General features: G+C 42.3%; 1 protein-coding gene across 2 annotated transcripts; it reads right to left on the reverse strand.

The window, feature by feature from the left end:
* Positions 1-4,674: 4,674 nt before the first annotated feature.
* Positions 4,675-40,105, reverse strand: Cnot6 (CCR4-NOT transcription complex subunit 6). Of its 2 annotated transcripts, none has more exons than XM_051167223.1 (12): positions 39,923-40,105; positions 28,668-28,781; positions 16,274-16,460; positions 14,287-14,372; positions 12,534-12,623; positions 12,350-12,418; positions 11,040-11,197; positions 10,134-10,288; positions 9,293-9,447; positions 8,228-8,458; positions 7,832-8,034; positions 4,675-5,751 (listed from the first exon to the last, which is right to left on the reverse strand). In XM_051167223.1, the coding sequence occupies exons 2-12, from the start codon at positions 28,777-28,779 to the stop codon at positions 5,539-5,541; spliced, it is 1,659 nt and encodes a 552-aa protein (XP_051023180.1). In that variant the 5' UTR covers positions 28,780-28,781; positions 39,923-40,105; the 3' UTR covers positions 4,675-5,538. The 2 variants fall into 2 exon arrangements, with proteins under 2 accessions (XP_051023180.1, XP_051023179.1); XM_051167222.1 differs by having other exon boundaries at positions 12,519-12,623.
* Between the last annotated feature and the right edge of the window lie 23,964 nt (positions 40,106-64,069).

Below are 64,069 nucleotides of genomic sequence, written 5' to 3' on the forward strand. Positions count from 1 at the left end.
AAAAAAAAAGATTATGTATACACTGTTCTGCCTGCATGTACACCTGCACGCCAGAAGAGGACACCAGTACTCATCATAAATAGTTGTGAGCCACCATGTGGTTGCTGGGACTTGAACTCAGGACCTTTGGAAGAACAGCCGGTGCTCTTAACCTCTGAGGCATCTCTCCAGCCCTAATATTACTTCTTTTGTTCATCTGGGAAACAAGTTCGCAGCCCTTTAAAATATAGCCACAAGGCCACCTCTCAACATGCAAGCAGTTGCTCCTGGGTGTATGTGTGGCAATTACTGCATTAGGTAGAGGTTGTACCTGTAAATCTAATCCCAAACTAAGCCTAATACCTGCAACTCAAAATAAGTATTCACCAATGAAAAAATGGCTTAACCTCTATTCATCAAGATGCATCAATGACAGAGTCTTCCCCACTCCTGGCTTCTGAGCCTGAGCCCAGAGGACTAGACTCACTTTGCTAGCAGACTGGAGAACAGTGGCAGAACGAGCAGTAAGGACTCTGCCTAGTTCACAGCTGACAGAAAAGTGTCTCGACAGCTCCCAAGTAAGTAAATTTAATAGCTATGGGGTAGACTTAAGTTTGCAGCTCAGAGAAAACACGGACACTGATGTCTCCTTGATTACATGGTTGGAAGTGTTAATGTGCTGAATAGTCTGGAGAGGGTTTTGTCATTACCGTTACCCAGCGGGTATCCCATTCCACAGGTACAAACCCAGGTCACACTCACTACAGAACTTAGAACCTGACTTGGAACAAGTGTACTTATAAACAGTCCCCAAATCTGCCAAAAGTTCTAAACAGCCGTCTTTTACAAACTTATATGTTAGATTAAAATTGTCTCCATAAAAGCCAGGAGTGGTGGAGAACTCCTTTAACGCTAGTGCGCAGTAGGAGAGGCACGGGCAGGAGCACGGGGCCTCTGGTCTCTACAGTGTCTCTAACAGCTTGTCTTAAAACAAATTTAAATCCAAAAAGGATTGGTATACATTAACACTGCGACCCACCTACAAGCTGAAAATGTTATACTAAATATTATTTTCAGCTTATATTTTAGATAAGTGTTCCCTCAAAAAAAAAAAAAAAAAAAAAAAACTAGTGAGAATTTACAAAGTATACTTAACTTTTACACTTACTTGCTTTTAGCAAATACTAGCTTCACATTTATGTGATGTATGCTTACTCTAAACCCCAGCATTGTTTTCTCTACAGCCTTCTGATTTAAACTGCTTTTCCAGCATGTATACAAAGCTTATGGAAGCAGTCCTTAGTCCCTCTCTTTCTTTAAGATGGGTAACTAGAACCATGACCCTCCTACCTCAGCCTCCTGAGTACACAAATAGAATGGTATAGTTTCTGGATAGGAAACCAAAGTTTTGTGTTTTAATTATAAACCCACTTATGGAAACTTGGGAAATCAAAATCTTTTTAATGCAATGAAATTTAGAGGTGTAACAATAAGACCTTTAATAATTATCATAACCTCAACACAATGTTTGCTACTGTATTTAAAAGCATTTATTTAAAATATATGTCAATGCCCTTCCATAACATGAACCCATTTTTTATCAGGAGGTATATGGTAACAACAACGAAAACCCTAAATGCAGAAAGACCATCTGTAACCTAAAAATAAAATTGAACTTTGGCAATAACACAGCCAATGAGGAAAGGTATTCACACGGTATCACTGTTCCATCCCCTGCCCCACTTACTCCTCCCCTGTAAGGGTGACCTATAACCTGTCCCAGAGGACTCTGAACTGTACGTGTATGGTCTTCTGATTAACACCTTCTTGGAAGCCTCAGTGCTATGGCTGTACAAATTACACTTGTAAAATATTTGAAACAGATATTGAATTTATTGGTTGGCTATGAGTAGGAAAATACATCAGTAAGGAAAAAGAGACCCTGTATATAAATATAATACTAGCTAGTTACAATTTGACCCAGAAGATTCCACTGAAAGAACAGTAAAAGCCCTTGTCACCACCAGTCCGTATGGTGTAGATTCACTTTCTCATCACCCTTATCAAAGAGCTGCCTAGGCAGATGTGACATTCTTGAGCTTAGTGCAGATAGTGCGCTGGGTTTTGTACCATGAATGGTAAACAAGAGTTAGTCCAGTGCATTACACAACACAATGTACTGTGAATAAAGACCACTCTATTTTAGACACTACATCAACATACCAGTTTTTAAAATTTATGAAACCAAAAGGAACAAAGCGAACATCTTAAAATACTGCTTACAAATGGAGGACACCTGCTTCTGTTCTCTGAATTATCTGCGATACCTGTACTGGACACTGTGATTGATCGGAAGACAAACTCCTGTAACTGTCTTGCTGGGTTGGCTTTATCCTATGACATGACCACAAACGTAATAGTCATGATGCAAATGCGTTCTGTAGTTTAAATAGTGAAAAGGTGGGCCTTTAAACCATGAATTTTATTATAGGAACATGGAATCTTAGAGGTTTACGGATTTGGAAGTGCATCCTACCCAATCTAAGTATGTCTTTAGGTTTAAAAGTGCTAATACAAAGTAAGTTTTCCTGGTTGTCACCAAATCAAATAAACGTACAAACTAAACAAAATTCTTGGAGATGTTTCTGCCTGTGTTCTGGGATTATTAAAGTTGCAATCAACAATTTACTTCTAGAACTTCAGTTTATACTATGTCATAAATTAATTTCAATGAACATTATTTAAATTCTCAAAGCATAAATAATTACCACCAATACTGTAAACTGTACTTCCTAAGATTTACAAAGATTTGCGTGCCTCCCGTCTTCTCATCTTTAGAACAGGAAATGTATTCTAAACATTCTGTAGAACACTCCTAGATGTACTCATCAGCAAGAACACTGAAATTACATTATAGCAAAACATTACATGTATTTATTACAGAATTTTTAAAAAATAATCTACATTATGAAAAACAGACTAGTTTTATGCATTTTTAAGAAGTAAAGGTTCTTGGAAATTATTCTGGACAGAAAGCATTCAAAACATAAAACCTTGCTTAACAAAAAGTATTGATCTATTTTGGTTTGAACACTTACTCTCTATAGATTCAAAATATTTTTCTTTTGAAGGTTATACTTACAAATCTACACTCTCCGTTCAACTTATCACTATCTAAACAAGGTAGAGATGTTCACGCGGACCCACAGAATGCAGTATGCCCAAAAGAGGCAAAGCAAGTACTTTCACGATATAGCAGACTGCTGTGTCGCACTATGCTGTCCCCAGATGCAAATATATTGTAGACAGTAACAAACACAGAGGAAACATTTTGTGTAAAGCTCAAACCTTTAGCATCTAACAAGTGCACTCTAGCTCCAGGTTCCATGACAGGAATACATCTTCCACTAACAAATGCAAACTGTGTAAGCGCTCCTCCCCGTGCCTCACAGCACACTCTGGACCTGCGCTTCTCTCTGCACGTCACAGGAAGAGTGGCCTCCTCAGTCCCAGCAGTCCAACCAGCTCCAGCTCACCTTCACTGGAAATTGTCATGATGCACACTGCCAACACAGTGTTTAAGAAAAATCAAGTCAACACATCTTATATTCACACTTTACAAAAGAGACACAGAGCGAGTAAGACAGAGGAAGAAGAACAAAAAGCTACTAGAAGTTATGTACTGGTTCTACGTCTACATGTTGATTACAAGCTGGATGTGTTTGGTGCCAGCACAACTTGAACAAAGAGAAAACCCAAAAACAAACAAACAAAAACAACAAACAAACCCACCAATTTAAAACTAAACAAACAAAATAAAAAAACCTTGGAAAAACAAGGTCCACGACAGATTCAAGATCAAGACCTTATAGAGAATTTCTTAAAAGAAAAAAAAATTCATTTATTTAAACAGTATGTAATTTTATTTCCTCTTAAAAACAGCATAAGCAATTAAATGTTTTCTCATAAAATTTTGAGTCATCCAAAATGGCTCAGTCTCTGTATAAAACTGTTAACACTCAACAGTTCATTTTAGTGCCACACGGCGTCCTTCTGCTCCACTGCCTGCAGTTGAAACAAAAGCAGCCAGACAAGTTCCCTCTGTATTCATTTGATTTTGAGAGAACCAACGACTGAGAACTGAACATATACAAGTTAACTTTGTAAAGTTAAAGGTGACTTTACTCTCTAATCTACTAATGGCACTATGGGCAAAATATAGGGTACAGTATAACTTTTATCTTGGTTGACATTAAAATTCCTTAGTCACTTTAAAAATGATCTGAACAATTGTCTTAGGGAACGTGTTTTGAAATGCATCTAATTTATACTGCTTCATAAACAGAAAATTTTTCTTCTTCAAAAAAGGAATGATTTTCAAAAACACACAAAAATAAGGATACACATGATAGTGGTGCTCTGGGTACACTGACACCGAGAAGCAGTGCTTGGGTGTGGTGACAGAGACCCGGGACCCATGAACATGTTCCAGAATGTGCTATCCAACGCTTCGCAACGAGGAAAAGCCACAGCTCATACAAAAGTATCTCCATAAAATTCTCATAAATGTTAGTTTTTAAAAAATATAAAAGATGAACAGACTTTCTCTGCGTGCACAGGCAGTGCTCAGTGAGAACAACTCAGGCAGGCACAGTGGAGACAGAGCAGGAGAGGTCTCAGCAAAGACGGAAGATTTAAAAATACCAGAGTGTACATATATCAACTATCATATTCAGTCCATAAATGCCTACAGATCAGCTTATCTGTCCTGGTAGAAAGTGTCCATAGAAATTCAGGAATTCATACATAAGTTGCCTCTGGTCCAAGAAAATATGCCAAGGTCTAAGCAAACTTACATTTAAAGAGTAATGTTCTCAATTTAAAACTAAAGTAGTACAAAAGGGCTGACAAAACCCGACAGTGCGGATCACTGCAGAGAGAGTCTGTTGCAGCTTTGTCACCAGCTGGCCTTCAGAACACAGGTCACAGGTTAAAAACAAAACACAAAAACAAAAACAAAAAACCAAATTAGCCTTAGTTTACAATACAATTGTTTTCAAAAAAAATTTTTTTTAGTACAAAATTTCATAAATCAGGTATTCTGTGGGTCATATACAATCATAAAGGCTAAATTCAAATTCTACATTTTACAAACAAGTCTGAAAAAAGAGGGAGTAAAGCCTGGAAGAATGGTCTCTGGTGTTACTACTGGCCTCAGAAAACAGTGCTGCGGATTCTGTGCGAACAGCACACTGCTCACACGTCTTCCTATTCAAGGCATGACAATACATATTGAAGAGAAGAAACAAGAAAATTATTTGTAACAAATTAAAAGACAGGTGTAACACACCAGTCCCTGTCTAGCAGTATATAAAGCACACTGGGCTCAGAAGTTGTCTGTTGCTAGCACCTGGCTTCCATACTATACCCTTTATCAAATAATCAGACTGAAAACTCAAATGACCATTGAGAAAAATCCCTACTGGCCATACCTCACTCCTCTATATTCAGATTTTTACGAGTTTACAAGTAAATCTTAAGTCCTCTGAAAGTACTTGACTACCTCCTGCCAGGAAGGTGAATGCCATTAACTTGGGGCAGGAGAGGCAGTAAGAGCTCCAACTGTGCAAAAAGTGAGAAGTGGTCGGAGGGAATAAGTGGGTGCGGGCAGCCGCTGACATTATTCTCAACTAGCCAATGGTGGTCCAGAGGTCCCAGGATGGCTAAAGTGTTCAGCTGAGGTTTAGAATAGAAGATGTAGTCAATTATACCCTGAAAAAGAAATAAAAATAGTAAGGCCCAAGCAAGAAAACATTGAAATATCAAGTGTTCTTAGATATATCCTCAGAAGTCATATTTGGTTTAAAAAAAAAAAAAAACCCAAATCTGCTACTTGAAGAAACAGCAGTATGTGCAACCTCCAGCCCTACACAAGAAAAACAGAAAACAAACAACCCTGCCAAAGTCAGCCTCAGCAGGTCACCCAGTCTGGCTGGATAAGCTCTCTGCTGACAACCTATAAGCACCCATGCTCTTCTTGCCACTGGCTAGCTCTTTATCAAGCATCAAAGTCCCCTGAGTCCTGCAGTCACCCATAACAACCTCCAATACTGTCCTCTTCCCTCGCTAAAGCCCACCCTAAGGTGTGAGAACACACTCAGCCACATGGTTGAGTATAATCTTATTAAATGTCCCCCAGGACATTTACTGGGAGATGCCAAGAACCTTCAGGAGGTGGGACCTTCAGAGAGGCCCTTGAATAGGACTATGGGACCCTAATTCTCCTCTTCCTTTTTCTGGGTTTTTTTTTTTTTTTGAAACTGAGATGAGCAATTTGCTATTGTCAAATGCTCCCACTAGGAGCATATTAGTAAAAGAAAAAAAGAACACTCTGTCTCAATAGGGAGGCCCACAGCTGTAGCATAACTTGATCATGTATAAAAACCTTTAAAAATGAGAACCAAATAAACCTTAGAAAAACAAAACAGTTTTTTTTTTTTTTTACAGTAACAGGATGCTAACTAATCCAAGGTTTTTTTTTTTTCCTTTCTTTTTTTTTCCCCTTGAGCTAAGTGTGGTTCTGCACACCAAGAATCTGAGGCAAGTGTGGGCTATGTAGTGTGAGCCTGCCTCAAAAAAAGCTATCTTTCCCACTCTGTCAGAGCTGCACAAGTGCAGGGCTCTGCCTGATATACACATCTTCAGTAGTGTAGGGCACATCTAGAGCACACAATGAGTCTGCTGGTTTGGGGCTCTCCTCCATTAATTTCATCCTCCTTCTCTGTGTGTTGTTGGTTAAGGACACTTAAGCATATGCAAAAATAAAACAAAAAACAAAACAAAAAAAACTCGACAATTTCTCTACTCTCGTCACTGCCCTTGTCTTCCTAAGAATTTAAACCATCATCAGTACAAAAAGTACTGAGAAAAGGGAGCCATGCTACAAGCTATTACCTGTGAAACCAGCAACTGTGAAGCACAGCACCTAACATACTTTAGGAACCAGGACTAGGGACAAGCTTAGGACAATGCTTGCGCTCTCACTCGTTCATTTGTTCTCTCTCTCTTTCTCTCTCTCTCTCTCTCTCTCTGTGTGTGTGTGTGTATGTGTGTGTTTCCCTATGGTTCCCCTCCTTCCCCCACTTCCTTCTCTCTCAGGCTTCTACAATAAATCTGTCCATATTCATAAAAAAACCAAAACCAACACTTGCCTAGTAAACACAAGACCTTGTACTCAATTCCTAGCACAAACCACAAAAAACAAATCTATAAAGCTAGCAAAATGGAATTTATAGGAATAGCAAGATGGCTCAGTGGGTAGAGACCCTTGTCACTAGACTGAAACCGAAGTTCAATCCCCAGGGCCCACGTGACAGGAAGGAACAGACTCCTCTAAGCTGTACTCTGACATTAACACAGCACCATGCACATACACAAACAAAAAGTAAATAGTGTTTAAGCGTGGCTCAGGTAAACCACAGTCTGGCATTCAAAGGAGTTTCAGTTAGAGCATGGCAGAGGACGCTGTACTTCGCCTGACAGCAAACTGCACTACAATGTCTGGCTGCTAGTGACCAGGGTGAGGACTAACCAAGAACTGCTTCACTGCCACATTTCACCTGGCTTTTCACTCTGGAAAGCACTCTGCTAGATTATCTAGAAAGACTGACACCAACCACCTGCTTCTCTACAGAAGAACAAGGCACACTGCTGCTGCTGAGTTACGGCTGCTCACTCTAGTCAGAGCAGACACTGGCACTTAAGCCTTAAGAACTTACAAGACTTGCTAATAAAAACTAGGTTTTGAATTTTTTTTTTGAAATTAAGTTTTTGAGATCTCCCCAAGACATACCTTGAAGTCAAATGTGTAATTCGTGTAAGGCATCAGGCCATTCTCATAGGCACTCTTTAACTTGAAACCGTGCGTGATCCTCCCATGGGTCATCCCATTCTTCCCGTTACAGCTGAAGTTTGTAAGACTTTCACTGTACCTTAATTCCTTAAAGTCTTTATGATTTGTTTCTACTCCACCGGTGCTCAAGTACTCTACAACACCTAAACAAACAGAAATACACTTGTATTTGTAAAGTATGCCATACAGCAAACAAAACACAATTTTAAAAGAGAATGTTAACCTTGACAAGCACATGCATTTGTGCAAGGATGTGCACAAATACTAACTTTTTAAAAAAAACACTTCTAGCAATTCAAAGAGTATCTATTCCATATAAAATATTACTTTTCTCACCAGAATCTGGCAAAGAATTTAGATCTGCACATAACACAAGCGGAATAGTTCCACATTCTCCCAAGACACTGGATTTGAGGCTCCGAGAGGCTTTGTCAATAATGTTCTTCACTTCTGAGAGGAACATCATAGTTTGTACCAACTTCACATCTGAGTATTCAGGGTCCCAATGCATATGAGCGTTAGCCACAAGAATAAGCTGTTTTTCTGTCCCCAGATGTGGTTTTCCAGCTATATTAGATAAAAATAAAACAGACAAAATCTACTCATCAGTTGACAGCATCTTACAAGTGAAATTTCAGAAAGAGCCTAACATATCTCCTCATTTCCTACCCAATCACTGGGTCTGATAGACAGCAAAACTCAGAATCTGATCTCTAACCCTGCCTGACACTTCCAGGACTGAAGCCTACCTGAACAGAAACTGCCCATGCCAGTTACTTTTAGAGTCCTAAAACAAGTGTCTTATATTTAAATCTAAATTCTCTTAGATACACACTCTTTAGCAGTCATCAATTCTTTGGCTTTTTTTTCTAGTACTGGAGACTGTGCACAGACCTTGTGCATACTCTGCAAGGGCTAGCACCGGGACATGACACAATCCTCCGTCATTACATTGCATACCCCAAATTCCACAAGTGATGGACGCCTCAGTTCTCAGCTTCCAAGTCACTATATGCATACTTTTAATTTTTAAAATTTACCTTCTCCAAACTCAAGACCCTTACAAAAAGTTGGCTTTGCCAAACACTATTGCTGACAAGAAATCATGGGAGCTTATGGTTTTCTTCTCCCTGAGAGTTATTTCAATTACTATTTACATCAATGTCTTATGACATCTCTTAGTCTTTATGCCTTCTCAAGGTGTAACTTCTTTGGGCAATGGCTTCTCACCTTTAGCTTTGTAAGAGAGAAAACAACTACCCACTCAACTTCTTCAGGTGTTGGACCAGACTACTAAGTAAGTACACAATGAGACTCCAATTTTGAAGATATCTAACCTGAACTATGAAATCTGAAGAGATGGGCATATGGATTTTATAGGAAGTAAAACAAATCACTCACATGACATTTCAATCAATTCCTTTCGAAGTTCTAGCAGTACTGCAACTCCAATATTATCTTTCGTCATGACTCTGTTCAACATAGCTTCAGACCCTTCTGAATTAGCCATTGCTAGCTGATTAAATTCAACAGTGTGTTTCTGAACCAAAGTAAATCTGAAACAAAGCACAAACATGGAATCGGGAATACAAAACATTAACAGACACAAAATCAGTTCAGTCATACAATGGAAAATCCCCCACAGCACCAAACCCCAAATTCATTTAAGGTTATATCCAGTCTAACTTGGCTTCTATTTGTGGAACTGAAGATCGAATACCAGGGTCTTGTGCACATTAGGCAAACTCTCTACCACCGATATACATCCACCCCCAGACCGTAAACACTGATGTACATCCCCACACCATAAATACTGATGTTTATCCCCAGACCATAAACACTGTTTTTAGCTTGTTACTGGAAGAAACAAGACCTAGAAATATCTGTAGAACATAATACAGTCTAGTTGGCAATCTTTACCATCAGGGCTGGAATAGTTCATTTCATAATTTTTAAACAGTTTTCTTCCAAAGCACAGGATTCCTAGAGGAAATGTTACTTGCAGAATATTTCAATTAGCAGTTTAAAGCTCTAGTAAACCACGCAAAGACAGTATGCCCCTACAAACAAGTCTTCAAACAAAAACAAGACCCTTTAAATTTTAAGTAGTCATGTTTTCTTCAATAATAATATAGCACTTCATTCTCTTACGTACTAATTAACTGCTATATTATTGGTCCCACCCTGCAAATACTGAGGACACTATCCTTTAAAAAAATCAAAGCAGAGCAAGCAAGCTTACTTTTCTGTCCTGAAGAACACTGCACAGCCATCCACATGTTTCCTCTCTTGTTCAGACATTGTCCTAGCTCGAGACTTGGGGCTGAAGAACCCATTATAGCCACGTTCTTTCAGTTCTGCCAGGAAAAAACTGTAGTACTGTTCTGTTTCAACCTCCTGAAAAACCGTAACCAGCAAAGATACTTGAGATAAAATCTGCCCTCTGGATTAACACATGTGCAAAGCCTAGAGTGGTATTTCTTCAACAGACCATTTCTAGATTAAAGAATGGAATTTCTTCACAATGTTATTTATCTACAACCATTCAGAAGACTTTACTATACCAGTTGCCAATGCCAATTCTTTATAGGAGTAAAATGAAAGGCACGTACACCTCCACATGTATATTTACGACTCAGACGTGATGGAACAAGAACCATACAAAAAGGAATTACAGTTGAAACAGATTGTAATTCCAGACCCATGAAAAGAAAGAAAACTGACCAACTATGTGTTATTGGGAGATTTGGGTAAAAAGCCTCGGCTACTATACAGACAGTCCAACCTTTTTCCACTTCACCATAATTAACACTGCTGGTAAAGCAAGAATATATCCAGACAATACCAGAATTTCAGTAACTTTGCCAATTCAAATGCGGCCAGTACACAGGTGCACAGGAGGCATTTAAGACTTTTGCCAATGTTTAAAACCTAGCTGAACCCATTTGCTTTATTTGACAGCACGGGGTTACAAAGGAATACAGTTAATTTTCTCAGAATTCACCCAAACCAGAAAAGGGCAGGGCTTTAAGAGCTGCTTAAGTCAGCATTTCGAATATGCCAGCGTAATATATTCTAGTATAATTGCTTCTTGTTTTGTCCTGGTTTGGAGGGTCATGTATCTTAAAGAGTCTTCAGCATGACTTACCTGCAGACTTATAATATCAGCATTGCAGCTCAAGATTTCTTGAATAATGGCCTTTTTCCTGTAGTCCCAATTTAGTGCCCATGATGGACAATAGCCGTACAACTGCCGGGTCGCATATTTATCACAAAGAACATTATAGCACATGACAGAAAACAAGGCTGTAGGAAAGATAACTGATTCACACACGTGGCAGAAAAAACCAACAACCATAATTGTTTCAGTAATAGCCCTTATTATGGGTCTGACTTTAACCACTCAACCCAGAGTCATTGAAAACCTATTACTCTATGCCAGCAGTGAAGATAGAAAAACAATTAATTAGGATACAGTGTACTTGAATCTATAGAATCAAAACAGCAGGACAAACCAAGACTTATTTCTTCTATGCCATCAACTGTTAATGTAGGATATGGAAATTGAACAAGCAGTTTCCTTTACTGTCTAATTTTCTTTTTCCTATACAGCAACTACAGACTAACTTGGAGACAGAACACTAAAATAGAGTGAGCACCGCAGGGTATTTCATCAACCAAATCCCATTAAACATACCCTGAGAACTAATCTATTCTCATAAAATGTAGGTTAAAAATGGATTAAAGGCCATTTCAATTTTTTTTCTCTCAAGTAAGAAACCTATCTTGCAATCTTGCTAATATTAAGTACCTTTAGAACACACTGGCATATGGAAACCTCCAATGTGGAAAGATTTGGGTGTCTTTATTCAGCAAATCTGAATGATACAATAGGTCAGGTGCTCAAGAGCACCAGTATTGATATTCTGTGTGGCTAAAGTCTTCACTGTGGGTGCTGACTCGGCCAGGCACTGTGGGACATTTAGCTGTGTCCCTGACTTCAATTCCTAGGTTGCTATAGTATTTCTCCTAGTTTTGACAATAAGAGTTGTCAAAACTGATACATGTCTCACAAAAATATAACTGTTCTTGATTGAGAAACAAAGCATTATAGAATAAAATCTTTATCATTAGTTCCCCAACCGTGTCAACCCATAAGAACACTGCTTTAGGGGCTGGAGAGATGGCTCAGTGGGTCAGAGCACTGTCTTCCAGAGGTCCTGAGTTCAATTCCCAGCAACCACATGGTGATTCACAACCATCTAGAATGGGATTTGATGCCCTCTTCTGGCATGGAGGTGTACATGCAGATAGAGCACTCATACATAAAAGTAAATAAATAAATCTTAAAAAAAAAATATTGCCTTAAGTGTTGCTCATAATCTTAAGCATGTCAACAATACTTTCAGACTTATCAAGACCCGGTAAAAATTAATATAAAAAAACATGGCTACCAACCTGTCGGCCGTGTTCTGTCTGGTTCTTGTAACATGATCCAAGATCTTGGAGGTGGTTGTTCTGTTGAAACTGGGTATATGTATATATATATATAGAATAATAATAATAATAATTAAGTGATATTCTTACATGTTTTCCTAATAAAAAGTCTAAACAAATAGCCACTTACTTCTTTTTGCAGTACCTGACAAATTATCGAGCAAGTAGTTCAGTAGCCTTCTTGTTCCATCTGGCTCCAGACAGAGGTTCAATATATCCTGGGTAAGTGGATTTCCTGGGGAAAATTTAAGTGGGCAAATTAAGATAATAAAGTGTTTCAAACTTAGAAAAAAAATATGAATAAAATCACCTAACACTGGGCTGGAGAGATGGCTCAGAGGTTAAAAACACTGTCTGTTCTTCTAGAGGTCCTTAGTTCAATTCCCAGCAATCACATAATGGCTCACAGCCATCTATAGTGAGATCTGGTGCCCTCTTCTGGTGGGCAGGCACACATGCAGGCTCCACATTATATACATAGTAAATCTTAAAAAAAAAAACAAAAACAAAAACCTAACACCATAATAAATTATATTACAACAATGTTACATTACAGTTGCTAATGACTTAACCAAATAAAAATATCACTTTTGAAAATTTTATGGAACATTATTTTATGAAATTAAGCTTTACACTGTTTTTTAAGATTTATTTATTTTTGTTTTATGTGTGTTTTGCCTGCATGTGTATCTGTGCATCATGTGCACACCTGGTGCTTTTGGAGGCCAGAAGAGGGGGGCCAGATTCCCTGAAACTAGAGTTACAGGCGGGTGTGAGCTGCCATGTGGATACTGAGAATTGAACCTGGGTCCTCTGAAAGAGTAACCAGTGCTCTTAACTGCTAAACCATATCTCCAGCCTCAAAATCTGCACTGCTTTACAGAAGTACTTTAAAAGACTATTAACAGGTTAGTGTTAATACAGAAGTGCTCTGTATCAATTCTGAACTGGAAGGATATACAAGAGAGGCTTTCTCTGCCGTGCAATGGACTTAACCATTTGCAAAGCTGATGGCTAATAAAAATGATTACACATATACTGCAAGTGTGTATCTTTACTTTTTATTTACTTTTTGGACAGTTTTTATGATATACCAAAATGAACTTTTAGGAACACTACCTGGTCCTGTTACCTGGTCTTTCAAAAACATGGATGCAGCTCTTAGAGGCTTTACCCAGCAGCCTTTGCTTTAGGAGACAGCTGTTTATTCACATCTGCCCAGGCTGGTGAAGAACCAATCATGTTACAATATGCCCATGTCTTGAAACACACTTTAAAAATGTGACTTTGACTTCTTCTGGCTTAAGATATTTCACAATGGGGGCCGGGCGTGGTGGCGCACGCCTTTAATCCCAGCACTCGGGAGGCAGAGGCAGGCGGATCACTGTGAGTTCGAGGCCAGCCGGGTCTACAAAGTGAGTCCAGGATGGCCAAGGCTACACAGAGAAACCCTGTCTCGAAAAACCAAAAAAAAAAAAGATATTTCACAATGGTTTGTGCCTCTTTCTCCATTTGTAACACTAATTAAGTATCCACAAATCAACTTCTTTTTTAAAAAGAAACCTTCAAAAGCCTAATTTTTAGTACCAGGACCAAATCAAAAATTTCTATTTACTGGGGAAATTGTCTTCCTTAGTTTATGGGACGTTGCACGCTGATTTGAACATAAGGGAAAAGCTGTTTATGATACGACAAGGAAGCAGTGTGTAAGACAGAAGCAAAAAAAGCAGACAGGCCAGGAGCAGAAAAGAACACAAAGCTCAGACGATGCAGCTGAACAGTCACAGGAACAGAAAGCTGCCGCAGAGCTAAAGCCACCAAGCCTGGGGGGCCAGCACTGCCAGCCAACCAGCCCCTTCTAGCTTCTTTGAAACTGTAAGAAAAAAATGAAATCCTACCTTTCAGGCTTAAAGTCTGCAACTGAAACAGTTTTCCCAGCTCAAAGGGTAGAACTCGTAACTGGTTGTAATTTAAATGGAGCTCCCTATTGATATAAAAAAAACAAAAAAAACCTCCAGGAAGTCAGAACACATGTTAATCTTAACAGTTAAAATGTTACAATTAAAAGTTACAATGTTGTTTCTAGAAAAGTATGAACCTGACTGTCAAAGTTTTACACATTATATTCCAGTATCTAACCTGGGCTCTTCTCAGAAAAACAAACAATTAAACTTCCACAGAGACCAACCCTTTGGTAAATACAGGGGGAAAAAAATTACTAGAAAGAAAGAAACAAACAAACAAACAAGAGCAAAGTATGATACAAGCTTCAATTTTAAAAAGTTGTTAAATTCATGAATGTATAAAATTATTCTTAACTGAAATACTTACCTCTTTATAGGCTAGAAACATGGTTAGCAAGTAGCATAACAGGGCTAGTTTGACACTTGTGTGTTCCACTACAGATGCTTAAGAAAGCAGAAATGATCCAACAGCCCACAACACATATCAAAGACACACCCTGTGGTCCACAAAGACACACATCGTATGGTCCAATTGCCATTTTTACTGTTTTTCTTATTTTACTGCTCTAAAAACTGAGTGCATCTTATGGTAAGGTGTGGCTTATAGTCAGAAAAATGTGAAAATCAAATGTTAGATGAGAAAGATTATTTCTACCATCCTTGTTTCTTGATACAAATCTTGGTTACTTCTCAGAAAACTGAACAGGAAAAATAAGATCTGAGTAGCTGGTTCCTATTTACTCCAAACACATTATATAGCAAAAAAAAAAAAAAAAAAGGTTCTATATACTAGTTTGTTTGAGGATTAAAAATAGTCATAGTAAATACTCAGTAACTAAAAGCCAAGAAAAGAATTAAAAGACTGCCCTGAGGTGGGTAAAAACAAGCAGAAATGCCTGGGAACTACCACACTCTGAGCAGGCACGCTAGGCTTTGTGTTATGTACAGCTCATCTGCCTTCAAAGGTTTAAAAAAAAAAACAAAACAGTAAAACAAACCCATTTGCTGAACCTTAAAGCTGGACAGGGTTAGTTGCTTTTTCACTCATTACTAACATCCCTAACCTCTGGCTAAGAAGCCTGTCCAAGATCACATAATTTATAAATAGCAAAGCTAGATTCCCAAAGGAAGTACGTCACTATAAATTCTACTCATGAGACTCAGGCTTCCAAGCACAGTAAATAATTCTAGCCTTGTTCATGCCAAAGCTTTCCTGCCTACTGTGGGCAACTGGTTCTGAGGACCAATATGATTAAAGACATTTGTGTGGCACCAATTGCTGGCCACAGGCAAGTACTTCAAATAAACAATGCTTTAAAAATTTTTGGCTCAAAAATAAAATACATAACACAGCAATGAAAAACTAAGCAATGGGCCTACTTAATATTTATTATTAGACATTCAATTTTTAAAAAGATTATTTATTTATTTAAGTATACAATAGCTCTGCCTGCATATACACCTGCACACCAGAAGAGGGCATCAGATCACATTATAGATGGTTGTGAGCCACCATGTGGTTGCTGGGAATTGAACTCAGGACCTCTGGAAGAGCAGTCAGTGCTCTTAACCTCGGCGCCATCTCTTCAGCCCTAGACATTCAATTCTTACCAAAAATCTTTTAATAAAGCTGGGCAGTGGTAGCACTTTAATCCCAGCACTTGGGAGGCAAAGGCAGGTGTATCTCTATGGAGATCAAGGACAGCCTGGTCTGCAGAGTGACTCCAGGACAGCCAAGTCTACACAGAGAAACCCTGCCTTGAAAAACAAAAACAAAACAAAACAAAAAGTGTTTTTTGTTCTTTGTTTTCATAAAAGACATAGCTATGCCTCCTTTTTCTCAAATATAAAATACCTTTATTTCCTAACAAGATGCATGCCCCTTTTTTTTTCAGAGGAACCTAATGTCCAGTCTACCTACCTGAGTGATACCATGTTTCCGAGTTCTGCCGGTAAACTCTGGATTTGATTATGGGACAGGTCCAGATAGACCAGATTGTGAAGCTTGGCAATGTCTGAAGGGACACAGGACAGGGAATTGTCACTCAGATGCAAAGCTGTCAAGTGAGTCAGCGACCACAAAGATGAGCTTAGGCTTCTTACTTTTCCTGCAAGACAAAAAAAAAAAAAAAAAAAAAGAGGGAAGAATTATATAGTGATCTCCCAAATTTGGTCCATGTAGTAAAATAAAATTCACATGTTTTAATTAGGTACATAAATTACTATTTTAAAAAGTTTGAGAAGTCTTAACAAGAATCTATTCTAGAAAAATTCACCACACACACTAAATGATTAACTTTAATTAGCAGAATGAAACTAAAATGTAAACTTTTATATCAAAGTTTATATCAAATACTTGAGGCTATTTTCATTTTAAGCGCACACTGGAAAGAATTTAGCCTTTAAATGACCTCAGGTACGATGAACAAAAATATGAATAATCTACAGCAATGATAAATTTAAAATTTGTATACTATAAAAGATCTGGGTTTATGTAAGACAAAATTGAATACTAATGTCTGGAAAATTGTTCGCTCTATATACCAAAAAATAGGTATTTTGCCTTTTAAAAAAAAAAAAAAAAAAAAAAAGCAAGCTAAGGTATTCTCAGATTAGTTAAGATTAGGGATAAATTACTCAAGTGATAACTGCATCATATAAGATAACAAAATCTAGCTGAACCAGGGGTGCACACCTGTAATTCCAGCACTCAGGAGGCAGAGGCAAGTGGAGCTCTCTGAGTTCAAGGCCAGCCTGGTCTACAAAGCAAGTCCAATATAGCCAAAGCTACACAGAGAAACCCTGTCTCGAAAAACCAAAACCAAAACAAACAAGCAAAAAATAAAACAAAAAACCATGTCATGTGTTTGCCTTCTAAGAAGTAAGGCCTGGTGTGGTGGTACAAATCTCTAATTCTAGCACTAGGGAGTCAGAGGCAGCTGGTCTCTGGGAGTTCTGGGGCAGCCTAGTCTACACAGTGAGATCTTGCTCAAAAAACAAACCAAATTGGGGGGGGGGGGATCTGTACTGTTAATGTACAAAAAGAAAATATTGCCCAGAAACATTTCAGATACTAAACAAACATTAGACACAGTGCTCAGTGACTAAAAATACAGCATTCTTTCAATGGAGTATTAAATCTATACTTAGACATTTCTTGATTAAGAAGTCAATAGTTCTCCGATCCATAAGAACTTTCTCCATAATCTCCTCAGTGGTTCAGGCCTACTCTGAGAGAGAATGAAACAAATAGATGTAGTGGAAATACAGCAGCCTTTGAGAACCAATTATAGTCTAAGGGATGGCTGAAAAAGCAACCCTGAGACCTTTACTTCTAATCAAGTTAGGGTGATATGGCTTAAATGTTATCCTACTGGAAGCAAATGTACCAGACACCAGCCTGGGGAGTCAAGCTACCCAAGGAAGAATGGGCAACAGACATGGTGATTTCTACAGTTGCCTCAGTTTATTTCCTGGGCAGTACTTGGGGGGTGCGGGGGGAGGAAGCAGGGCAGGCAATCCCAGTTAAGAATGGACTCCTGAGCTCTGGAGACAAGAGCACTGACACTGTGGGGGCTAGAATTCAAGAAACAGTACAGAGGGAAACAAATAGAACCATCTGTGGATACAAAGGTTTCCCTTAACCACTAAATGTGAAAAACTGCCCTAGCCAGAGAAGGAAACACCCAAATGGCCACAGCCTCACTGTTCCCAACTGCTGATGGGAAAACAAAATTCTTTCAACTCAGAAGGCATGGGTTCAAATCCAACTCTGAACCAATGACTGTTCTGGTCTAACCTAGAAAAGCTTAAGATCAAGCCTCAAAAGAATCCAACTCTTTCCCAGTAATTTAACTGCACCCCTGTAACAACGTCCAACGTTAGCTGGAGGAATCCTCTAACATGCATCACCAAACAAAACAAAGCCTCAATTTCTGGCACCAATGAAAAACTCACCAAACATGTCAACAAACAGGAACAAGGGAAAAATTAACCAAAACTAAGAAAAGTAACAATGAGATTTGTAAACAGACACTGAAGGTTATGGTGAGATAGAAATGAAGCCCAAGCACCAAAATTGAAGTTTTAAAATCTGAATTTACATCACGATTCAGAAAATGGGGGGAAGGGGAAACACACAAGTCAGACAGAGATGGACAAGATGAGAGTCACAGTAGATTAGACACTGAAGAAAATTAGTGTATTTGAAGGTAGGGCAAGAAAATCCTAAACAAAAAAAGGAAACACATTAAAAAAAACATGGCAGGTCAGTAATGTCTGGTATAACTTTTAACAGTGGAATGCATATGTAACTGGAGTCTCCAAATAGAAATGCAGGAGGCAGGAAAAAAATGTAAAACGTAACAGAAAGACACAAGTGGACAGTCATATATACAAAGAAGGAAGATGGGTGCTGCCATGGTAGCTCAGGGGCTAGGAATACTGGCTGCTCTTCCAAAGGATCAGAGTTAAGTTCCCACCACCCAAAAAGCAGCTCAGAACCATCAAAAGCTCCAGTCCCAGAATTCTGATGCCCTTTTCTAGACTCCTTGGGCATAGGCAGCATGTGGTACCCAGACACACACAGATGCAATATCATACACAAAAAAATTTAGAAAGTAAAAACAAAAATCCTGGACCTTTACTTCATACCATAAACAAAATTCAAAAGTACAAGCCAAAAAAAAATAAATTGCACTTCATTAAAATTAAAATCTTTTAAGCTGGGCAGAGAGTGGCGGCCCATGCCTTTAATCCTAGTACTCAGGAGGCAGAGGCTGAGATAGGCAGATCTTTGTGAGTTCAAGGCCAGCCAGGCCCAGAGAGAGCTCCAGGACAGCCAGTGCTACACAGAGAAACCCTGGGGAGGAGGGGCGGATCTTTTGTGATTTAAAGAACAGCATTAGAAAGTAAAAGACAAATCCATAGAAAAGAAAACTATTTGTACATCAAAAAATTACTAGGCCATTTATACTTTTAAAACTCAGAAAAGCTGGAGGCCTGGCTCAATGGGTAAAAGCACTTAGCAGGCAAGTATGAGGGCCTGAGTTCTAGTTCCCAGAAATTACATTAAAACCCAGACAGTGTGAGTGTGTATAATCCCTAAGCTCTCAGGGAGACAGGGGGCAGAGACAACAGAACCCCTAGAAGCTCTTAGAAACCTGTAGACCTGGCAGACATGGCAAAGAAACAAAGAACCCTTGTCTTAAACCAGGTGAATGGTTGAGTACCAACACAAGGCTGTCCTTCTAAATAAGCACAGCAACACTTGTGTACCTGCATTCACATACAAATTAATATACATGTGTGCTACAATTTAAAAAATAAAATAAGGAGAAGAACTGAGTACAATTGGAGTAGGCTTTATTATCTACAGCACTTGGGAGGTGGAGACAAAAGGACGGCAAGTCTGATACAACTTAGGCTTTACAATAAATTCCAAGCTACCCAGGGCTTGGTAGTGAGATCCCATCTCAAAAACACTCAAAGAAAATACAAGTAGAAAACTATTTCTCCAAAGATACACATAAGGCCAACAACCACATGAAAAGATACTTAGTATCATTATCCATGAGGGAAATGGAAACGTGGCCCACCCAAACCACAACAGGGAACTACTTCAAGCACACCTGGATCGATACACTGCGACAGGAAGAGAATCACCAGCCTTACATTCAGCTAGCTCAGGCAGTTCATCAGCGTAGCACTTCCTTTATAAATTCAATACAGAGCTGGGGGTGGTGGTGCACGTCTTTAATTCCAGCACTTGGGAGGCAGAGGCAGGGGGATCGCTGTGAGTTTGAGGCTAACCTGGTCTACAAAGTGAGCCCAGGACAGCCAAGGCTAACAGAGAAACCCTGCCTTAAAAAAAAAAAAAAAAAAAATTTTCTTAAAAGTTCAATACAGAATATATGACAAGCACTTAATTCTTAGGTGTATACACAACAGAAATCAAAATATAGGTCCACAGAAGAATATCTTAAGTCTCAAAACTGGCCAACACTCAGGAGGCAAATCCTTTAATCCCAGCACTCAGGAGGCAGAGGCAGGTGGATCTCTGTGAGTCTGAGGCCAGCCTGGTCTACACAGTCTGGGTTACACAGAGAAACCCTATCTCGAAAACCTAAAAAGAACACTAAAAAAAAGACTCAACTGGAAATGATCTAGATGTCTATGGCTTGATGAATGGATAAATTAAAGGTGGCATGTTCTTTACCATAGAATAATATATGCAATGCAAACATGTGCTGAAACAAGGATCAACCTTGAAATGCTCGTTATGTGAAAGAGCTGGTGATCACATATCACATGAATGCTCACACATGAAATGTCCAGAACAGTACAAACCCACCAAGAGGGAAGAGTAATAGTGGCTGAAAGGGATGTTGAGGGAAATGGAAAAATGAATGCTAGTAAGTACAGAGTTCCTCTCAGGAAATAATGCAAATGTTCTCAAACTGAGGTAACATGCAGAAATACATAACTACACAAGGTTGATGAATTATATGACGCATGAATTGTATTTCAAGCTGTGGTAAGAAAGAGAAAAGGAGACCAAAAAAATGCTCGTTATGCAAAGAAAACTATAAGCCCAGTGTGACGGTTAATCTAGACTATCAATTTGATAGAATCACTATGGAAACACGTCTGTCAACTTGTCTCTGAAGGATTACCTTAGACTCGGTTAGTTGAGACGGGAAGGGGTGGTACCACTCTATTCAAGGTCTCAGACTAGATAAAAAGGAACAAAGGGGCTAAGCACTGGCACTCAGAGCCTGTGCAAGAACTGTACCCATCTGCCTCCTGCTCCTGGCACTATATGCTCCCATCTATCATGATACACTGTAGTTCTTGAAACTGAGAGCCAAAACAAACCCTTCCTTCCTTCCTTCCTTCCTTCCGGGTGACTCAGTCAGGTATTTAACACAGCAATGAGAGGTAACTGTCCCACAAACCCAGAAAAGACCAGCGATTCCAAACATAGAACCTAGCAGGAAGTTGGGAAGAAGAAAAGGTAGGCAGGAGAGTAAACAGGAATAAAAATGTATTCACGGAGCCCATCACTATGGACAATAAATATACGCCATTGATAATGTGAAACCTAATTATCAAGATTTCTCTAACCAGACAAATAATTACTTTTAACAACAAAAAGAAAATTCCATAAAAAAGCAGAAAAAGAAAACCATATAAAGGCACACAATAATCAAATGGCTTAAATAATAAGAGGAAAAATATAAAATGGGGGAAATTATATTTCATATAGATCAAAGATAAAATGTCAGTAAATATCTAGTTATAAACAATGTAATAGGGGAAAGACCTACAACTCAGGACAAATTTTTCACATGAAGGTAATTTACTTTTTTGGAAGAGGGAAGCTGAAAGAATTCACTAACAGTAGTTCTAAACTCTTTAGGTAGTGTAAGGACAGTAGTACCAGATGGAAATTTACCAGATATATACACTATGCATCTCTATTTCTGAGATTTTCAGATTAGAAATTACTGGCATACAAACATTATCAGGGAAATTCCTAATCTGATAATCTGAAATGCCCTAAACTCTGAAATTTTAAAACATGGACACTAAATTTTAGGTCTCAAGTACTTCAGATTAGGAATGCTCAAATCTCAAGAATAAGTAAGTGAAGATAGGTGAAGTCTACAGCAACCATAAAGCTGAGGCTGGGTTGGCTCAGTAATTGAATTCCAATTTAGAGATGGCTTTGGTGATGGACAAGGTCAGCCACCTCATGAAGCTGGATATCGTGTTGTGTTAAACAAACTTTAAAGAAAAACATGGGGGAAAATCTCTTCAAAATACAATGGTAAGTGAAAAAACAGTAAGCGGGGAGGGAGAACATCATTTTATATCAAAAAGAGGCATGGAATAACATAAATGTCTATGTGTTTGCACAAAGCAATGTCAGAGGACACAGAGAAACATGAGAAGAAGTGGAATGAAAACAGACTTTGGCTGTGTACCTTTAAAAAATATTTTTTGGGCGACTGGAGAGATGGCTCAGAGTTAAGAGCACTGTCTGCTCTTCCAAAGGTCCTGAGTTCAATTCTCAGCAACCACATGGTAACTCACAACCATCTATAATGAGATCTGGAGCCCTCTTCTGTCATGCAAGCATATATGCAGGCAGAACACTGTATATATACAAATAAGTAAATCTTAAAAAAGAAAAAAGTGTGTGTATGTGTGTGCGTGCGTGCATGTGTGTGATATCCCCTTCCTAAACTGCTCTCAATCTCAGTTCTATTTGGCTTGTATCACCATCTCAGTATTCAGCTAGTCTAAGATGCTTTCCTTAATCCTGCCAGGCTAGTAAAACCTTCTTAAAGATAACACTCCAAGCATTTGTGTTCTATAATTATTACAGGTTCATCACTACGTTGTCAGGACTCCTCCTACATTTTGTAAAATTCTGAAAATCTTTATATTGAATCATTTACCCATCCATTCATAAAATTCAAAGAATGATTCAATGAATGGCACATAAATAATTTCTAGTAAGCATCTATTGTCACTACTCAGACTTTCTTCCTCTCACAGGATGGTGAGCCTGGCCCACTCATGACATCTGGAAAAACAGGCACTAAACAGAGCAGGAAGCTCATAAGCTGATGATTCTCAAGTTATTCTTAATAATTATCAAAAAGAGCTTCACGTTATATTCTCTTTTTTAAAATTGTAAAAGCTTTTGATTCAGAATGTTAGTCATGGTTTCTTATTCTCCACAGAAAAGCAAATCTGATACAGTTTTCTCAATAAACTCAAATGCTACAGAATATCACATATAAAACTAATGTGTGGCCTACAAGGCAAGGTACCTGCTTCAAAAATCTTTCATAGGTGCTAATAAGTTCAGACCCGAGCCTGAATCTCCCAGAAGCTTCCTGTGTATAGTTCTGGTTGTACACTTCCTCCTGCCCTACAGTGGTAGCTCAAAAGGCCTGGAACAAATACAACTGTAGAGCCCAGGTAATCATGGTACTGCTCCCATCTAAAATTTGGCATCTTCAGACAGAACTTCTTTTTTTACATATCCAATATCAGATACCTATAAAGAGAATGCTGGTGGTAAGCAGTAAGTCCTGTTGAGTGAGGGAAGTCAGTGTTCTCCAATGAAGTAACACATGGTCCACACCCCAGGACAAGCCTCACATTCAGGAGTAAGTGATCAATACAAACTGAACTCCATGTGGGTTTTGTTGAGAGAGAGAGAGAGAGAGAGAGAGAGAGGAGAATGAAGTTGGACAGCAAAGGAGGAGTTGGGGATGGGGAGTGAGTATGATTGTATGATTTAAATGTATTATATGAAATAAAAAACTAATAAATAATAATTTTAAAGCAGCTGATTGTTCAACATCGTTGTTGGCCAACTGTTGCACTGGAGAACAAAGGAAGAGAAGATGTGGCAGATGACCTGGAGAGTAGGGAACGCTGGGAGCAGAGACGGGGTGAAGGGGTACTTTCCGGAGTATCTGTCCCACAATCACAAGCAACAGCTAAGAAGTAAGCTGAAAGCAGATGCTGAGGCCAAAGAAAATCCAAGTGTCTTAAATATATTCAAGATAAAAGAGGAGCTCTGAAACCCTGAGGAAGAAGATCCTGTTAACCCACCAAGATTCTGGTTGGGAGCTAGAAATGATGAAGGCAGGCAACAGGCAGGCAGAGCAGCTCACAACCAGTGAAATCTGGCTCCAGTCAGATCAATCCCTGACTAGATAAAGCCACCCTCCTTCCATAATTAGCTAAAAAAAAATACACAGTAAATTAAGGAAAAGAAGGCCATGGAATTACCATTTCCAAAAATCAATAAAAAATTGAAGGCCTGAAAACCGTAAGAAAGCAAGAAATAGAACAAAACCTCCAAGAGATTCAGGAAGGAATAAAAAAAAGAAGGAATCATACAAAAGACATTAAAAAGGCGATTTTCAGATGATGGACACTAGGCAGCACATGGTGTCAGTGAGAAGTGGAAATAAAGTCAGCTCCTATCACTGTCCCAACCTTCTCACTAGTGTCCTGACTGTCCTCTTGTTACTGACAAAGCCATTTAAGGGAAGAACAGGTTTGTTCTGGCTCACTGTTCTAGTGCAGTGGTTCTCAACCTTCCTAATGCTGCGACCCTTCCTAAAGTTGTGGTAACCAACCATAAAATTATTTTCATTGCTATTTCACAACTGTAACTTTTCTACTATTATAAGTCGTAATGTAAATATTTTTGGAGATAGAGGTTTACCACAGGTTGAGAACCACTCTTCTAGGAACATTCCAGCACAGAACGAAAGACAGTAACAGGGAGAAAGGGTATGGTGGCAAAACCAAGAAGCCAGCACAGCACCAACATTCAGGTAAACAAAATGAACACAAAATGGAATCAGAGTAAATATAAAGCTCCTCAAGGCCCTTCCCCAATGACTCATGTCCTCCAGCAAGACCCACTTCCTAAAGCCCATACAACTCTTCCACCACCAGCTAGAGACAAAGTATTCAAACACGGAACCTAGAGAGGGACACTTCACATTTAAGTCACAACAGAGCTGTTATTTATAACACACAGAGATCTCTTAAAAGCTCAACAACAGAGCAAAAGAACCTATTAAAACAGAAGATCTGAACAGATACTTTATCAAACACATCAGTGACAAGCCTATGGGAAGATACTCAACACCATACGCCATTAAGAAACTGCGAAGTGACCGACCGATGGGCATGATGGCACGCGCCTCTAATCCTAGCTAGAGAGGCAGTGGCAGGTGGATCTCTGTGAGCTCCAAGCCAACTTGCTCTACAAAAGCAAGTCCAGGATAGCCAAGGCTACACAAAGAAACCCTTGGGGGCGGGGGAGAAAAACTGAAAAAGAAATAGCAAAATGCCAAAAAGCAAGGTGGTGGCACATGCCTTTCATCCTAGCACTAAGGACACAGGAGGCAGGCAGATCTAAGTTCAAGGGCAGCCTGGTCTACAGAGAGTTCCCAGGATAGCCAAGGCTACACAAGAGAAATCCTATCTCAGCAAACAACACAAAACAACAACAAAACCCTTCAAATGTAATAGGAGATGGCGACAATACACTATCACAATGGAAAACTCAAAAGCACTGCAGACACTAAATCCTAAGGAGGCTGCAAAACAAGAATTCTTGTTCACTCTGGTGAAGACAGTGCACAGCACTTTAGGAAATACTCGAGCAGTTTCTGATAAAAAGCAAAAATAATCTTAGCATATAAGCAACAATCATGCTTTCTTGGACCTTAGTAAAGCCTATAGGCAGATGTTTGGAGAAGCAATATGCAAAAATGCCAAAACCTGGAAGACCCCAAGATGTTCTTCAGGATGTAAGCAAGAGATGATGGTACTTCCAGACAGTGTAGGGCTACACAGAAGGAGTCTCTAAAGCACATGATTCAGTAAAAGTAGCAAATCTGAAAAGGATACATACTGTATGATTCCAATTATTCCACCTTCCTGAAAAAGCAAAAGTATGAATACAATAGAGACATCAGTTACCAGGCATGGAAAAATGACCGTCTGAAACAGAATTCTGGGGGTAGGAAAACTATTCTGTATGATACTATAATGGCGGGCGGACCCATGCCTCTATTATCAGTGGTTCTTCAATCGTCAGTGACCCTTTAATACAAGTCCTCATGTTGTGGTGACCCCAATCATAAAATTATTTCACTGCTAATTCATAACTGTAATTTTGTTATTGTTATGAATCGTAGTGTAAATATCTGATATGCGAATCCAAAGGGGCTATAACCCACAGGTTGAGAACTGCTTCTCTATATAATTATGCAGAACATCAGAGGGAACCCTAAAATAAATTACAGGCTTTGAATGATATGTCAACTTACTTTCTAACTGTAATAAATGTTATCACTGGTGTAAGATGTTAACAATGAGAGAAATCAGTCACAGGGGTATAGGAACTTCAGATTGTTTATTTAATTCTGCCGGCAAAGCCAAACTGCTTGCAGTAAAAGACCAGGCCTCAAAAAATAAGGTGGAAGAGCTAGAGAGATGGTTAAGAGCACTGGGCACTCTTCCAAAGGTCCTGAGTTCAATTCCCAGCAACCACATGGTGGCTCACAACCATCTATAATGAGATCTGGAGCCCTCTTCTGACGTGCAGTGTACACGCAGGTAGAATACTATATATAATAAATAAATCTTTTTAAAAATATGCCGGGACAGTGGTGGTGCACGCATTTAATCCCAGCACTCAGGAGGCAGAGGCAGACAGATCACTGTGAGTTCAAGGTCATGCTGGTCAATGGAGCGAGCTCCAGGACAGCTAGAGCTGTTACACAGAGAAACTCTGTCTCAATAACAACAACAATAATGTGGCTCAGTGGTTAAGAGCACTCACTGATCTTCTGAAGATCCTAAGTTCAATTCCCAGCACCCACATGGCAACTCACAACTGTCTGATGACCTCTTCTGGTGTGCAAAAGTACATGCAGACAAAAGTACCCATATACATAAATAAATAAATAAATCTTTAAAAATAAGGCACAGATCAATTTAGGTAGACATCCAGTGTCAACCTCTGGTGCAGACATACAAAAAGACAAATACGCACAGTTTTTCTTTACAATCTATACACCAGTGTGGTGGTTTGAATAAGAATGAATCCCCCCCCCCCAATATACACCCATATTTGAATGTTCAGGGAATAGCATTAGGAAATATGGCCTTGGTGGAATAAGTATGTCACTAGAGCTTTGAGATTTTCAAGGGCCCAAGCCAGGCCAAGTGTCTCTCTCTCTTCCTGCTGTCTGCTGATCTGGATGCAAACTCTTCAGCTCCTTCTCCAGCACCATGTCTGCCTGCTGTCTGCCTTTGTGCTCCCATGCTTCCTGCGTGATTATAATGGATTAACCCTCTGGACTCTAAGCCAGCCTCAATTGAATGTTGCCATGGTCATTATGTCTCTTCACAGTAATAAAAGCACTAAGGCAATCAGGCAATAAAATAAATGAAAGAATGTCTCTTTATAAATGTATCTCAGCTAATGAAAAAAATTATAGAAAAGAATCTATACTACACCCTTCAAAGAATTAATGGCGTTGGCCAATAAACAGCGATAGGAAAAAGCTTTCTGGTCTTACACTGCTCCTAAAGAAAAGGCACTGTATCATCTGCAAGAAATCACCTAGGAGACACACCTTAAATCCTGTCCAAAAGCTTAAACCTCAGCTCTGATCTAGACTCTGGACTCAGCTGTCCATTTGCAGAAAATACCAAAGACGCATTCTGAGTATGCACAATCTAAAAGATTCAGACTGGGAAAACAAAGTGTTGGATTGTCAACACATAAACTGCAAGGAAAAGAAAATTTGGAGGGGGAACCTGTAATAAAAATAGATACTAAATAGCGAAAGTGGAGGAGCTACTCTACAATGCTTAAATAAACACAATTAAAAACTACAAGGAAGGACTGGCAATATAGCCTGATATGAGTACTGGGAACCAAACTGGGGTCTTCTGGAAAAGCAGCAATGTACTCTTAACCACAAAGCCATCTCTCCAGCTTCCTATAGAACTTTTAAATATACTGTCTTTAAGAAGCCTATGCTAGCCAGGCGTGGTGGCACACACCTTTAATCCCAGTACTTGGGAGGCGGAGGCAGGGGCAAGTGATCTCTGTGAGTTCGAGGCCAGCCTGGTCTACAATGAGAATTCCAGGACAGCCAAGGCTACACAGAGAAACTTGTCTCAAAAAAAAAAAAAAAAAAAAAAAAAAAAAAGAAAGAAAGAAAGAAAGAAGAGAAAAAGAAACTTATGCTAGCTGGGCATGGTGGTGCACATCTTTAATCCCAGCACTCGGGAGGCAGAGGCAGGCAGATCTCTGAGTTCCAGGACAGCCCTGGATAGAACATAGATAAACTTGTCTCAAAAAGCCAAAACAAAAAGAAAAAGGAATGAAAGAAATGTAGGCTAAATCATCTCTTCAAAACTGTCTCATCATTAAAAGACTTTAACGAGACTGTTTTTACACAACCAATTGATCTTGCCAGGAGAAGGCCTAAACTCCAGCCCTGTCCCTATCCATGGTGCACCAGGAAGAGGAAGAGCACGGCATGCACAAGGACAAGTAACAGGGCAGCAATGGGAGTTCAATCCTGACTCAAGCCATTTCTTTTCACTGGCACTTCCTGCTTCAAAGAGAAATTAGCATTTGTAAAATACAACTGTTGCTTTTATTTATATATATTAGTATTAGAAAACTTAATTTTCCAACATATCTTTAGTCTCTATAACATAAAATTCATGCTAAGATGTCTTACCACTTATTTCAAGCTCTGCCCAATGTGATTTCTTTCCATTTGCTGCTTCCTCAGAGGACATAATTGTGTACATCCTCCGAGGGTCAGGGGGCTCGTATTTTTCTTTGGGCATGCCTGTTAAATAAATCAAGAAAAGAAACCAATCAGCACATACTTGTAGAGGAATTTTAATCCAGCAACATGGCTGCTCTGGCAAGGGCTCACATCCAAAGACCTTCTAGGTCTGTGTGATCTGGCTAGAATGCAGACATGCATCTTTAATCCCTCTGGGGGGATACAGACCGGCTTTTAGTATACACCTTTAATCCCAAGCAATGACATCTAATTGAGGGACAAAGTGAAGAATCAAAGAAAGATTTGACAGAATGACTCAGATAGGATATACCCAACCTTTAGGCAAGAGAGAGGCAAAGAGGGAGACACAGTACAGTTCGGTACAATACAGTTCAGTGCAGTTGAGGCAGTTTCTCCAAGTAATTCGGTAAGCAGATAGAAGTCAGTTTGAATCAGTCAGCTTGGAGAAGAGTTTGTGCTGGAACAGCTGAGTTAAACCATCCATCCAGAGTTTAGAAAGAACCAGAAAAGGTGAGTTTACTCAGCAGTAAGTCTCAGGGGATGAAACATTCTAGGCCTAGGGATAGTTACAACAGAGATAGAAATGCTCTAGGCTCAGCTCAAACCATGTATTTGAAAAGCTTAGGTATGACTCTCATATCATCCCATCACCTGAGGAAATAAAAACACATTTATGGGGCTGTAGAGATGGCTCAGAGGTTAAGAGCACCGTCTGCTCTTCCAGAGGTCCTGAGTTCAATTCCCAGCAACCACATGGTGGCTCACAGCCATCTATCTATAATGTGATCTGATGTGCTCTTCTGCAGAAAAAGCACTCATATACCATAAATAAACAAATAAATTTTTAAAAACACATTTACACATACTGAAGAATCAAATAAATAAAAGTATCATTTTGTTAAAAAGCAGACACCCATATTAGGATCACTAAATATGATTTGCTAAGAAAAAGCACTAAGAGTTCCATGTAGAAATGGCTACTTTTAGTTCCAGGATACAGTTGATTAAATCCTGGAGCTAATAAAGGTGATAGCTGAAGAAAATATAGCTATTAGCTTAAAAAGGGTTCCACTGGCCAAACAAGAAAATCTGATCAGCACATGAGTAACTACAACTCAGTCAGTATACACTGCATGAATCCAATCTCAGTTAATCTTTTAAATTCATCCATGTGTATGTGCAGGTACACATGTTCATGCATGTGGAGGACAGAAGGAAACTCACAGAAGACATCTCTCCTACCATGTGGGCTTCAGGGAGTCACACCTTCATGCAGTATGTCCACCCTGGCTGCCCACTAGTCACTTAGTAATTGTTTAGATGTGCTGTCACAGTATCATAGTGCCTGTGTTTAAGTAATTTATTTTCTTTCCTCACATCCCCAGATACAAGAATAATGATGTTCACAATTTAGAGAACAAAGAAATGTAAAGTGTTTCCTTTGACTTAAAATATAAAAGTTCTCAACTTAAAGGAAAAACTCCTGCTAGCTTTGCAGTTCAACTATTATTAATCTCTCTAGTATGCTTAATTTAGAAATGAAAACACAATCAATGTGTTTATGTGAGTGAGTGGGCATACAATACATACAGGACTGGTACTACTAAAGTTTCATGCGCCCACTGAGACCCTTAGAATGTACTCCACCACCGCGCGGGAGCCTGCTGTGCTCTAGATAAGCCACTTCAACTGCTCTGTGGCGTATCCACTGAATTGCTAGTATCAGTACTCGTGTGCCTTGGAGACACTGAGTAAAACAAGCATTTCTTGAACACTAGCGACTGCAGCACCATTACAGTTCATCCAACAGTCCATCTAATATGGCAGACCAAATGATTAATGGGCAGATAGTATGTACAGTACAGACAGACTGGATGAAGGCATCCACATTTCCTGGGTATGGGATAGCACAAGTATTCATCATGAAATGGCTTTTGATCTAAAACTTGTGAGTTTATACTTATTTCTGTAATTTTTTGGTTGTAGTTTGTTTGATTTTCAAGATAGGGTTTCTGTTATGCAGTCTTGACTTCCTGGAACTAACTAGCTCATACAGGCTGGTCTTGAACTCAGAGATTTGCCTGCCTCTGCATTATGAGTGATGGAAGGGATTAACGGTGTGCACCGCCACCCGGCTTATTTCTTAAAAGTTTTCCACTTACTATTTTTGGAAAAGACTACAGACAACTGAAACCAGAAAATAAGCTACCAACAACACAAAGTTCTTTGTAGGACAGGCAGCTGTAAGTACGGTACAAGAAATATACAACATGAATCTAGGGTATCTTTCAGTGTTAAAAAGCAAAACCTAATGGGGGTTTCAATGTCAACACAATAGAAAAACTATGTTTTCTTAAGGGAGACTTCTTTATACAATCATTCATTCATAAAATATTTGTTGAATCTTTTTAGTATGTTAAGCACTTTGTCAGGCATTAGGAATTTAAAATAAATCAGAAAGCTTTAACCTATAGAGGAAAACAAAACTGTTATAGCAATGTAATCATATTCTAGCCCTTTCTTTTTACTTCTTTATTTCTTCAAGATGATATGCACACTTTTTGGATTATAACAGACCTTTATACCACTCTCAAATTATTCTTCCTAAAGCTGAGTTCTATCTGATTACACTTCTGATGCTAAAACGACAGAGTTTAACCAACTTCTGATCCAATGTCAGCATTAAACTAAGGATCTACCTGACCCTCTCTGCGCCTTTTTCTCATCTGTTGGAATGGGGATGTAGCTCTGTGGTAGAACACCTACTTAGCACATACAAAGCAGTAGGTTCCATCTTTTGCACTGAATAAAAGAAACAAAAAAACAAAAAACAACAGAAAAATCTAAATCTCTATATCTTAGAAAACAAATTCAAACTCCATAGTTTATCATTCAGAATCCCTACTTTCTTTTCTTTCTTTCCTTTTTACTGGGGGAAGGGTGGTTGGTGGTAGTGGTTGTTCAAGACAGGGTTTCTGGGTGTAGCCTTGGCTGTCCTGGACTCACTCTGTAAACAAGGCTGGCCTCAAACTCAAGACATTTGCCTACCTCTGCCTCCCACACGCTATGATTAAAGAAGTGCACCAGAATGAACAGACTTAGACTTACTGATTTTCCAAAAACCATTCTGAAATTAATAGCTTCATAAGAGACTAGAGTAATCCTATACCAAACGTACTACATATAGCTCATTATTTTCTTTTACCTTATAGTAGGAACTCAATAAAAGTCTGCAAACTTCAAAACAGATGAACAAAAATTGAGTCCTAAGCCATTTTCAATGGAAGAAGTAGGAAAATAGTGATTTTTATGGGATAGAAGGTTGACAGTGCTGGGTGGAAGCTAGGGGCTTGTGCATGCTACACAAGCACTATACCACTGAACTACATACCCAGCCAAAAATGGTGATAGTGTAAAATAGAAGTAAAGGAAATTCCAACTGTACATTTTTTTAAACCTTCCTATTTTTCATTATTGCATATTTAGAGTAGTGCACCAAGCCACTACTCTAAAGCCATAATGCCTCCTACAACCCAAGTTAATTTATTTTGGAAAATAATACAAATGACAGACAACTCATTCATAGGTACAATAGGAAATTTTTAGGTAAAAATGAAAACTAACTTGCTATATTGTTTCTTCCAAGACACACTGAAATTTTAACACAAGAATTTGGCAAATACTATTTTTTTTGTTTGTTTTTTAAAAGATTTTCTTTTTAATTTGTTAAGTATATAGTGTTTTGCCTGCATGCACACCAGGAGAGGGCACTAGATCTCATTGTGGATGGTTGTGAGCCACCATGTGGTTGCTAGGAATTGAACTCAGGACCTTTGGAAGAGCAGATAGTGCTCTTAACCTCTGAGCCATCTCTCTCCAGCCTGCAAATACTGTTTTTTAAAATGGGAATAATCTGGAATTTTGTATTAAAATTATCGCAGGCCTACCATAGGCCTTAAAATAATTACCTTGTCCCCAGGCCACGGCTGCCAGAAACCTAGCCCAACTGTCTACAGAGGCTTCCACTGGCAGTTGATGGAAAGAGATGCAAAGACCCACACCCAAACATTAGGTGGAGCTCGGGGAACCCCAAGAAGAGAAGGAAGAATTATAGGAGCCAGAGGGGCTGAGGACAGCACCCACAGAATCAAATAGGAAGGCTTAGTTGTGATTATTTAGTTTGGGTTTTTGTAGGCCTCCTTACGGTGGGAGTGGGGGCGACTCCGACTCCACCTGCTCTTGGGACCATGTTCCTCCTCCTGGTTGCCTTGTATCAAGTTCTGTGCCTAGTCTTACTGCACCTTGTTATACCGTGTTTAGTTGACATCCCTGGGAGGCCTGCTCTTTTCTGAAGGGAATCGGAGGAGCAGTGTATGTGTATGTGGGGGGGGGGGGCACGAGGGGGGGCTTGGAGGAGTGGAGGGAGGGAAAGCTGTATTTGGAATGTACCAAATGAGTGGAATACATAAAAAGAAAAAATGTTTACGTTGTTTTAACACATACTAGCTGTATACTATAAATTAAGGTGGCGTGAATCTAGTATAAAGAGAATCGGTTGGCTCTAACTCTACAGCCTCTATTCAGTTATGCATTTCCACTCTCCCTCTAAACCTAAATCGCCCTGACTCTCAGTCATTGCTGTCCTATGCAGTGCTGAAAGCCTGTGTTCCCAGCACTTCAGAGGCAGAGGCAGGAGGATCAGGAACTGGAGACCTGCCTTGGGGGGAAAAAGGTACGACATTTTTTTCTCTCTTTTTTCTAGGCAGGTTTCCACCACATACTTCACAGAAAAGAAACCTCAGGCAGCTGTCCTCGGTGACACTCTTAGTGCACTGGTAGAAATCAAACTACACCCTGCCACCTCTCTGCACAGCTCCCTGCCTAGCCTCAATCTTCGGGATAGCTCTTGAGAATGCCACTGTAGCCGATGCACACACACTATGCATGACAGTGCCTCAGAGCCAACTACTGAAGTTGTGTAAAAGGAACAGGGAAAGTAGTGAGGGAAGAGAATACCAAAAGGACCTTACTAAAAAGCAATTAGCCTATTGGGCTCCAAACTTGTTTTTCCTCCTAGGATGTTTGCCCAATTTTTCCAAGCCAAAATGAGTATTTCAGACTCCAATCCTAACACAAATTTCTCATCACCTCTGCTTTAACCCCATCAGCTCTTATCTAGGTAATGTGCACAGTCTCAGATGTATTTCTTTGTTCTACTCCTCCTACCTTCATCCATTCTAGAATCATCTTTGGTGACTGCCCCCAAACTAGATTTTACTTGACTCTCACTTGTCTCACCTGAGACAAAGTGTCAAAATTTAGTTGTTCCAAGGTATCTGACAGGGATCCATTCCAGCCGGCTACAGGAACCCAAATGAATACAGTAAGTTCAGGATGTGCCTTACATGAAAGATCACAACGTATCTTATGGTTTAAACCATCTCCACATGATTTCTAATACCTAATACAAGGTAAGTGTTATACGGTTGCTACAATACCTCATTTGAGGAGTAAAGCAAGAAAACAATCTGTACATGTTCAATACACGTATAAGCGTTTTTGTAATTTTCAGTCCACGGTTTGTTGAGTCTGCAGATATGGAAAACTAGCTCTACATGAAAGAACAGAAGAAATCCAGGATCATTGTTATAACGAATAATATGTATTTACAACCTGCCTGTTCCCTCTGAACCATCGCTCACTTACCTCAGTCAAACCTCTATGCATTAACACATGATACTGCTTCTGCCTGAAATGCCCCAGGCACCACATGGTCCCTTCCCTTTGCTCAAATGCCAAGCTGGATATCTAATTCCAAAAGGACAATTATCCCTCGCACACAATTTACCATCTCCTGCTCTGACCTATCCTAAACCTTGAAAATTTGGTTTACTGCTATATTCACTAACTTACCTTAGTTTAAACCTACCTATTGCAGTAAACACTCTGTGTATTTATTTATACTTTAAATATTCTTATAAGTCCATCATACTCAATGTTTACATGAATTCAAAAGGGAAAGTTATGATAGTTCTCGCTCGCTCTCTCTCTCTCTCTCTCTCTCTCTCTCTCTCTCTCTCTCACACACACACACACACACACACACACACACACACACACACACATTCACACATACACAGAAGCTACAGTTCATCTTATCAGGTATATGAAAAAAAACATAGGCTTCAAGTCATGAAGGTGAAATCCAGAGAAGCCAGACAAAAATAACCTTCCTACTGTCCATGGGAACAAGAATACTGGTTCTAGGACACCTTGGGTAAGAATCAAACAGTCACACCAAAGAAAAATCCAGTCATAAAAGCAAAATTGGAGTTGTGCCGCTAACTGCCACACACTGAGATACCATATAAGAGTATTTCTTGCACACTCACTACTTTTCAGGCCTATTAGACACTTGGTACACATTAAAATGGTACCCTCAAGCCAAGTGTGGTAGTGCAGGCCTCTAATACCATAAACAGAGGTAGCCTGGATTACATAGTGAATTCCAGGCCAGCCAAGGCTACATAGAGACTTTGTTTCAAATATATGAATAAATAAATAGGTAAAAAAAAATTTTAAATCTTAAAAGATATTGTAGCCCTTGATACTATTATTCTCCACATACAAAAAGGGAAAACCCAGAGAATAAGAAACAGCTGCTATGCAGTATGTGTGCTGTCTTAATTACAGCACTTTCAGAATTGTTACAGAGTACACTGGCTTTTCTGCCCTCTATGCTGATGTCCTTATTCTCTTATTAAGACCTAAATGACCTCTCTAATCCAAGAATCCTGACCTTCTTTATTCAGTCTCCCCATTTTTACTACTTGCTTTCTAAGTATGTCACATGCAGCATCTCTCAGTGGGTCCCCACTGGATACAGGAAAATGTTTTACCATTTTAGGAAAAGCAGCCAAAGTTGTTCTTAACTTCTCTCATCTTTGCATCCTATATTGCAGAGTCCAAGTCATGAATGACTCAAGTATGGAAGCACTGCTGTTTTCTCAGAACACCCTTTTCAGACGGACAGCGCTTACTCATCTTCCAACTTCAACTCAAAGATCGCTGATGTAACCACTTCAAAGGTTCCCAGGCAAAATCAGATTCTTCCCAAGGACATATAAAACGCTTTATATATTTCTAATTGCCATATAACCTGCTATGTCTATTATTCTTCTTTCTCTCTGCACCACTGCAAACCTACTCTGAATTGAATATTTTCAAATACTGTGTTCAAGTATAATTAGTTCTTCCATATAACACTTGTCTGGAAAAATGTGAAATGTTCCAACATAACTGACTTAATACTGAGTACATGAAAATGTCTCACTTGTTTATGTGCTATTTTATTAGTGGAAAAATAAACTGGACAAAGATAGAAAACTGCCCAAGGTGAACCGAGTTGTACAACAACTGAGAAGACAGGCACAGGCACACTGAGGAGTAAGTCAGCTCCTCCGGTGCTGTGGGCCACGCCCACTCAACTCTGGAGCTTTGGCATCATCGCTTTCCAGGCTCTCAGGGAACTCTTCCAGCAACTCAGAGAAACTTACAAGCAGCAACGCTGCAGATATCCAGCTCAAATAAACCAGGTAGTTTCTGAAGTACCACAGTTACTGTAATACTTATCTACTTCTTAACAATTTAATATGAAAAAATATGCTACTATTCTTATGAAGCCCTGTTCTTTTTAATGTTTTGTGTGTTCTACTTCCTCCCAAGTCCTGTGGTTTCCATACAAAACCTGCAGCAGCAGTTTTATTAAATGTTCCATGGCTTCACAGTCTTAACATCCTACTTCCAGGAATTTAGAACAAAAACTTTTGTCTTCCCCAAATTTTCACAAAATACTTACTATATCCTAACAAAACATCAGAACGTTGCTAAGCAACCTGATGCTTTGATCTCTAGTGAGCACTGGTTGACTGCTCCACTTAAGTTCTAGCCTGACCCTCTATAGAAGCAAAGTTCACAAGCCTGCAATCTCATGTACACCATCTTAGGCTTTCTCTGCTTTGGCCCTCTAACAAAACACTGGCATTCTGATTTCACATGGTCCTGTACTAAAGAGCAACCAGGCAGTCTTCAAGCTCATTACAAAAGGAGTCACGGGGCTGGAGAGGTGGCTCAGCCATTCAAGGCTCACAACAAAAGGAGTCACAGACATCCTATCCAAGTCACTAACTCAGTATTACTGCAAATATGACTTGACTTACACTTGCACAGTCTCTTCCCCACCCTGATGCCTAGTTACCTTTACATCACTGTGTAGCCCCTCCTTTGCTAAAGGGGAACAAAGTTCAGCAACCGTAGTCCTTCAAAACCTAGGCTGGACACACCTTTGTAAAGCTGTTCTCCATCCATTCCCATTGCTCCAGTGACATCGCACCACTGCCGTACCCCCAAACCTGACACCTCACTGCACTCACTGTTCCCTTTGTTCAGAATGATCCCTTTCTCCAACCTGGCAAACGTCTACTCAGTGTTACTTTTTTTAAGCTGCCACCACACCCTTCTCCCTAAGTTTCATCATGCTTCTGTTGCTTGAAGCACTCCATGTACCCACTGCCTCGATGCAGGACGAGAAGGCGGAAAATGAGCACGGTCATCTCTGAATCCTCACTTCTAGCTCAGGGCCAGCAACTGCTATTCCTCAATGTGGAGCTTATCAGAAAAATATAAATGGACAACAAAACAGTAAAGGCCGAAGAGAAACATTAAGGCAGCCTGAATCCGCCTCCATCTTAGATTCAAATAATTATTATTTTCTTTTTTAATTATTCAATCACTAAACTCTACTGCATTCCATTGTACTCAAACGTCATATGTTATGTATATAACTAGATAATACTTGGGTAGTGTTAATTGCATCTCATTGTAATATGGCTACCTCCATAGCCTGAGTAGCAGGTACAATTAAGAAAAAGTGTAGCTAAAAGGTTTCACAAATTAAAATCAGAACTTTCTCCCCCACAACAAAAATGTGTGTGTGTGTGTGTGTGTACCTAAATAAATCTTAAGTAAATATTTTAGCTGATTATATGTGGACATTTTCAAAGTGACAAAACATGTATCTGAGCTCAAGCTTTTGAACCAGAGGACCCTAATCAGGGGACCTTGCATGTAGGAAGATTGCAAACGTGCTGAAAATATGGATCCTTCACTACACAGGACGGAGGAATATCCTGCCATTTATTCCATACGTCTTACCTATATTATCTTTCTAGGCTGCACTATATTAAAAACTTAAGCACTGTGCTGCACACCTTTAATCTCAGCACTCCAGAGACACGAGGATATCAGAGTTGAAGGCTGGCCTAAACTACAAAGAAAGTTCCAGGCTAGCAGGGATTATATTTTGAGAGCCTATACAGTGGGACGTCTAAACATTAACCAAAATACTAGTTTAAACTGCATGTACAGCTGGGTTGTGGTGGCCCACACCTTAAATCTGAGCACTCAGGGAGACAGAGGCAGCTGGATCTATCTCTTTGAGTCTGAAGCCAGCCTGGTCTACAGAGTGAGTTCCAGGGCAGCCAAGGTTACACAGAGAAACCCTATCTCCAAAAAACCAAAAACAAAACAAAACAAAAAGTAGTAGGCAAATTCCTATAATGCCTTTATTTGTAGTCAGGACCAGGTTCTGATCAACTTCTAAGTCTGTTCAAAGTAACAGCCTGAAATTTCCCAGCAACTACAACACATCTGACATTATACAAGGATTGTCTTTCAAGGAAAAAATTTCCAGTCACACAAGAACATGTCCTTCTGTCTATGTTAGCAAGCATGTCGTGCCTCTACTGAGAAATGGTCACACTGACCCACTTTAAATAGTATCTACCAGTTAAATTTCTCCAAAAACCAAATACTTAACGATTATATCACACTTAACAACTGTCTTTCACAAACACAAAGCCTAATCTCTACCCTCATAACTGTAATATCCTGGGTCACTTTAGTCATTCTAGGTTTCAGTTCCTCACAGGCAGCCTAAGGGAATTAGCGTAGACCATTAGTACCATGTAATTTTAATTCTAAAATGTTTTCTATAAAGCATCAACTTCAAAAGACTGGCAGCAACTACAAAAAGCAAAATATGCCTTCGCAATCTTTTGACCAGCCTACAGAACTGTTGTGGAATGGTGGAGAACGCTAGGTAAGTGTGGGAAACACCGAATTGTTTGTCACCAATTCATACTCTCTCTTCTCCAAAGTTAAAATCCCAAACACAGGCACAGAAGAATTTAAACCTAGAAATAATCAGGCAATGTACCTGTAAAACAGGTTTACCTGTACTCAAATTTAAGCAGATAATTTAAACACAGTAACTAGACGATCGTTCACAATGTTATCATTTACAGAACAGTTAAAAGGAAAGATTACAGTCGCTTATGAGCAGACTCTAAAGAACGTGTCAAGATAGAAAGTCAAAGCCGGAAGCGCGGGGTTTACCAAAGAAAATAACCACTGACTTTGAAAAGGCTAGGTCCGCTTTGGTTAAACTAGGGAAAATTTCTTCGAAGAATTAGTACTCGAGTCCTGGGTCCAATAATCTCTACAATTGATAATCACTTCTATGACCATGTAATCCGATCCGATCCGCTAACAATAAATATCTGCCTTAAAGTGACTTTAAAATACTTTGGGGGGGGGGGGAAGGTGAGCGCTCAGTGCGTCCACGACGCGCCAAGTTCTACGCCGCACAGTGCGCCACCCCTACACTGCCACTTCTCCAAAGTTGCCTCCGGTTCTTAGCTCCTAGTCCCGGGACATCAGGTCCTCTCTAGGAGCGCGTGACCAGAGCCGGGGGGGGGGGGGGGGGGGGCGCGGGGGGATCCGAGAAGCCAGGGCTCACGCCGCCGCCCCTCGGTACGCCGCCGCACTGCCGTCAATCAACGCTTCCCCCCACCCCATCCCCCCCCAACCCTGGCCGAGCCCCGGGACTCCTCCGCGCGGGGGCGCGGCCCGGGGACCGACCGGATCGCTAGCGCTGTGTGTGTGTGTCAAGTAGCGAGACGGACAGACGTCACTCCGAAAACTACTTAAGTTGTGTGCGAGCGAGCGAGCGCGCGCTCGGGGGTCCCCAGGGCACGACCCCGGGGGTGCCGGGGGGGGGGGAGGGGGGAGCGCAGGCAGCAGAGCCTCGGCGGGACGTCGCTCCGGCCCGTCGCGCTCACCTCTCGAGCTGCGCCGCCTTCCTCCGCCGCTGCCGCCGCCTCCTCCCGGTGAGTGCAGCGGGGTCTGCCCTGTGGAACCACCATACCAGTCCCGCCAGCTGCTGCAGCGCCGCCGCCGCCGCCGCCGCCGCTCTTTGTTTCCCCCTCCTCAGCCGCCCGCCTCGGCCGCCCGGACCCTCACGAGCCGCCGCTACGCTCTGCCGCCCTCTCGGCCCCCGGCCTCGCCCTCCGCGCCGCGCCCGCCGCCGCCTTCGCCTCCGCGCCGTCGACGCCGCCGCCACCGACGCCGACGCCTCCTCTTCCGCGCCCCCCTCGTTTTCATTGAAAGCAAACAAGCATCATGGCGGCGGCCCCCGTCCCCCTCCCACCCCAGCCAGCGAGCGCCCCGCTCACCGCCGCCTCTCCAACATCCCGGCTTCCCATTGGCTGACGCTGCGGGACGCGACCATCCCGCGCCGGGCGGGGGGGTGGCTCTTCGCAGGCCGACGCTTTAGCTCCGTCCACGTTCCCCCGGCTGGCGAAGCAGTGAGCCCGCCCGGCGCGCTCCTGCCCGCCCTCCCAGCCTCTCTTCCCGCTCTCTTTGCGCCTATCCTTCCCCGAGCTTTCTATCTCCTCCTCTCCTAACGATGTTCCTCAGCTGCTTTCTTTTTTCTCGTCCACTTTTATCCCCACTTTTCCCTCCTCTCGATTCACTTTTCTTTTCCTTGACCTGTCACTCACTTGGGAGCACAGATAAACTCTCAGGCGTTTAACCTTATCCAGTATCTTGGCTCTGCCCAGAGACAAAACGTTCAATCTTGAATAGTCAAGTAATTGTTCCTGCCCTAACTATGCAGAAAATAATAGGCAGTTTTTGATAATGAGGTTCTACTTTAAGTAACGAGCCATAGCCGCATTGAAAGGCTTACACAGTCTATTCAGGACAAAACTGGTTGCAGGTAAACTGGGAAAGAAATGGGCTGATTAATGATGCTTACATCAGGAAAAAGTAGCTGGCTAGTATTCTGAGCACAGAGATTAATCAGGCTCCACCTTGCTTGAGTCAGTGTCATAATGTGTGAGCAAGGGTAACCCCTGACAAACTTAAAAAGCCCGGGTGATAGAGGCTGAAGGGGGATAGCTGCCCCTACCCTCGTGGCAAATCAGCCCAGAAGAAATGAACGTGAAATGGCTTCCAGGAACTAACAAGGAAGAAATAAATGCATGGCCCTCACCGAAATCTATCTTGAGTTCCAGGATGTGAGAAACAAAAACCAGGGTGGCTGTGGCCTGAGGCAGAGAAGGGCTAGCAGAGAAAAGCACTGAGGGACAAAAGCCCTTCCAAGAACCAGACCGTCTGTTCAAGGCAAATAGTGTGTGTTGGCGTAGCCCCAGCATTGCCTGGAGATCATCACTGTCTGCCATTTACCTGGATAGTAGTGTCACTCCAGGCTTCTAGTGCCATGGGACACTGGCAAAGTTAAGGCAGTACAAATGCCCGTCAAACATGAGGAATTAGTAAGGACAGGTGCAGACTAGCTACCTGGAGATATTCCTCCAAGCCCTGCCCTACTCAAATTGTTCAGTGAATAATTTATTTACAGGGTACCAGGCTGAGGGGGCCAGGGATGTAGACTTCCTGTTGGGCCATTCCCGTTCCAGCGCGCCGTGCCCTGGCAACCTGTGCTGCAGCCTAGAAAAGAGACGTTCCTCTTTGTAATTCATTTGCCCAAGGGGAGCTGCCTTTTTTGAGAGTGACTGGATGCCTCCAGAGGAATCTACTTGTGTAACCAAAACCTTAGCTTCATTAAGCAACAGCTCTATTATAGTTCATGAATCAGATGCTTAGCTACACAGTTCTGCTGGCCCCACTTGTGCCTTTTCATGCCAGTGCCTCACGAAGGTGGGTACATGTTGGCTATCTGGCACCTTTGTGTCCCTTGGTGAAGTCCTCCTCCGTCTGTGTTGGGAGTGCTCCCTTATGCCTTTGTGAATGAGCTCCTCCCTCCAGCTGGAGGTCATTCTGGATCACTAACAGGGCAACTCCCGGGCTCTGAGAGGAAGGAAGAAGAAGCACTCCGGTCTTCTAAAGTATGCATCTTGCTCGGTATTCCCTCCACCAAGCAATCACAAGCCCAGTGTGGACTTCAGAGAGGACACAAGCAAGGGGACAGCTGTGTGCACACAGACGGGGGTGGAGGTGGGGCATCCTAAGAGATGCATGCCACTGTTCAAACTGATTACAGGGACAAAAACACAATGAAGACCGCCCGACGAGGGTGATCCTGACAAACTGAACTGCTAAGGAACCAGAGTGCTTAGTATAGAAAATCTATGGTAAGCGCAAGGAAAACCCAGTAGTGCAGACTATTTGGTGAGCCCGAAATATGGACCCCGGGTAGCTATTTCAACTCTGAAAGTCCGGCATGTCCTGTGATGAGTGAAGACTTGGTGCCCAAGGACCAGCTCTGACAACCTGAGTCCCTTATTCCTCTGTAGTACTTCCCTTTCTCTGCGCTCAGGGCCACAGTGTTCTCCAGTTAGAATCTGGTATTATAAAGTTACAGGCCTCCATCAATCTTCCTCATATTGTTTATTGTCTCTAGGTCTAGTGTATCAGACTCCGTTTGGTTCAAAAGTCAGTTCAAACAGCTTTAAGGAGAAAGAAAGGGGGTTAGTTGACCCAAATAGCTTTAAAGGCCAGGAGAAATAAACCCTTCAGGTGTGGTTTAGTCTGGGACTAATGGCATTCTAAGGTCGACTCACTTCCACGGTGACCATATCATCAGAAGCCATATTGAATCAAAGTACATGTCAGCTTCTACAGGGTTTAAGACCAGGAAGAAATCACACTCCACCCCCACCCCCACCCCCATGTCATTTAGGCTGGATTCAACCTCACCTAAGGAATATATGGAAGAAATGAAGGCAATAGGCAGAGGAGGGAAAATGGAGGCAAGATACATGTTGGGAAAGAAACAGGATGGCAGGAAAACATAGGATCCTAAGGTTTATTTTTCTGTTGGGTCTCCTACCCAGAGCCCCCTGCCAGCTTCTTCATGACAAGTCTGATTTGCCCTGATTTCATCATTAGTGGGTGGAATTAGGAGAAGATGCCTGGAAACCTTATAAACTAGAAAACAGGGCCTCTGTTCGGAGCTCAACATGCTCCCTGAAGCCTCACACCTTAGAGGATCAGCCAGAATGGGTCGAGGCAGCAGGTTGATTTCTGCTTTGACACATATGTCACGGTTTCAAAAAATTAAGCTAATTTTCCATTGTTAAACAAAAATTATTATGGACTTGGAGGATACCTCACATGTGCAGCACTTGCCTATTATGCACAAGGCTCTGCCTTGGGTCTGCACTAGAAATAAATAAATAAATAAATAAATAAATAAATAAATAAATAAAAAAAATTGTTAAGTCAGCCGGGCGTGGTGGCGCACACCTTTAATCCCAGCACTCTGGAGGCAGAGGCAGGCGGATCGCTGTGAGTTCCAGGCCAGCCTGGTCTACAGAGTGAGTCCAGGATGGCCGAGGCTACACAGAGAAACCCTGTCTCTAAAAAAAAAAAAAAATGTTAAGTCATGAATTGGGGGAGGGATAACTTAAAAAGCAGAAAAGCATGAAGAAGAAAGTGTGTCTCACCCTGGTTCACACCCCAACCGCACCCCTAGACACTGAGCATTCGGATTTATTGGTAAACCTCAAGCATAATTGCCAGATAAAAGTACTTACTCCCAAGACAAGAAGAACTGAGGTGTCCTCCTAACTCCTAAACCCATGCGCTGAGAATGTCATGAAACAGTTTTAAAGTTACATCGCTCACATTCCAAATACTATGCCCAGGGTACTTTTGTGTCACTACCAGATACCACTTTGGGCTACTGAACCTGCAAATTTGTGTTAGTGGATGCATCCAAAGTGGGCAGAGTGAGGAGATGGCTCAGTGGGTAAAAGCATTTCCTTGTGCAAGCATAAAGACACCCATCTCTCTGACTCCGTCGTAACCGCGGCACGCACACACCCTCCAGACAGTCTTGGACACCTTGATTAGCACTGGCTCTCCTTCTCCCTGGACTTCCTGGTGGTTTCAGGTGTGGAATGACAGGTAGAGGGCAGTCGGGTATGGTTTTCAGAAACTTGGCCCCAGCAACCAGCCAGTGATTTGGTGTCAGCTCTGAAGTGTAAGGCAGAGGTTGGAGTTGGGTTTGGGTAATTCTGGAAAAGCCTGGAAATTCCTTCCACCTCAAACATAAGATGCCAACGCCTACTAGTGATTAATCACCGATACTCCCCTGGGTGAAGAGCGCTTTCAGTTGCATTGCTCCTGATTGTAAGAGATGCAGTGTTCGAGTGGTAGCAGGAGCCTGAGCTGGGGAGTCTGAAATGTGCTTATTAAAGAGAAGGGTGTAAACATTGAGAGAAGGAGGATTTTGTTGCTGGCAGATAATAAAAGGCCTATTAAGATCCCCAAAACTGCCGGGCGTGCTGGCGCAGGCCTTTAATCCCAGCACTCGGGAGGCAGAGGCAGGCGGATGGCTGTGAGTTCGAGGCCAGCCTGGTCTACAAAGGGAGTCCAGGACAGCCAAGGCTACACAGAGAAACCCTGTCTCAAAAAACAAACAAACAAACAAAAGCCGGGCGTGGTGGTGCACGCCTATAATCCCAGCACTCGGGAGGCAGAGGCAGGTGGATCACTGTGAGTTCGAGGCCAGCCTGGCCTACAAAGTGGGTCCAGGACAGCCAAGGCTACACAGAGAAACTCTGTCTCAAAAAAAAAAAAAAAAGCCGGGCGTGATGGCGCACGCCTATAATCCCAGCACTCGGGAGGCAGAGGCAGGTGGATCACTGTGAGTTCAAGGCCAGCCTGGCCTACAAAGTGGATCCAGGACAGCCAAGGCTACACAGAGAAACCCTGTCTCGGAAAAAAAAAAAAAAAAAGAAAGAAAAGAAAAGAAATTTAGCCTGATTTACATCATGGGTTCCAGGACAGACAGGACTTCATAGGGAGACCCTATCTCCTCCACAAAAATAAATAAATATCCCCCAAACTGAGCCAGTTGTGGTGGCATACACTTTTTAATCCCAGCACTTAGGAGGCCGAGGCAGGAGGATCTCTGTGAGTTCGAGGCCAGCCTGGTCTACAAAGTGAATCCAGGACAACCAGGGCTGTTAAACAAACAAAAACAAACAAAAAACCCCTGTCTTGAAAACGAACAAACAAAAGGATCCCCCAAACTGATCCTGCATCCTGTGATGATTAATTTTGCTTGTCAACTTGATTGGGTCTGGAATCAAATGACAGGTCTCCTCTGTAAGGCATACTTTTTTTTTTTTTTTTTTTAACTTCTATTTGTTTGCTTTGAGACAGGGTCTCATATGTAGCCCTGAATGGCTTAGAATTCACTATGCTGACCAAATTATACCAGAGGCAAGGCAAAGGGTACTTGGTGATTGGAGAGTACAGAAAACTACTTAGCTCATGGTGGGTAGAAAGTGGAGAGAGGAACAGGAAGGCACAGGGATTACACCATCCTCCTCAGGGGCATGCCTCCAATGACCTAACTTTCTCCCGCTAGGCCCCACCTCCTATAAGCTTCGCCACCTCCCAGCAGCACCACAGGCTGGTCACCAAGCCTTTTAATGCATGGGCCTTTGGTGTAACACCTGACATATCTTTGGACTCTGGCTTCAAGAAGGCCATTATCAGATGTGGCCCTTCAATATTGATCAGAACCACAAGCTGAAATAAACATTTCCCCTTTATAGCTTATTCAGCCTGTGGTTTCATGACATTAGCCAAAGGAAAAAGGGACCAAAACAGTGTGACGTCAGTGTTGTCAATTTGATCAAATTTAGAATCACTCCAGAGATGGGCTCTAGGCAGGCCAACAGATTGTCTTGATTGGGTTAATAGAAGTGGGAAGACCTAACCACTGTGGGTAGCACCATTCCCTGACTTGGATCCTGGACTTTGTAAAGGGAAAAGGGGGCCGGGTAGCAGCACCCATCCATCCACTGCTCTCTGCTTCCTGACTGCAGACACACTGGGACGAGCTGTCTTAAGCTCCTGCTGCTGTGACTTTTCCTGCAGTGATGGACGGCGACCTGGAACTGTGAGCTAAGTATCATCTCAGCAACAAGGGAACCCCAGAACAGGGAACAAGTTCCAGGAAGGAGGGCCGCACCCCTGACTATATAACCAGTGGACATTCAAAGCAGGCATTTTCACTTCCTACCTGGTGGTTGGAAAGACTTGTTTTGTTTTTCTCTTCAGTTAGTACTGTTCTCTTTACTAAAGATTCGTATTGTGTGAAAATTAGCCACTTTAGGATGTATATTTCTGTAGCATTCAGGGCACTTGCAATACTGTACACCCACCTCCTCTCTCCAGTTGTAAAGCATTTTCATCCCACAGCAGTGTGTTTTGGAGAGGTCTTGAAATGCCACTTTACCTCATTTACTGCTGTGAAACAACAGATACCAGACTCACCAGAAGATCTTGCTACTGAATACACTGTTTCAGTGTATAACTGGGGATGGAGAAACGGCTGAATGGTTAAGAGCACTTACTGCTCTTCCAGAGGTCTGGTTCATATATAAATCACTACTAGCAAACTGAGAGGGGCTTTTGTTCTGTTTTGCTTTGTTTTGTTTTGTTTTTTTAATCTTTGTGTGTGTACACGCAGTGGTGTGTGATGTATGTGTTTGTGTGTGTTAATGTGGGCATGAGATTGTCATAGCATGTTCCTGCGGCCAGAGGACACCTGGTATTGGTTCTCTGCTTCCAGCTTGTATGAGAACAGCAATCTCTGTTGTTCTCAGCTGTGTATGCCAGACTAGCTGGCCCACGAGCGTCTGGGGACTCTCGTCTTCTCCCATCTTGCAGTAGGAACACTTGGATTACAGGAGCACATTAATGCATCCAGTTTTTATATAGTTTCTGGGGATTCAATGTCAGAACCTTATGTTTTTGAGGTAAGTTTTTTACTCACTGAGCCATCCCCCAAACCCCAACTGTCTTTATATATATATATATATATATATATATATATAAAAGACAGTGTCTCTTCAGGCTGGAGAGATGCCTCAGAGGTTAAGAGCACTGGCTGCCCTTCCAGAGGTCCTGAGTTCAAGTCTCAGCAACCACATCTCATCTTTAATGAGATCTGGTGCCCTCTTCTGGCCTGCAGGTTTACATGCAGGCAAAACACTGTATATATAATAAATAAACAAATAAATAAGTCTAGTTTTGTTCTGGGTGTTTGTTTGTTTGTTTGTTTGTTTTTTGAGACACGGTTTCTTTGTATAGCCTTGGCTGTTCTGGACTCACTTTGTAGACCAAGCTGGCCTGGAATTCACAGCAATCTACCTGCCTCTGCTTCCCAGAGTGCTGGGATTATAGGCATGTGCCACCGCACTTGGCAAATAAATAAATCTTTAAAAAATAATAATAATAATAAACAGTATCTCCTGTATCTCAGACTGGCTATGAACTTGCTATGAGCCAAAGATGATCTTTTTTTTTAATTTTTATTTTATTACACATGTATAAGACAAACTACAAACAGCAGGAAGAACCATGTGACAATCATGAGAATATTGAGTTCTATACATGTTACATTCATAGTGACTTGGCCATCTGCATTCGTCCTATTTGAAGCAAGTGTTTTTCCTGTCAGGTCTAAATTTCTGAATGAGATTCAATATTTATCCTATCTCAACTCTAATAGCTTAACTTCTTTATCTTGATCTAAAACGATCTTCTCCCCTAACCAACTAAGCTTGGTTGTAAAACTATACTATCTTGCTTTCAGTGCCTCTCAGAGACTTGAGAAGGAATAAAACTTAAATTACTGAGTGAGCCAGCAGTGTGGGTTAGCAGCTTCCAAAATGTATAAGTTGACTTAAGACAGGTTACTACTTGACCAGTCACCCAAAACACTTTATAGCGTTGGAGCCTCATCTTCAGCTTTCTGGCCTAATATCTCTGCCAGACTTGTTCGCAGGGCAGGAACTATTGAAGACTTGCTTACCCTGGCTTGGCAGAGTGTGGCCGTCGACTCTGCCTGCATCTAAGTAGCCCGTTTTTAGGCAGATTCTGTTTGTGGCAGGAACGAGGACATTTTGCCCAGTGGTTATTTTGCCACCTTTGAAGCCGTGTCCATAAGGAGGCTCTTTGATGCTCATCATCTTCTTTGAGGTTGGCTGAGTGTTGTCAAGAGTTAATTTGTCTTGTTGTCGAAGAAATTTAGGATTGTAAGAACAGCTCTAAATGCCATATTCTATGTGTCTCAGAGGCTTTTGAAGACGAGCCAAAGATTATCTTGAACTTATTTATTTTTATCTTGTTTATTCACTTACTTTAGATAGGGTCACATTATGTAGCCTTGGCTGGCCTGGAACTGGCTATATAGACTGGGCTTAAAGGAATGCAACACCATGCCTGATTTATCTTATTTTTGATTATGTTCATCAGAGAGAGAGAGAGAGAGAGAGAGAGAGAGAGAGAGAGAGAGAGAGAGAGAATTGTGTGTGTGTGTGTGTGTGTGTGTGTGTGTGTGTGTGTGTGTGTGTTTTATATATGAATGCATGTACCTGCAGAGTCCAGAAGAGGACATCAGATCTGCTGGGGGCTGGAGTTAGTGGTGATTGGGAGCCACACCTAACCTGAGTACTGGGAACTGAATTTTTGTCATCTAGAAAAGCAATATGTGGTTGTAACCATTGAACTATCTCTCTAGCCTTCTTTTTATTATTAATTTTTTAAGAGGGGGGGTTCAAGACAGGGTTTTTCCTTATAGTCTTGACTGGCCTGGGATCATTTTTGTAGACCAGGCTGGCTTCGAACTCACAGAGATCTGCCTGTCTCTGCCTCCTGAGTGCTGAGATTAAAGGTGTGAGCCACCATGCCCAACTCCTTATTAATAAGTTTAATCACATTTTTATTTATTCTGTGGATGTGGATGTGTCATGGCTCAAGTATGGAAGTCAGAGGGCAACTTGAAAGGATTGGTTCTCTTCTTCTGTCATGTGGGGCTCAGGGACTGAACTCAGGTCATCAGGCTTGGCAGCAACGGCCTTCACAAATTGAGCAGTTTCACAGGCCAGGTCTTTGAGCTTCAGATCCCCTGACTCCTCCTACTTCTCCTCTTCTTCTTCCTCCTCCTCCTCCTCTTCCCCCTCTTCCTCCTCCTTCTCTTCCTCCTCCTCTTCTTCCTCCTCTTCTTCCTCCTCAGCTCACAGGCATGCAGCACCACTGGTTTATGTGATCCCAGGGATCAAACTCAGAACTTTATGCATTCTAAGTGTGATGGCTAATCTTTCTTTTTTTTTTAAATTTATTATTAATGTATACAGTGGTCTGCCTGCATGTACACCTGCAGGCCAGAAGAGGGCATCATATCCCATTATAGATGGTTGTTAGCTACCATGTGGTTGCTGGGAATTGAACTCAGGACCTCTGGAAAAGCAGTCAGTGCCCTTAACCTCTGAGCCATTGCTCCAGCCCTTGTGATGGCTAATCTTGGTTGTCAACTTGCCTACATCTGGAATCAACCAAGACTCAAGCAGCTGGGCACCCAAGGGAGTTTCTTGATTAGATCATTTGAGGTGAAAAGACTTACCCTAAGTCTGGATCATCTGGGGTCAAAAGACACACCCAAAATCTGGGCTACTTTTTTTTTTTTTTTTTTTTTTTTTTTTTTTGGTGGCAGCTTATATAAAGGACATGGAAGAATGATGTTTTGGGGATTTTGCCTACTTGCCCTCACACTCTCTGGCAAGTTCTTCTAACCTGCTGCTGAGGCATTCCTTCACTTGTAGAAGGACCTACTTCAAGATTTCAATGAAGATTGAAAGAGCAACCGAGACATCCAGCTGTGGACTGAACAACTGCCAGGTTCTTGGCCTTTCTATCCAAAGCAGGCTGTTGTCAGACCAGCTGGACAACAACTGTGAGACTCTACTAAATCCTATATATATCACATATATTTTATATCATATATGTGTAGTAGATGTAAACATATTTTTGTTTTGATCCCAAGTGTGGGATATGAAACAAACTTGTGTAAGGGTGTGTGGTGTTTTTTCCACTGAAAACAGAATTGTGAGAGATCAGGCAATGTTTGTCCACTGGAAAAGTAACCGCCTCTTGCGGGAGCATGGTCTTTGCCAACTGATAAACATTCTAGTATGGACTCAGAGAGGATGGATATATATATATATATATATATATCTCCAAAAGGCAGGGCTTTTTGGTCTTAGCAGTTCATCACTCCACTTCGAGGCACTCCTATAGAGAGCGGCTCCAGTGAATGCTTCAAGGTTCCGTGTTCCAGCTGCTGCTCTGGGTTCCAGCAGCTGTGGTTGCAATCACCTTTGCTGAATTGCTGGTTTACTGTTTCACTGGTCTGCTGAAATCCTGCCAACTATGCCAGTGGGATCACTCCATGAAACTGAATCTAAAAAGGTCTACTTCTCCTGTTTCTATTAGCCTCTTCTCTCCTATCTAGGGTAGATGGATTGGAAGGGAAGTTTAAAGAACCCCATATAAAGTAGGTTTGAAAAGGTTCAAAGCCAAGCTGGGTGTGGTGCGGATGTCTTTGATCCCAGCACTCAGGAGGCGGAGGCAGACAGATCGATGTGAGTTCAAGGCCAGCCTGATCTACAAAGTAAGTCCAGGACAGCCAAGGCTAACACAAAGAGGCCCTGTCTCAAAAAAAACAAAAACAAAAACAAAAAAGAAAAGAAAAGGTTCAAAGCCTACACACACACACACACACACACACACACACACACACACACACACACACATGTATATATCATGTGTGTGTGTATGTGTGTGTGTGTGTGTGTGAGAGAGAGAGAGAGAGAGAGAGAGAGAGAAAGAGAGAGAGAGAGAGAGAGAGAGAGAGAGAGAGAGAGAGAGAGAGATTGATCCAGGGGATAGATGGCTCAGCTGTTAAGAGTAGTTTTGGTTATGTTTGTTTGTTTGGCTTGGTTTGGTTTTTTGAGACAGGGTTTTTCTGTGTAGGCTTGGCTGTCCTAGACTTTCTTTGTAGACCAGGCTGGCCTCGAACTCACATTGATCCATCTGCCTCTGCCTCTGCCTCTGCCTCTGCCTCTGCCTCTGCCTCCTGAGTGCTAGGATGAGAGGTGTGTGCCACCATGCCTCGTGAGTAACTGTTCTTAACAGAGGATCTAGGTCTGATTCCCAGAACCCACATGGACTTATAACTGTCTATTACTCCGGTACCAGAGGATATGATGCCCTCCTCTGACCTCCTTGGCCACCAGGCACACACGTGGTACACAGACATACATTCAAGCAAAGCACTCATACATATAAAATTAAATATATTTTTAATTCATTAGTTAATTAATCTATCCATCCATTCATTCTATCCGTTCCTCTGGAGAGCCCCGACTAGTGCACTAAGCATGCTTGCACGTCTTCAACTGAGCTACAGCCCCAGCTCACACACACGGAGTTTTTGTCAGAAATGTTTTATCACAAATACATGATAGCTTCAGCTTTTCTGCTTAAGTTGATACAATCATATGACTTTTCTTGTTGATTTTCAAATACTGAAACATCTTGTGTAACTGGGATGAATCCCAGTTAGTGGGGGCTTGTCATCCCTCTTCCACATTCTTAGATTTGATCTGCCAATGTTTCCATGAGCATATTTACATACATTTAGGAGATATGTAGGGTTGTGGTTTGCTTTTTCTGTGCTCTCTTTGTAGGAGACTAAAACCGGCCCATAAAGTCAGTGAAGTTTCCCCTTCTTCTATTTGAAGGAACAGATCTTATATTTGGCGAAGTGCTCCATCTCAGCTTGGGACTCCTCTATCTTTTTCCATCTGTTTACTTTGATCATTCTGCCGGTTTTTGTGGCCGTGATGAAGATACTTGAGGTGCTTGTGGTTTCAGTACCTGGCTACTGGAGCCATCACTTTGGGCCTAGAGTGAGGAAGAGCAAGAACATGTGGAAGAGGAATTCATCCAGCTAATGGTGGCTAAGAAGAAAGAAAGCAGAGTAAGGGAGCAAGCTACATCTTCCCAGGGCACAACCCAATGACCTACTTCCTTTAACTGGCCCCCACCCCCTGCTTTTTACTGCCTTCCAGCAATGACATCACACTGAGAATCCATGAAAGATAAACCCATTGCATAGGCCAGAGCCCTTAGGATCCAATTATTTCCCAACAGCCTACCAGCCACTATAGGAGCATGTAGGGGACATATTCAAACTGTAGCAGTTTTCTTTATGTATCTTATAGGTAACATATAGTTGGGCCATGGTTTGTTTGCTTGTTTGTTTCATTCACTGTTCTTTTTTCAAGATTTATTTCATTTTTCTAAAGAGTGTGTGTGCCTGTTCATGCACGTATGTGTGAGAATGTGTGTGTGTGTGTGTGTGTGTGTGTGTGTGTGTGTGTGTGTGTGTGTGTTTGGCCATACACCTGTGAGTGCAGATGCCCAGAGACCGGAGACATCAGATCTCCCTGGAGCTGCCTGACAAGGATGCTGGGAACTGAACTTGGGTCCTCTGTAAGAGCAGCGTACACTCCTGACCACTGAGCCTTCTCTTCAACCCCCCAGACCACTTATATTTAGCACAACTGGTGAAATGCTGGAGCTAAGTTGGCCATTTAAATATTTGGTTTTTTGCATATTCCCTCTGCTGTGTATCCCACTGCTGGGTTTTTTGTTTGTTTGTTTTGGCTTGTTTGTTTTGGCTTGTTTGTTTGTTTGTTTGTTTTTGCCTTCCTATTGGCTGCTTGGCCCTCCATTATGATGTATTTATAACGTTGTCAGAGCTGTATCACATTGTAGCTTTCTTCTTCTGTATATTAGCATATGCATAAGCAACTTATAACCTACTGGTGTCGTTTTTGCCCTTTATATCCTTTGACCTACCCGACTCCCTCCTACCCACTGTGGTGCTAGGGATGGACTAGGCTTTGTGGGAACTGGGTACATGTTCTACCAATGATCCACACCGCCACCGAACTCCTACCACTCAAGGGTATAATCTTGGGCAGTTGTTCCACATACATGGCACACCATGGTCGGCCATCCTCCTTTAACCATAAAGTGTGAAGAAGATGACACAGGAGGAGAAGAGTCTCTTATATTTATGGCGCTTTACCCACCGCGATGTGTTTTCCCCTTAGAAGGCTCAGCTGCTGTTTTCTACAGTTCTGGAGAGTTCCCGTTAGCCATTCTTTTAAAGGGAGGTCTGCGGGTGAGGAGGACCCTGCGGGTGTCCAGGCAGGGAAGCGAACCTGCCAAGAGATGAGAATGAAAATTTGGTTCAGATTGACTTCTTCGTCAACCTGGATCAGACTTCAGGAAGTTCACTGTCAGCAATCTGGAGACGCGTTTCCAGGCAACACTCACTCTCATTCCAGGAGCTCAGTAACGCTGAAGGTGTGACTGCTTAGGAAGTGCTTTGAATCTAGTGTGGTTTCCGGGTTAGCATAGAGGGCAGAAGGCCATATAAAATATATGTGACATCTCCCCTCCCCCACCTAAGGATGGTTCTATTAATAGAGAGCTAGGGAGGAACTTTACGGGACACTCCATCCTGGGGCATTTGGTGAGGTCTGCCTCTATAGCAAAAGCTAGGTGAGGGAGGTCTGTCTCCACAGATAGCAAACAGGTCACCAGGTCATTAACAGTATCCACTCCCAGCCCTCTGGGTAGGAAAACAGGTATTTCTATCTCCTCCCTTGAGGAGAGGCCCCTGTGCGTTTAACATTCCTGGTTGGTTCCTTAGCTCTCTGTGGGCGCAAGGACCTTTGGGCCCCCAATGTGCCAGCAGCACATCCCCTTCATTCTCCCTTACTCAGAGTGGCCTCTGTTAATTCCATGGCAATTTGACCTGCTGTGGTAGGGTCTGGAGGTCCTGGTCCTTCCAGCGACTTGAAGGGTGCCACCTCCTCCTACACATCATTGCAGACGGGAATCCTCCCAGGAGCTAGCTGTTGTTCTTTTGCGGGGAGCTGCCCCTTTTCTCTTTAGCTGCTTTAAAGATTTTTAAGTTGGTTTTGGTTGGAGAAATTTAATTAGGATGTGTCTTAGGGCTTCTATTTGAGAGTCACTCCTTTCCCTGGATCTGTAGGCTTATGTCTTTCCCCTAAGGAAATATTCAGTCATCCAGTGAATGCTTCTGTGGCCCCAAGCCTTGTCCTCACCTTCTGGAGTTCCTGTGCTATCAATTCTTTTCTATATAGTTTCTTCTTATCCTCAGAGTTACGTTTCAAGACTTAACAGCATCGATGCTTAAAACTACAGTTTATATATTGTTTTCCCTCCTATACATGCATTCCGATGGTAAAGCTTGATTTATAAGCAAATTAAATAATTAATTAGGCACAATGAGGCAAATAAAAGAACTAACAACGAATTGGACAATTGTAACGATATCGTGTAATACAAGTTTATACATTGGAGCTTTTGTTATTTAATGTAAGGGTTGTCTGAACATAACGCTGCAATACTACAACAGTTCATCTGATGACCCGGATGTCTGCTGAGTGACTAATGGAGAGGTAGGATTCAAAGAGAGGATGCTTTGTATCCTGGTTGGGCTGGATCAGGGCTGCATGTACTTTCTTTATGCCACTTGGAATGGAATGCAGTTTAAAAGTTACAAACTGGCTTTCCACGCTGCCCAGGCATGGGTCCGTACAGCGTTGTCCTTGATTCCGATCATAACTTAAAGGGAAGCTTACACACTGTCCGGAGCCCTTGATGTCCTGCAGATGAAGGAGGAGGATGTCCTCAAATTCCTTGCCACAGGAACCCACTTAGGTGACGCCAACCTTGACTTTCAGACAGTACATCTACAAAAGGAAGAGTGACGGTATCTACATCATAAATCTGAAGAGGGCCTGGGAGAAGCTGTCGCTTGCAGCTCCAGGAACACTGACCAGCGAGCTGTGCTAATGTTTGCTGCTGCCACTGGAGCCACTCCCGTTGCTGGCCGCTTCACACCTGGGACCCTCGCCAACCAGATCCAAACAGGCTTCAGAGAGCTACAGCTTCTAGTGGTGACTGACCCCAGGGCTGACCACCAGCCCCTCTCTCAGAAGCCTCTGACATCAATCTGCCCTCCATTGCTCTGTACAACACAATTCTCCTCTGCACTGTATGGACATTGCCATCCCATGCAATAACAAGGGAGCTCACTCAGTGGGTCTGAGGTAGTGGATGCTGGCCTGTGAAGTACTCCACATGCTTGGCGATATCTCCTGTCAGCACCTGTGGGAAGTTATGCCCGATTGTTACTTCTACAAAGACCCAGAGGAGGACTGAAGAGGAGGATCGGGCTGCTGCTGAGAAGGCCGTGACCAAGGAGGAATTCCATGGCAGATGGACTGTGCTACCTCCTGAGTTCACCCCTGCTCAGCCAGAGGTGGCAGACTAGTCTGACGGTGTGCAGTGCCCTCTGTACCCATCCAGCAGTTCCCTACTGAAGACTGGAGTGCCCAGCCAGCCACAGAGGACTGGTCAGCAGCTCCCACAGCACAGGCCACTGTGTGGGTTGGAGCCACCACCGAGTGGTCCTGAGCTGCTCTGCAGACACCTGAGCAAAGGGGAAAATGGAAGGAAAATAAAATTCCTAAGAGTCAAAAACAAAAACAAAAAACCACAAAAACAAAAACAAACCAAAAGGTTATGAAGTTCTCTCTCTCTCTCTCTCTTTCTCTCTCTCTCTCTCTCTCTCTCTCTCTCTCTCTCTCTTCCTCCCTCCCTCCCTCCTCCCGGCCCCCTCCTTCTGTGACCAGGCTGCCCTTGAACTCTTGTACATCGGATTGTCTCTGCCTCCCAAGTGCTGGGACTAAAGGTGTATGACGCTCCACATGGCTACGAACTGTTTCTTTAGGACGTTTTCTCCCAAATGTTTTCACATTGCCCTTTACTTTTTTTTTTTTTTTTTTTTTTTTTTTTTTTTTTTTTTTTGATGCAGGGTTTCTCTGTGTAGCCTTGGCTGTCCTGGACTCACTTCATAGACCAAGCTGGCCTCGCTCTCACAGCAATCCACCTGCCTCTGCCTCCCGAGTGCTGGGATTAAAGGCATGTGCCACCATGCCCGGCTCCACACTGCCCTTTACCATGGGTAACTGAAACCACGGACAGTGAAATCACAGAGAAGGGAGACGTGACGTGGTACCTCAAGCCTTATTCTTTTTCAATCTAGGGTTTTCTTTTCCTCCTTCTGTTATTCCTTCAGTCTGTCTTCAAGTTGATTTCTCTGTTTTAAGAACAACTGAAGTTAGTTAGGTGAACACAATGTGTGGTGTTTGGCGTCTCCACTTGACTAAGCCTGTCTTGTAAGATTTGAAGTTGCAACTCTTGCGTTTTCCAGTTTTATAATCCACCCGCCCCTCTTACTAGAGCTTCTTTTCCTTTGTTGAGATTTTTTTTTCTTTTTTAAACATGTTTTACTAGAACTTGTAAATGACCACTGATGCACTTTCACGATGGGTACTTTAAAAATCTTTGCCATATCATTGCGACGCCTGATTCATCTCAGTACTGGCATAGGTTGTCATCTCTAATGTAGTTTGTGGTTTTCCTGGTCCTGGGTATGAGTGACTCTCTGCTAAGCCCCTCACACTTTGGTGATTGTATGAGGGCCTTTAATCTTCTCTCGGTGTCTTACTCCAGCATGCAGTCTCCGAGGTGAGCATGCACTTCTGTCTTTCTTGGTGTGTTTTAGCTCTGACAGTTCAATCTGGTCTGCTTTGGTTTTCAAGCTCTTGCAGTACCATCCTGGTCTGCTTTGGTTTTCTGATGCTGCCATGTCACTTCCTGCCCTTGCTCCCCCATTCTGTTCCTGCTTTCATCATTTGGGACAGTAGGACAGCAGAAGGCACCTGTCTGCCTTGCTTTTTTCCAGGTGGCCTTTGGGAAAGAAAGGGAAGAAACCGTAGTCTCTATGTGATACTTTGAAGACACCGGCCTTTGCTGATGCCACCATCGTAAGTCTATCTGATTAAGAGTGTGGTCTGGGAGCTGCCAAGGTTTTGCTATCACTGCTGCTGAGGACGATAGCCTCGAATAGAGACAGACGTGGCTAGGGCTCTGGCTGTGGAACAGTGCTATGTCCTGACACAGCTTGGTCCTGGAAACCTCACTAGGGATGGTGAGGAAATGAAGAAAGAACAGGGACACAGAAACACAGGTACAGAAAAACTGGGGTCAAGTGGGCTGCGCTGATGGAGGCGCCATGACAGCATGGAAGCTCAGCATGTTTATTGCCTATAGCCAAACAGAGGGGGGGGGGGGTTATTGTATACAGCTAAGCAAGGAGGCAGAGGTATGCATACAGATGAACAAGGAGGCATTCGAACAAGGGGCTGGGCTGTTGCATTAAGCTGAACACGAAGGCAGGCTTAGCTAATCTCTGGAGGAGCAGTCTCTGTAATGGGGCAGTCTTTGGCCTATAAACACCCAGTAGAAGGAAATCACACTGGGCATTCCTTGCACACATCGTCAGAATTCACACTCGGACCAGAGAGAGGCTTTGCTGAGTCTCTAACCGCACCCGGGGAAGGCTCTGTCACTCCCATGGCTCCGAGGTGCTGAGGTCCTTGACATGGCTGTGTCATGTCAAACAATCACAGTCACTCAGGACTTCACTCACTCCCAACATAACAGCTGGCATAGTGAGTGATCTCGCCACTCTACCAATGCAGGTGGATTGTATAGCAACACGTGCATGTTGAAGGTGTGTGTGTGTGTGTGTGTGTGTGTGTGTGTGTGTGTGTGTACATGCATGCGTATGTGTATGTGGCTTTATGCATGACTGTGTGTGCACAAAGGTCAGAGGAGGATGTCAGATGTCCTCTCTAACACTCTTAGTCTTAATCCATTGAGACACGGCCTGTCACCGAACCCGGAGCTAGGCTAGCAGCCAAGCCTTGGAGTTCTTTATGTCTTGTCTCTGCCCCCGCCCCCCCAAAGTGCTGGTGTTATAAGCTATTGGATGGCCATAACCAGCTTTTTACATAGATGCTGAGGAGTCAAACTCAGATCCTCATGTTTACCCACTGAGACATCTCCCTGGACCCAATATATTGAAGCTTTTTTTGGTTTTTCAAGACAGGGTTTCTCTGTGTAGCCTTGGCCATCCTGGACTCACTTTGTAGACCAGGCTGGCCTCGAACTCACAGTGATCTGCCTGCCTCTGCCTCCCGAGTGCTGGGATTAAAGGCGTGCACCACCACGCCCGGCAATCAATATATTGAAGTTTAAACCTGATTTTTAAAAAAAATTTAGGGCTGGAGAGATGGCCAGTGATTAAGAGCACTGTTTGTCTGGAGGATCCAGGTTCAATTCCCAGCGGCCATATGGCAGCTCACTGTTGTCTGTAACTCCAGGATCCAATACCCTCACACAGATATACATGTAAACAAAACACCAATGTACATAAAAATAAATTATTATCTTGAAAATTCTGATTTTTCAGCTTTGCTTATATGATCTAGAGTCAAAGCCAATTATGACTCACGTGTCTGTCTTTTACCTTTTAACATTTTATTGTCGTCCCCCCCCCACTCCATTCTCCCTACTGGGGGAGGGGGAAGGGTTTTTCCTCTCTCTTGATTCTTTTATTGTATTTTTCATGGGCTTTTTAACAACAGCTAAGCCAAGCGTGGTGGTGTGTGCCTGTGATCTCAGCACTTGGAAGGCAGAGGCAGGCGGGTTGCTGTGAGTTCAAGGCCAGCCTGGTCTACAAAGTGACAGCCTAAGCTACACAGAAGAAACCCTGTCTCAAAAAAAGAAAGAAAGAAAGAAAGAAAGAAAGAAAGAAAGAAAGAAAGGAAGAAAGAAAGAGCAACTGAAATCACATTCCATCTTAAACTGAATTTGCAGAATCCTTTGTGTAGGTCTTCAGATGACACCCAGGTCTGTTATGAGGACCAAGCGCCTGTCCGCAGAGCCACACTCCCAGCCTTCTCCTAAGTGTCCGTGCACGTAGTCCCTCTCCCCAACACTACTTAACTTCTGTTCCTAGCTTTTCTACCCCTTTAAAGTCAGATGATGAATCTGAGTTTTGTCTCTTTTATTTTTTATTGGAATTTTAAAGCAGCCCTTATTGAGGTCACATTTGGTTTGCATTTCATTAGTTTCATTTCATTTTTATGAAATTCTCCTCCTACTCTCTTGGTAGTTATGTCTTCCTTGTTTTTCCACAAGTGAAAGAAAGCTCATCTCTCTTGTTTTCACTATTCTTCATTTCATAAAACTCCACCAGACTATTTTCCCCCTGGGTTTTCTTTTAGGGAGTACTCAAGAACTTTGAACGTCCAATACTCTGATTGGCATTACTTCAGGACTTACTATTTCACTGTGTGTTTCCTCTTTAGAAAGTAGCTATTTATGCCAGGCATGGTGTAGCACACCTTTTGTCCCAGCCCTCAGAAGGCAGAGGGAGGCAGATCTCTGAGTTTGAGGCCAGCCTGGTCTACAAAGTGAGTTCCAGGATAGCCAGGGCTACACAGAGAAACCCTGTCTCATTTTTAAAAAATGAAGAAGAGAAGAAGAAAGAAAGAAAGAAGAAGAAACACAGACAAAGAAGAAGCTACTTGTGAAATTTAAACTGCCTGACTGGTGTTGGAATTATGGGTGGATGGCAAGAGGGTTAGGATGGAGCAGGGTGAAGCTAAGTTTTGTATTAAGTTCTCAGTTATTGGTTCATGCTAAGGAAAGTGTATAACTCCTACATTTTTCATTCACTTAGATGTCCCTATGGCCCAGTAAAGTGATTTTGGTAACTGCTTCATGCATATTTGAAGAGCTGACGGTCTCCAGGGACTCACTGTGTTATATAGAGAATAAAGGAAAGAACTTCCATCGAAGCTTTGAAACCACTTGTATTTAGTGATTGGGTCACGCGCTCCCACTAGTAGGGCTTTGGAAAGTCTTTCTTGCAGGTGGCTACCCTGCACATCATGGAGTGCTTAGCATCCTTGTCCCCTAACCTACTAGACACCAGGAACATCTCTATAAGATCTGTCATCCAGAAAGATCTTCAGATGTTACCAATAGTGCTCTGGGTTCATAATTGCCTCAACTTAGGAACCAGTGCTTCTCTAAGGTTTTATTTCTATGAAATGCGTTTAACCTACATCATAAATATATGTCATACATCATGATTTTACAAATAAAAATCTATAAAGAGAACAAAGATCCGTAAGTAGAAATCCAAAGAAGTTAAATATGATCCAGGTTTTATTTGTAATTAGGAACAGAACCAAAACCAAACAGGAAATCAAACCCAGGGAGCTGGCGAATAATTCTGGGACTAGGAAGGCTTGCTGTACAAGCCTGGGGACCTGAGTTTGAATCCCAGTGATACACATAAGTAGCCTGGTGTGACTGAAGACAAGCCTGTAAGCCCAGAGCTGTAGGAGGAGAGACAGGAGGCTTGCTAAAGCCTGCTCCCTGCCAGCCTGGCTCCAGTTTTACTGCCCCACTCTTTTCCCCTTTTCCCTCTTTCCTTTTTTTACTGCCCCCTTCTTCATCCCTCCCCCTACTTCTCTGCCCCTCCACGTCTGCTTTGGGCACAGAGGAAGGGTGATCCAATAAACTTAGGAAACTTTGGAGCCTGAGAGAGCTGCCCTGGCAGGGATGGGGGAAGAAAGCTAGGAGGCTGGTGTTTGGCACATGGGAAGTGGCCCAGGAAGGCACAGGAGAGGCTGCCCCACATCTCATGTGCTGAGGACCTGGTGACAAGTTGGAGTTGCGGCTGCAAAGCGAAAGGAAGCCACCACTAGACATGAAAGCATACAGTGACCTAGCTACCCTGGGAGAAGGGGTTGAGGCCAGTGGTGGTAAGGAGAAGTGAATGTATTTGGGGAACAGTGACAGAACTTGGGAGACAGGACAGGGGAATGCCTAGGATTCTAGCAGAAGGGACCAGTAGCTGGCGTGCCTAACCTTTTGATGTTTTGAAATGACCTTATTTACAAAGCAGGTTGAACGTGTCTGATCCAGCATGCAATCTACTAAGGGAACCTCAGCATCCCATGGGGCAGTGGGCAGTAGCGAGACAGCCATGAGAGTGCCAGTGGGTGACTAGCCACAGGCTTTGGTAACTCTACCAAAGACAGAGCACACAAACCCAAGAGCTCTCATGTAATCAAGGACACCAGTGTGAAGCGTAGCCTATCCTGAATTCCAAGTGTCCCCCCATAGCCTCAGTTCCAATTCTTTTCTTTTTAAAATTTATTTATTTTTATTTTATGTGCATTAGTGTTTTGCCTGCATGTATGTCTGTGTGAGGGTGTCAGATCTTGGAGTTATAGACAGTTGTGAGCTGCCATGGGAGTGCTGGGAATTGAACCCGGGCCCTTCGGAAGAGCAGCCAGTGCTCTCAACCGCTGAGGCATCTCTCCAGCCCCCTCAGTTCCTGTTCTTGAGACCCCCCCCCCCCCCCCCCCGCCGTCTACAACCTCAGTCCCACCATCTACAACACATGCTCCAGTCTGTGCATAACTTCAATTTTGAAAAGCCCTGCCTTAGTGGATTAACTTACCAGGATTCTGGCTGTTGTGAGTGGGTGGAACATCATCACCCAAGATAGAGGATGGAGAAGGGATGGGAACGTGTGTGTGTGTGTGTGTGTGTGTGTGTGTGTGTGTGTGTGTGTGTGTGTAACTACTTGAGTTCCATTTAGGCTTAAAAGACACCTAGTGGCAGTGTCTTGGAGGAACTAGACATATATAGAGGCAGGCATCTGGTAGGAGGTACAGGCAAAGACGTCCTGTGACAGAAAGCCTGAGACAATCAACATAAAGAGAGAAGTTTATCATAGCTTGGACTAGCATCACTTGTTAAAATATGCATGCCCCCCCAAAAATATGCATGCTCCGTTGCATAAAATCGTGATGAGGATAAATAATAAAGCATCCGGCATTTCAAATTTGCTAAAGGAATAGACTCAAAATGTTTTCAGTTTAAAAAATAATAAGCATTTGAGGTGATAGATTTCATAATTATCCTGCTGTAGTCGCTCCCCATTGTAAACGTGTATCAAAGTGTCAGGCTGCACCCTGTAAACACCCAGTTATTATTTTGATACTTTTTAAAGTGTGCATGGCTTTGACATCAAAGACTCAGATTCTGTCTCCCCGAGGGAGCCATCATTTTAAAACGAAACAGAATGACGCAGAAGCTGCAGCTGTCCCCTCCTTTGAGCCTTGCTGTGCTTAGTTAAGGGCGCCAATAGCTCCACCTGGTGACGATTGGGGGAATCACACCACCTTCCTGAACAGATTTCCCCTTCCTGGGCCCAAAGTATCTCTTCTAATATTCCCAACACTTCTGCAAAAGAGATTCTTACCTTCATCTAATTAATGGGGAAAGTGAGACCCAAACAGTGGAGGTGAAATGTCTTTTTAAAAAACATACATTTGACATGCTGAGGAGAAGTGAACCCCAGCTGTGTTGGGCTTATAAATCTGGCTGGTAGTAGCCAGGGGGTAGTAGTGGAGCACATCTTTAATCCCAGCACTCGGGAGGCAGAGGCAGGCAGATCGCTGTGAGTTCCAGGCCAGCCTGGTCTACAGAGTGAGTCCAGGACAGCCAAGGCTACACAGAGAAACCCTGTCATGAAAAAACCAAATAAAATGAAGTAAATCTGCCTGATAAATGAGACCGTCCAGGCAGCCAGCCTTTGTGAACTGGCGGTGAGGCTGTCAGGACCACTCACATGCATGTGGATTTTTGCCTTCCTAAGCAAACATGTCCTCAGCATAGATGAAGCCTGGAAGGTGCCATCAGGGCAGGGAGTGACCAGCTGGGGACGGGGGCCTGGATGACCTTCCAGACCTTATTCTGCCATTATTCTCTCAACATCATCACACGGCAAGCCCAGTGTTTTGGATGTTGTAAAGAGTCTAGAGATAACAAAATCTGTGGGAGGATATACATGAATAAATGCGCATGCACATACAAGAAGTTATATGCCATTTTATAAAAGGACTTGAGAGGCTGGAGCGATGGCTCAGCAGTTAAGAGCACTGCCCGCTCTTCCAAAGGTCCTGAGTTCAATTCCCCGAAACCACATGGTGCCTCACAACCATCTATAATAAGATCTGGAGCTCTCTTCTGGCCTGTAGGCAGACAAATGTATACACAATAAATAGATTTTAAAAATGGGGGGAGGAGCTTGAGCATTCCTGGGGTTGAGTATCTTGGGAGGGGAGTTCATATAATCTGTCCTCTGCACTGTGGAGGGATGAGTGTGTACTTTTGCACATACATGAACGTACTAGCATGGGCAAGAAAGAAGAAGAACATCTGGGGCTGAAAGCAAACTCTTTGAGTGTCAACTGACTTAGCTGTGTGCACTGGTTTCCTGCTGCTTTCTCAGAACCTCACAGAAACGGAAGTCCAGGCATAAAGGTCCTAGGCTCCCCTAACACAGAGGGGAGGGGATGCCGGCAGCTAAAGGACCCCACAGAGATGTGGGGAGTGGGTAGGGGATGAGCAGGGCTGAGGCAGCATCCAACCATGATGCGTTCTGGCGTTCTTCCCAGCTGCCTGGCAATGCCCAAGAGTGCCAGGTTGGTAGAAGGGTGTCTGTCTGTGCTGACTGTCATTAGCTAACAAGTCCTAACTCCGACATCCTGCTTCCTTCTTCCACATAAATAAGAGCAGGAGGAAGAGAGCCAGCCATTGACACTTGAGGAAAACCGGCTTCCTGAAAAAGGAAGGCCAAGAAAAAAGGGACTCAGAGCCATGACCCTCACAGTCACGGACACGGTTCCACAAGCGGGAAAATAAATAAATAGCAAGGGAAGATAATTAGAATCAGAGAGATGAGAAATGATGCTGGGTTTTGTTTAGCTAAAAGATGTCTGCCTGTTAATTTTTCTCTCAGTATTGGTTCTGAGAATTAGCTGTCACAAATAAGTTAAGCGGTTAATTTGCTCCATATTTCTTTCTATTCATGTTTCACCATGTACTGAATGGCATGTAAGTTGATTCCAGTCCTTTCTCTGTGTTTGTGTGCGCGCGTGCGATGCATGGGTGTCTGTGATGTGTGTACATGAGGAGACCAGAAGAGGACACCAAGTGTTATGTTCTGTCACACTCTGCCATATTCCCTTGAGACAAAAAACGGGTCCTCT

Source organism: Acomys russatus, chromosome 25, assembly GCF_903995435.1.
Source record: "Acomys russatus chromosome 25, mAcoRus1.1, whole genome shotgun sequence".
Classification (NCBI taxonomy): Eukaryota; Metazoa; Chordata; class Mammalia; order Rodentia; family Muridae; genus Acomys; species Acomys russatus.

Bases quoted from the DNA above. Each gene is read 5' to 3' on its own strand.
- Cnot6 (XM_051167222.1), bottom strand. From the start codon at position 28,779: ATGCCCAAAGAAAAATACGAGCCCCCTGACCCTCGGAGGATGTACACA. The intron at 12,419-12,518 runs GTAAGTGGCTAT...ACATATACCCAG, and splicing joins GTCAGGTACTGCAAAAAGAA to TTTCAACAGAACAACCACCT. The intron at 8,459-9,292 runs GTGAGTGATTTG...TATCTAATATAG, and splicing joins GGAATTGATTGAAATGTCAT to CTGGAAAACCACATCTGGGG.